The following is a 72,089-nucleotide window of genomic DNA, read 5'->3' on the forward strand; positions in this document are numbered from 1 at the left end:
CCAATTGATGTTAAAATAGGCATAAAATAAGGCCCAAGATAATAACAGATCAACACCAAAGTAATAGTAACACAGGAGAGCCGAACCCATTGACGAGCAGTCGACCAGTTAAGCCAAATTTGAGCATTTTCCTTCTTTTCATGGGACATCGGGGTTGATGACTGGCCATGGCTTTTTGACCTAACTTTGCTCCATAAAATATAATAAAAAATAGATTAACTCATGAACAGTGTCTCGCTTAATCAAGTGAGGCACTGTAGCAAAGTCAAAATGTATGGTTGCTAGAGAGAGTCTGATGGAACACGTATTTATATCTTTCGCGCCATTGTAGAGAGCCTGATGTAGATGCTCTATGAACTTGAATTCTTTTTTTTTATAATTGTTCCAATTATTTATGAAAATTATTTTTGTTTTTTTGACAGTTATGTGATGGTTAGGGCTCAAGCGCAGAAGTGCAAAAGAAACCTAGGCTTCGGGTCAACCCAAGTACGAACTTGATATACTGAACGCATTCCTCTAAGTCCAATTTTGTAGCCCACTTGTGAACAATATTGGTTGGGCCAGTCGGTCCAGGAGAACTTGAAATATGGGCAGATCAATGGCCCAATAGCGATGACTGGTTCAATTTAAGTGATATCTGTCTCACTCTCAAAATGGAGAAGTATCAAGCCCCAGGTCACCAGTCCAGTATCCAGTTTTGGAATTTTTTTTTTCCATCTCTATCCATCTCCCTCTCCCATAAATAAATAAATTCATGCTCTGTTTATTTTGGTAAAAAACATTTTTTATGATATTTTTTTTTTAAATATCTTTTTTATGTTTAGGAGTGGTGGCAGTGGTACTAAAGTAGTGGTATGATAGTGGGATGATGACAATAGTGATAGCCACAGTGATGATGATAGTAGTATGGTGAGGGGAAGATAATGATGTTGCCGTGCTAATATAATGATGATATTGATAAGATTTTAATTTAAAAATTATTTTATATTTTTTAGAAATAAAAAATATTTTTTATTAAAATAAAATTTGTTTATTAATTTTTATTTTTTATTATATCAAACGTCAGGAAAAAGAAATCTCCCAAACAACATAGCATTGGTACAAGAGGCCAAAAAATATATAATTAAATTAGTCCATATTTATTGGGGTTGAATATATAATTACAAAAAAATGTGACACCATCCGAATTTTTATATATAATTTACTGGACAATAATATAGTTGTAAATCATGAGACAACCCAAGCTTTTCATTTTAAATGAAGTGATTGTAATAAGTTGTATTAAATGACAATTGCTTACATTTATAATCAAAACAATGTTATGTAATTTGAATTTGAATTTATTTTGAATGGCTCAAATTTTATTTTGTAGGTCATTTGACCGATTATTCATTAAAAAAGTTGATAGTTACAATTGATAAGGTAATAATTACAATAAGTAAATATTTCACCCAATAATCCGAATGATAGACTGACAAATACAAATTCAAGCCATTGGACATAGCTGAATTCCAACTAATAAAATGTTTATTGTTATAATTAAGGATGTGATCAAAGGGGGTATAAAAATCAGTGTAAGAAGTCTCCGGATTGATCTCTCTCTCTCTCTCTCTCACTCTCTCTCTCCAAGGAAAGAGTTGACTTTCTCGTTTGCTTTTGAGCAGACTTTTGGAGCAACCGACAAGAATATTAGCGAAAGTAGAGGTTCGATTGATTCCTCCAGAATCAAAGGAACAAGAATTAGAGAAGAAGAACAGAGAGAGAGAGAGAGAGAGAGAGAGATGAATCAGAACATGAGTGCTTTGATGATTGGGTTAATTGGGGCAGCAATAACCTTGTCTGCTTACTCACAAACCCTAATATCTCCGACAGAGTGTGTCACAGTTGGGCTCATCGTCCTCTTGTTTGGTCTTCTCATCAGGGAAGGTCTCATCCCTCTCTAGTCTTCTTCAATCATCTTATCTTATCTCATATGTCTGTTTTGTAATTTTATTTTTTTTGTTTGTTTGTTTGTGGGTATATATTAATTTTGTCTTTGTTTTGCTTGGAACTTCAATTCAAGTAATAATAACAATAATATTATTATTATATTTTCAATTTTTATATAAGCTTTTTTGTTTGAAATCACAAGACTCAGAGGTTACAGAGGACTCTCATTTGCTTTAAATTCCATTCTTGTACATCTATGATATGACCTGTGTTTGATATTGTTGGTTTATACAAGACAATAGTTGTATATCTGTCATATATTTTATGAGTCGACTCATTATATGCGAGTTCACGGTATTTGTGTGACCTTTTCATCCATAAAAGGAAGAAAAATGATAATCTTGTCGAATTTTTATACAAGATGTAAAGTAAATTTCTTAATTTACTTAAAATACACATTGCTATTTATAATTTTGGTAAATACTTTGAAGTTTTAATTTAATTACAAATGACTTGTTTTTATTAATAAATTATCAAATAAATTTTTAATTTTTAATAATTTTATAAATTTATTTCAATTAATATTTTAAATAATTTATTATTATATAGAAGAGTAACTAAAAATTTTATTTATTTAATTAATTTTGTTAAATAAAAAAATTTGACAATAAAATATTTATAAATTTTCAAATTATTCAATCTTACGAGTTATATTTAAAATTTATTCTCATAGAATGATGTGACTGGACACTTATTTTTAAAAAAATATTAACAGTTCACAAGGTAATTTTTTTTCTTAAATACATAAAAGTATTTTCAACATGAGGGTATAATCTAAATTAGAAGAGGGGGGACGAGACTCGAAACCCAAACTTTGGGTACAAAGGATCTCACTTCTTGGGTTGAGTCATCCTTTTGTCTCAAAATCAAAAAAATTATTAGATGCTCTACGGGCACCATGTGTCTTTATTTGCTCAACTAATTATCAAATGTCAAGTCTCTTCTCATCTCGTAACACAAAATTATAAACTTAATTTTCTTCACCAAAACACTCTCAGATACCATCCATCTAATCATGCGTAGGACCACTGAATAAGAAGAATATTTAGGCCTGTGTGGAAACAAACTAATTTAATAATTTTTTTAATTATTTGGTTAAAATATGAGTTAAAAAAAACTAGTATGTTTGGGATGATTTTTTAACTTTTTACGAAAAGATGTGAAAAAAGTAGAGAAAAAAGAGAATCTTTGACTTTTTCGTATGAATTGTTGACTTTTTGACTAAACCAGCCCTTCCCACACGAGGCCTTAATGTCCCATGTGACATTATACCAAAACATTCCAAGTCATTTATAACTGTTAAGATGAATAAATAGCTTGAATTGTTTTGGGACAAATAACTTCTTGTACCTACAAAATACAACTAGAAAAATAAAAATATTTAAAATTAACAATTAATGACATAAAAATAAAAAAACTAAATATTGAGCCATCACATGCCACGGAATGCCCATTAACTTTTGTCCTATACATTCATAGAATTCGACGTTTTTCATTTTCATTTATCAAAGAAGGTGAGTTCGAGTAGGTGGACTTCATAGAGTAATGCTAAAGATCCTAAATATTCTATCAAAAGTTTTACTAAATGTCTCACATGAGTGTGGGACCCACACAATGTGGGTCCCATGTGGGTCCCACACCCATGAGATATTTGATAAAACTTTTAGTAGAATTTTTGGGACCTCTAACATTTTTAGGACTTCAAATCCTACTCTGATCGAAAGCAACTAGCGAGACAAAAAATGACGTGTAGTCTGAAAGATACATGATAATGTGAGATGCATTAATAACCACATTGATATACACGTGCTCGTACATGAAAATATACTGCAAAATGAAATTATGTATAGCATTTTTCTTACAATAATCATTATTAAAAAGAAACTAAAATAAAACAAGATTACAAGGTCAATTTCTATCATTGCACAACCGACTGACTCCTCACACAGATCAAAAGGCAACTACTCTTAACTGAGGTGGCTATTAGACATTCCATAATTGAATTGAAGTATGAGATATGTGCCTAACATAATTTAATATTCACATAACAAACATATTTAGTAATTCAAGTTGTTTAACATATATGATTATGCATAAAATTTCATATAACACTTAACACCATTTTATCTTAAAAATTTTAAGAATATGTATGTATATGAATATATTTTCACGTTTCTATGTAAAGATTTGAAAATCAAACATAGTAAAAAAAATCAGTTTTTTTGGCTTCTTAACTTTTTTTAACCGAAAAAATAACAAAAAAAGTTAGTTGTTTTAGCACAAAAAAGTCAAAAGACCATCCAAAAAAAATTTAAAATATTAACTTTTTACTAACTTTCCAAAACACTAAAAATGCGGACTTGACGCCTATAGCTTGAAATACCACAGCAATGCATGCAACACATCTTACTGGGCACCTGCAAAATATGCAAATGTTAAAATAACTTTCTAAAAAAAATATTTCCGCTTGGCCCTTACCTTACTAACCTTGCAGCCGTTTGCTTCTCCAAATGTAATTGTCCTCACCATTTTTTTTGCCCTTAGCATTATTATGATTTATGTCACTATCATCATAAATCTAGCATGAGAAAACAAGGCAGAAATGTAGCCAAAAACGACTTGCCGATCAACTTATGTATCCGACGGACCTATAGGCATATTTGTGGATTCATAATATACAATAATACTAGATGCCACTTGGAACAAACATACACATACATGGCAAGCTTGCCGGCAAGTCATCCTTGGCTGCATCACATAATCTCATTCCCACATGCAAGACCTTAGATGAATAAAGCCTTCAAAATTAACAAGTAACTAACACCACGAGCCTCTCACTATTGCGGGATCTGAAATGAAACTAAGATGTTCATTTTTGTACTTTCACAAATGAATCAAAGAAAAGTTGAAAACATACCCATCTTTTTTTTTTTATATCATTTTCATTTTTGCATGAAAGAGTTTTCAAAAAATTTGAAGAATTGTTTTGAGGAAATTTTCCCAAAACAGGACCAAATACTTTGTGTATTTCAAAAAACAAAAACACAAAGCCCAAACAGCCCTAAACTCAAAGAAATGTCTAGAAAGTTTCCCAAAGGAGAAAGACAACATTCCATATTGAATGAAGAACAAAAAAATTGCCTTTATTTCCCTTATAAGCTAAGAAAAAACCAAGGATAGTCCTAAAGAGGGAAGAGTCTGTGAAAACAGGTAGAGAAGAAGAAGGCGATTGGACTGTTAAGACCCACTTGACAGGGTTTTTAGACGAATGAGGGTTTGAAGCAAAGCAATGGCTCTCACTTGTGTTTTTTATAAAGAAATTGACAATCTTCTTCAAGTATTAATTATGCTGCCTTTTCGTACACCACTACACAGCTTTAGATCTGTACTATCGTTGCCATTATCTTCTGTGTGACATTGTGCACCAAGATGCACCTAAATAATTCTCTACTCTTTAAATTTAGGGTAAAATACACTTCAACCCTTGTAGTTTACCCCCAAAAAAAAAAAAAAAAAACAAAACAAAACAAAACAAAACGCAGAACCTTTTATAGCTTCATTTGTAACACTTAAATTCATAAATTTCATATCAAAGTGTGATTTTAGATAGACATAACAGAAGTTGTAAAAAGTCTAAATTATTCTCATTTATTTCTCTAATTTTCTTTTTAATGCCATTACAAATGATTTCGTCTAAAATTACACTTTGATATAAAATTCAGGAGTTTAAGTGTTACAAATGAAATTATAAAAAGTTCTGTGGATGTTTTGAAAAGTTGGTAAAAAATTGACTTTTTGACTTTTTTAACTTATTTTGTCTTTTTATGAGTAAGTTATGTGGGAGGTGATGTGCCTCAAAATTAGTAAAAAATTAGAAATTGACTTTTTACCAGCTTCTCAAAAAAGCACTAATGGAATTAAAGTGTAATTTATCCTTAAATTTAAATACAGAACCACTAAGGTAGCCCCTCTAAAGTAGTGTGCTCATTTCTTTGTTACTAGAGTTCAAAACTCCTTACATTGGGTGTTTGGGAAGCGAGTTTTCATATAACTTTTTTTAGTTGTAAGATATTATTGGAGAAAAAAAAAATTATGTTGGAAAGATAGTTAGATTTTTTTGTGATTAGATGTGATATTTATAAAAAAAAAAATGAAATGATTATGAGATTAAATGTAATATTTTATTTGAATATATTTTTTTTAATTTTACAAAAAATTTATCCTTTTATAAAAAAAATAAAAAAAACCTAAGTTCAAGATTTCCGAAACACCACCACATTCGAGTGAAAATGGGATGTAAACCCGCTAACGTTCTCCAATTTACTGACTCACATCAGTCATAAAGACATGTATAGAACAGGTCTGGGCATCCAAAAATAATAAAATAAAGAGAAAATTTGGTTGTTGTTGTTGATTGATAATGGGTAAAAATCATATGCAAGAAAAAAATAGTTATAAAAAACAGTTAAAAAATGTAAAAATTGCCTAACAAGTTAAAAAATCACGTGTTTATGTACTCAATTCATAATATATTATAATTTATTTATAATTTTTTTTTGTTATTAAGATCATGTATTCATTTAAACCTCGTTTATTTTCAGAGATAGAATGAAAGGAGATTGATAGTGAGGGAGATTAATAATGAAGGAATTGTTAGTGAAGGGATTGATAATGAGGGGATTAAGTAAAATTGTGTTTATTTTGATGATAGTTGTTAGTGTAGAGATTATTAAATTATTTTTATATAAAATAATAAAACAAATACAAAATACAAAAACATTAAACATTAATGTTTTTAAAAAAAATGCCCAACATTTAAAAAAATTTAAAAAAATAAAAATAAAATAAAAAATTTTCAGAAAAAAATAAAACAAATAAAATAATGATTTTTACTTAACAAAAAATACTAAAAATTAAACATTAATATTCAAAAAAAAAAATGCCCGACATGTAAAAAATAAATAAAAATAAAAAATTTCTAGTCCGCCGGACTATTTTTCTAATACCAAGTCCTAGAGACCCATCTGAATCCCCTTGGGGAGGCCTATCCTAATCCGGAGTTCACTATCAATCCCCTCTTTATCTCTCAAAACAAACACAATATTAGTGGGTCCAATTTCACTACCAATCACAATCCTCCCTCTAACTCTCCAAACAAACGAGACCTTAACTTCTTATTATTGATTAAACACACCGTCAATATAAAATTCCTATAAAACAAAAGATAATTCTCCACTCCCCCTTGATTTGGTTATAAAAAAATGGTTAAAAATCAATTTGATGTAAATTTGAATTAACGGGTAAAGAAGTCTGTATTTTTTTTTCAAATTTTAAATTTATATAAATTGTGATAGGTAATTGCTATTTTTACAAATGAATTTCTAGAGGGAATGGAGAACAACTCCTAATAGAAAAACTATCCGGATTGGTTTTATACACATCCCAATTTAACAATGGCCTCCGTTTGGAAAGTGGGTTGGCTTTTTAGCTTTTTGGCTTTTTTAGCTATTTTAGCCTGGGCTTAAAAGCTTGGTTTGGGAATGGCTTTTTGACTTTTGGGCTTTTTTGAGTTTTTTTGTGAGAGAAGAATGTAATGATTATGAGTTGGATGTGATGTTTTGTTTGTTATGGCTAAAATAGCCTATTTTGTCTTTTGTGGCTAAAATAGCCAAAAAAACCCAAGAACCAACTTGCCAAACAGAGGCTAAATATACTTCAGTGGCCAAAACAATTCACTCAACCTAATTCTTTGTTATTATTCATAAAGTTATGCAGCATATTTGATGCTAATTTGCATCACAGTGTTTGGTAAAACATGCAAGAATTGAAGTTAGAAGTGTGGACAATTTAGATAAAAAAGTAGTACACCCCAAGTATTCGTAATGAATATATACATATATATATATATATATATATGAATCTTCATAGTCTTAGAATATTATTATCATGAGCTCGTAAAATTACAAGGGACAAACTCTTCAACCAAGCTTTGCAGGACCTAGACTGTGCCGTCAAGACCAGATCGGATAAATGCATGAGTTCTCTCCTGAACTTCTTGAGTCTACGCTCTTAGCTCACAGCAGTGAATAATTAATGAAGAATATAATATTGGGAAAATAAAAAAATATGACTGGAAAATTATTTGATACTCTAAAAAAAACTCCCGCAATTCTATCCCACTGTGATATCCAATGATATAGGGTGGATCTCTAATATTACTCTGAAAAATTATGATACACACCCTCTCAAGGGTGACTATAATAAACACTCCCTCGAATGATACATATCATATGAGATATGCATTGTAAAATTCTCCATATTGTCCTCCCGTAAAAATAAAATAAAAAAAATCCATATTACTCCGAGGAAGTTTAAAGTTAAATTAACAAATAAACTGCTTATTTTGATGGTTTTCAAACCAGCCCTCAATATGATAATACTATTCTTATAATTAAAAAATTATATTATTTTATATAAAAATTCTAAATAAATTTTCTATCCATATGTATCATTACACTTATCATATAATAATGTACCCGTAATTTTAATTTTATTTTTCATTTTAAAAATTTTGAGACAAATTTTTAATTTTATTTTCAAATTTGAGGATTAATAGAGAGAGAGAAAGAGTGATGTGACGTTGCATGGGTGGCAAAACCAAGACAAATTAAATAGCACAGATCAATCCAAATCATCTACGCTCTGACCAGGCTTCCCAAATCTGATTGAATTGAAGATATATTGAAACCCCCCCTATGAACTTTTGAACCGGTGCGGTGTCCATCCACTTTTGTACCTTCTCTGCCCCTCAGGACGTTTGAATTAGGTGGCTCAATTTACTACTCCATTTTCCATGTCTTTCTCTTTCTTTCTTTTTTTTTTTTTTTTGGGAAACAAATTACAAGAAGAATTCTAAAATTTCGCATACTTTTTAAATTAAACTCTAATATTTCAATTATATCAATTTAAATCCTAAATTTATTTCATTTTAATTTTAACCATGCATCTAACTCTATTAGTTTATCTAATAGAAATTTTCAAAAACACAGAAAAAAAAAAAGAAATTTTTTTGAAACACACGAGTGGCATAAATCTGAACCACTTATCATTAACACCAATGAGCTTCATTACATAGGATAAACCTCTATCTCTCCGCTCTTTCCCTTAGCTTTTCACAGTCATGACTTGCCTTCCCTTTCTGGCCAGCCGCCGGGCGTCCTCCCTCTCCTTCGTCTCGGCATCCTTCTGACAACCCACACCACCAAGACCCTCACAGCCCAGCCCAGCCCACCCCACCCCACCATGACCCCAACTTGCCACTGCCACTCACTGACACCTCAGAATCAGTCGCAAAATCCCACCCCTACCAGCTCATCACAGTACCTCTCATTGCTCCATATTAGCCATTACATATATATACATACAGATCACTATATGAACACCCATTACATTGGATCATTGCTCCATATTAGCCATTACATATATATACGTACAGATCAATATATGAGCACCCATTAGCTCTATATGCATAAGCTTCAGTTTTGTGATCCTCATCAGAACATTTAAGAAAAATTAAATCAAAAATCAAAAGTTCCAATTTTGTGATCCTCAGTAACTTTGAACAAGGGAGGCGAGACTGATGAGATCTTCCACAGGCTAATTCAAGTGTTGTAATCCCATAAGACCATTAGCCTTGAAAGTTTCAAGTTGAAACTATACCCTTTATACGAGTGGATCACCTCCGGTGCTATTCAATACGGCATTCCAGTGACATCGGTGAGTATCCGAGACACGGAATTCGCCATTGATGCTGACCTTTATGCCAGATTCGAATAAAAAAATTGACACCAAAACGTCAAAATAGCAAGCTTCATAGACCCATTTTGAATCTATCAAAATGTTACTAGCCCTTGATGTCTTTGTTAAGGTGACCTTGATTGAGAACAATTTATAAGCTCTTAGATTAGGAACCTAGAGAGAACGAGAAAGGAGCAAGAAGATGGGATGAGGGCTTGCAGCAATGGCGGGGAGGTGGTAGAGGGAAAAAAAGGGGAGGGAGAAGAGAGAAAGTTGCCAGTCTCGTCAAAATCGTTGTAGTTGGCCACCACTAGGAAGAGACGAGCAGCTGCTAGAGAGTCGGGTCAGCGAGAGAAGAGTGTAAATCGGTCATCGGAGTTGGAGTCATTGGTGAGGCGTGCAGGAAGCAGAGGTGGAGGTGAGGAGGAGGCAACAGTAGAGATGTCAAGGAGATGGATGGATGGGTTTTGACACAATAGGTTGAAATTAGGTTGAAATTCATGGTAAGTACATGATGAATGGCTTTGATGTAATAGATGATAAACATTTGGTGGTATTAATTTGATGTGATCATGTTTAAATATAATATTAATATTAAGTGAAACGAACAAATGAAAATGTGTCGTGTGCATTAATTTTTTTTACCACTATCAAACAAGTTAACAGAGATGCATAGATGGTTAAGTTTGATCCGAAATAAAACAAAAAAAGTTCATGATTTAAATTAATACAATTGAAATCCTAAGATTTAATTTGAAAAACAAGCGAAATTCTAGATTTTTTTTTTTTTTTGGTAAATAAATGAGATTACATGACAACTTACAAGATTACAAATAAATGACATTTCAGTACATATTTTAATTTCGCCATATTTGAAATGTCATAATATTAACACCGACAACCTATTATGCAAAGTGTTGAACTGATGGGAAAGAAAAAGAGAATAAAAACGGTTTTCTTTTCCAGTACGTGTAGTCAATTGTAGCAGAACAATATAAATCATATAACTATTTTCTTGAACGAAACACTTCCTATCTTTTCATGTAAAAAGTAAAAACTTATACATCATGAGAAAATTTAAATTGTTTTTGTGCATAAACTTCAATGAAAGAGGATTAAATCAATCAACCGAGCTTTGATTCCAAATCAGTAACTGTAGCCAACCTATCTTCATCTTATATTCTCAAGTGCACCCCATCCATATACATATTCACACTATTTTACTAGATTATAACACTGATGTTCTTTCCTGTATTCACTACACTTGACATGTTCAATAAAATAGCAATGTCATCTTCATAGATCAAAATGACTATGTATAATTTATGCCTACTTTATCCCCCACATTCCAGCATTACCAACAACTCTAGAGTCTGTATCAACACAAATCTTTCTGATTCTTCATCTAATATTATTCCCTATCAGTACCTGGCAATTTTTACATGCAATCAAATTTGAATTATTACCTTCTGATGCCAACAATACATAACACAGTAATGCCTGTTGCTTAATTTTTTATAATCAACTCCAAATTTTAACAGAAGTAAATATTAGCTTACGTGGCTGGCTACACCTTGCATCCCTATCCCAAAAAAAATTAAGAAATTAAAAAGGCTACACCTCGCACAAAAGGAAATGCAGACCATCATAATGCTGTCAAAAACAACTGGCATCTTTACATGCAATAATATCATACTAGTTCCAGAAAGAAAGCAACTAGCATCATTCTTAATCCTTCTACGCACTTCAAAACAATCCACTGTTGCTTAATTTTTTATAATCTACTCCGAATTTTAACAAAAGTAAATATTAGCTTGTATGGCTGGCTACACCTTGCATCCCTATCCCCAAAAAAATTAAAGAAGTTAAAAAGGTTACACCTGGCACAGAAGGAAATGCAGACCGTATTGCTGTCAAAAACAACTGGCATCTTTACATGCAACAACATCAAACTAATTCCAGAAAGAAAGCAACTAGCAGCATTCTTATTCTTATACATAAGCACTTAAAAACAATTCAATTCTCATTACCGAATCCATAATCAAGTTACAGCATTCTCACAATAACTTAAAATAGATAATTAACAAATACAAGTATGATGCAAAGAAAGATGCTTCAATTACACACACAACAGATAATAAGATAGCAGAGCTTAGATAACAATAACACACAGAAGCAAACAAATTTAACGAAGCTTTAGTGCTTTCACCCACATGGGTAGACTTACCTGTGACAGAAGTTACCTGTTTTATGTGCCAAGGAAAACAAAATCCACAGAACCTGCCATTGCAAACAAGACTTATATCGACTTTAGCATGAAATTCTAGCAGGCTGAAATGTATAATGTAAAAGAAACCTACCACCAGATTAGTTTCAAGTTTCTACACTTCCCGACAAATCTTGAGATGAGCCTCCATGATCCCAATAGTAACTAGAGTGGAACACATCAGAATAGTCCATAAGATTATGCTTTTAGGTCAAACTCACTCTTGTGCCTTGAGGAATTTCATTCAGGAAACAGTATCCAAAACTAACCTCTACACCTGATGACAATACACCTGTCATTTAAGAAGTTTGAACCATCGTACCTGCTCTGGTTCTGAGCTCCTCACATCCCATATTGACAGAAATCTATTCTAATAAACAGCAGCTTGAAAATAATTTTTGATGAAACCAGTAACTAGTAAGTGTTTGATTAGCTCTTATCATGAAAGCAGGCCAACAAAACTGGAGGGCATTTAAAATTTGTCATAAATATTTCGGCAATATCATAGAAGCTGAAAAATAAAACACTGCAGAAACACAAGCATTAGATTTTATAGGCAACAACCAGGTTGGTTCCAAGAATGGAAAAAACCATTGCACACATAGCATAAATGAGCAACAGTATCCCGCAAATCTCACAATACAAGTTCAGCTAATACTTGGTATAATAGATAACTAAAGGTACTATATCCCATGTAAATTAAAACAGCCATATAACTCATAGGCACACAGCTGAGAACTGTAAACACACTAAAACCATTGCTCAAAATACAACTGCCAGAGGAAGAAAGCATCATGGGACGAAAGCATTCTGGCTACACAGGTTTTCTAGGGAGCACAAGATATAAAGCTTGGTAAAATTTGGTATCAGGATATGGCAAGTTTTAAGTAGTGAGTAAGATCTTCAGATATTGGTCCTCCTAAACAAAGCATCAAGGTTGGCCATGAGTTTTCCAAACTTTGTTTCATCTGGTCTTCTGGTTTAGGCAGGAGGCTTCATCAAAGAGGCAGTAGGCTAGCTTCAGGCGTCAAGGATCTCAGCTGTTTGGAGTGGAAGGGAAAGGAAACAAAGGGAAACAAGTGAATCAGAATGTTATATGGGATACAGGCTATAGGTTAGGACACCACACTGTCATATATTAATATTCAGTAGCATATATTAGACGGGATTGCCAACCAAGTCAACAAGAAGAAAATTTTGAAGAGAACAAGAATCTACCTGCAGGTCGCCATTAATTTTAGTAACCATAATTTTTCCTCCGGGAAACCGGGTTCTGCCCAGATAACCTAGCAAAAGAAGCTAGAAGTCAGGGACAAAAGGAATTTTAAAACAGCAACAATCAAAGTTAAATTTTAAGTATGACAAACAAAAGAAACATCCAATTCAAGTATGATAGATACTCTGTCCACATATATAGTAACCATGGGGTGTATAAAAGTGACTCTATTGTTTATATATGTTAAATCTATTACATGGCCCATCAACTTATTGCAACCTTCATCCATGATCGACTTATTGCAACCTTCATCCATGATCGACTTATTGCAACCTTCATCCATGATTTGAGATCGGTAATATTCTATCTTTTTGAAATCAGCTCATATTCAAGCAAAGCTTGGAGAGCTTGAGCTGGAGCTTGACTCACCACTCTCAGCTCCGTTCAGAAACTAGCTCTTCCTTTTTTTCAACAGAAACTGGAATTAAAGAAACAAATTTAACAAATGCAATGTTCTGATTGGCTGGAAGTTCAAATTTTAAATCATGTAAAGAAAGTTGAAGATGATGTGCCTTGTGTAAAAGATGTCCAGTTAAAACAGTTGATTTTATGGTTAGGTCTCGACTTCTCAAAAAAGATGGAAAGGCCATTGAAAGATGAAGACTGATAAATCCACATAGCCTTTGTGATTGTGAGAGGAAGAGCTGTGGATCTAACCACAAAATAATTATGTATTCGACAATTTCCTACAAGATTGGGTAAATGACATTACCATTATGGGTTTTGTGTTCACAAGCCCAACCAAACTGAACTTGGACCACCTCAGACTGGGCTTTTGTGAAACTAGCTTAAAAAATAGTCTCATGATTATTGAGTTGATTTAGTAAATGAAAGAGCTTGAACAAACCAAGCCTGAACAGTTCATTTACAGTCCCATCAAGATTTAAACAAGCGGGATGAAAATAAATTATCTTGACAAATAGCTACAAAAGTAGAAACATGGAACTGGCAAAAGAAAAATTATTACCCAGAGCTACCAGTACGTCCCGAAGAATAGCCATAAGATCCATAACCACTGCCACTCTGCCAAATACCATGAGCATGTGTTAAATTTACAAGAAAGAAGGAAAATAAATCAATTTGCCATGAATGTAACTGAACACCAAAGCACTACAATGATGAATGTGTAGAAAGAGTTCTACAAATGACGCATGACAAATTCTACAAAAATAAATTTTGAACAATCACAAAGAAAATTAGATGTATATTTAAGATAGGTACATGTATATTTACACACGAATAAAAGTTAATAGTACCTGCAAACCACCATAACTTCCATAACCATCAATAGGGGGCAAATCACTTGTGCCGCCATATCCACCAGAATAAGAATGACCCCGTCCATGCCTTCTACTATCTCTACTATCATACTTCAAACCATCTGAACCATCTGTTGGCATGGGAAGATAAGGAAGAACTGGCACAAGTGCAGATACAGCACCCTCCCTATCAAAAAGATTTGCCCTCAACCGCGAAGTTACTTGTGTGAGAGCATCCTTAGCAACATCAAGTTCTCCAGAAATCTAATAAATATGAAAATGTAAAAATAATTTTTAAAAAAAAATTTGCATGTACAGTTTACATATGATATCAAGATTAAAGAATGTGCAAAGTAATACACTGTTCACAAAATTACATAGCCACATTTCAGCTACTCATTTACCTGCACCATCTCATCATCTTCGGCTGCAACTTTAGGAAGATTTTCCTTTGAAAGAATGCGAATATTAGCTTTAGTGATTCTCCTCATCTCAGAAATTATAGCTCCTCCTTTCCCAATAAGGCAGCCAATCCGAGAGGTTGGCACCAGTAGGCGGATTGTGAATGAAATAAGACCTGAATCTCTTTCAACTTTCTCACTGCACCTAGGTAGCAAGCGCGCTGCTGCTTCAATAGTTGGAGAGAATGTGTCTTCAAAGAACTGAAATGGCAGATGTATGGCATATCATTATTTATAAAGAGCCAGTACTTAAATGTTCAGAAGCAAAATCTCACAGAACAGTTCATTGCTTACCTCTTTCGCTGAAATAGATATTATGCAATCATCTCCCTCAGTAGTCGAACTATCAACTTTGATCATTGCTCCAGACTCTTGTCTAATTTGATTGATTATGGCACCTCCCTTGCCAATTACACCACCAATATTTGAAGTAGGACAAACCAAACGAAAACAAAATTCCTTTGAAGATGCCTCATCCCTTGAAGATGAGTAAAAAGAGCGTGACCAATCTCCACTGTCACCTTTGTATCCTCCATAAGGACCCACCATTGGAGCTAATCCCATGATTGGGGCACCACCACTTGGACCCATTAGTGAACCACTGGAATGATACACATTGGGAACAGCATAAGCGAGCATTTGCTGGGACCGAGATGGATTATCATGAAGACGAGATGCAATTTGATAAAGAGCCTTCTTCACGACGTGAGATTCACCAGATATCTAAAGCAAACCAAAAATAGGCGCAACTAATAATCCCAAAAAATATATATATATATATATATATATATTGAAAACTGCTCGGCTAGCAATACTAAAATTAAAGAACATAACATGAACTTGTACTAAAACCAGATTGAACCCTACAAGTAGTTATATAAATAAATAAATAATTGTATTAAGATATGAATCACAAGTCCCCTTGTAGCATATTACCAGCAATACAGTCAAATAAGTGAAACCATTGTTATGCGCCACAATGGGAGGATTGTTAAAGTCATTAATCTTCAATATGAAATGAATTTAAAAATAAAGTGACTATATGAGATGGTGCTATGGCGCTATTTTCTGCGGGCAACATCACATTTTGTAAATAAAGGAATTTTCAAATGCATGCAACTACCACCCAGCATGGGTTCAATATAGCAATTCAAGACCACAGACAACCGAACGGAATACAATCATGCAAGCAAAACAGAAACTCTGTAAAATTTATCCTCTTACCTGCACGAGTTCATCAGAGCTCAAAGCACAAGAAGGTAAATGGTCATTTTTCAAAATGCGAACTGTGGCACCAGTTTCACTACGTATGTTCTGAACTATCAATCCACCTTTCCCAATAATACATCCAATCTGATCAGATGGTACAAGAAGCCGAACAGTAACTTGTGGGGTTCCTTCCGAATCATCATAAGTAGCCAAGTCATCAGCAACAACTCTGTCATGCACCCTGAAGAGTGCATCCTGGGCTGGACAGACACGATTGTCAGTGTCACCAGAAACATTTGTCTCTGCACTTGAGCTGTGGATAGTGATAACACGCTCATCACATCCTGACACTGTCTCACCAATCCTAATTGTTGATTTAGTGTCTACCCTTAATTGCTTAACAATCTCCCCTCCCCTCCCAATAATACTTCCAATCTTATTCCCAGGACACAGGTACCGATATACAGTATCTTCTGATCCGATAGAAAAAACATCTCTGTCATCGCCAAAATTTCTCCTTTTATTTCCCCGATTATCACCATAGTCAGACTGAGAATGAGTACGCTTTCCATAATTATTCCTCTGCCCAGCCATTGGAGTTGAAATCTGTTACACATTCAATATATTAACCATTGAATACTACAATATGAGAAGCAGAAACATGTGAGGGATCAAGTGATCAACATATCTTCAAAAAAAATATACATTTTCCTATCATATATAGGTTATGTATTTCACATTAAAAAACTGTATAAGCAAGCATATGTGATAAAATAATAAGATAGATTTTTCTTTGGCAAGGATGTGAATGTTCGAGTGAACTTACTCCTTCTATATTTTGCGTACCAAATCAAAATCAAACACAAACTTAGTACAAACAAAAAGCAACTGCCATAGCCTCACAAATTCACTAAAGGGCATCCGCTGAACAGTAATAGTAGCGCAATAGACGGTATTAAGGGTAAAATTCTCACAATCCCAAAGGTAATCTTTCTTGAAATGCTTAATTTCCCTAGACCAATGAAAGTGAAGATACACTGTCAACTTAAGAAATCATAATTTGAATTTTTTAAGTCAATCTAGACATAGTAAATTTGCATTCAATGATATAAGAACATTGTCGTACTAGAAAGATGGCACTCAAGGTGGAGCCAAAATTTTGCTATAGCGGATCTTATCGCGAACAATACACAATTTTTTACTATTTCACGAAAGAGATCGAGAGAACAAGAAGAAAATCTCAGCAGAATATCGTAGACAGCCATTGTAAATCCAATTAAAGTTTCCCAAATGTCAAAAACATATTAACATACTTGGCACCAGTGCCTCAAAATATCTTTTCGGAAACAACAATCTTATCCTATTTGACACAGTGATATAAGCTACAACAACTCCATAGCCTTAAAAGTAAAAAGCAACACCAAAAAAATTCAAATATATACGTCTTGGTGAAGCTAAATGAAGATTAATAATAAATTTTCACATGTTTCCCAATAAAATTACCATTGCCACAAAGAACACCACAAGAAAGACAATTTTCGCAGGATCTTTCTCCAAGGAAACAAACAGATCGACCAGATCTAAACAAACAATGCATATATATAACCTAAATTCGAGAGATACTAAGTAAATAAAGTATATATATACACATCAACATTGATATGTGGGAGGATATGAATTATGAGGATGATGAGACTTTGGTGATACCTTGGATTGTTACAGGAAAATCTTCAGAATGGAATCGCCAAGCAACAGAGAGAAGAAAGAGAACAAGTATTGAGGATATAATATGTTGTGCGAAGGTCGTAATTTTGATTTTCTAGGGTTTTGACCGGACACGTCGTGCACGGTCATGTTTCCCTCTCTATATTACGCACTATGTGCTGTGCACCCCCACGGCCCCCAGATTTTTATCGAATGGAGGATCGGTCCATAAATTGGGGGAATAATATCAAATGCAAACTTCACCTAAGTGCTATTATTATAATTTGGTAATAAATAGTATTATTTTGTTAAATTACAGAAATAGTGTTTTAATAATTATTTATTATTTTGGCAAATCTTAACTAATTTTGCCTCCAAATTTATAGGTGTTGTTTAGATATAAATTTTTTTGTGATTTTATTTTATTTATTTATTTTGTCTTTTATGACTTTTTTTTAACTGTTTGTAAAAAAAAATTATATATTTATATTATTCATAACTAGACAAATATAAAAAATGAAAAAAAATTGAAAAAATAAATAAATTTTATCTTTTTATTGCCTTCATTTAAAAAAATATATTTATTAATATTTTCCCATTATACTTTATTGAAAAAATTAAATTATACTAAACTATTTTGCTACATTATACATTACAAAAATAATATTACATTCTTTTATAGAAAATACTCAAAAATAAAAACAAATATGAAATTTCATCAGGAAGCAAGGGAAAATAGTAATTTGGGCTACTAACATTTGAGAACCACTTGACAAAAATCTCATTTTTTCGCATTGTGTAATACGCTTTCGTCTGAGGGTTCAAATGAGAAATGAATGAGAAATATCTATAGTCATTATCATATGTTCTTCATTTTTCATCTCATATTCTTGTCTTCTGATTTCAAAGTTATGTTTTTTCATCTCAAGGTCTTTCATCTCCTACAGTGCTTGAATCATTTTTTATTCTCTTTCATCTTTTTTCTTTTCCTTCTCAGCAAGGTATTGGTTAAATGTGTCCAATTGTGTGCTCATTTTTTGAACTTCAACTTGAAGGACTTGATTTTTCTAAAATAATTCTTTTGTAGCTTTCCTACCCATAGGCCTTTTACCTTTTGCAGAGACACTGCCCTCACAAACAGTTGGATTGTTACCAACACTTAGGACTGGTGTCATCTTCAAGAGAAATGCAGTTATCCATAGGGGAATCGAGGGTTGAATTAGGAAAAAACGGTCTATGTATTATTGACTTCACTGTGTTCATAGGAGTTACATCTTACCACCTGATATTGCATTGCAAAATTGGCCAACAATGTTCAAAAACAAAATGTTTGTGTTTCATCTTGATGGTATAACAATTTTGCTTGAAGCATTTATATCAATAAAATATTAAATTAATTAATTAGTTAATTTTTATGTAAGACAAAATAAAAAGACTAACATAATAAATAAAAATGAAATCTTACTATATCAACTTGTGACGCCCCACTTGGATGTAGATTTTCGACTTGTGCTAGACACCCACAAAATTTGTTGCAACATTTCATAATTACACCCCATTGAGATGAGATAGTCACTTGTGTTCTTGAGTGATCATTCTGCAGCGAGCAGTAATTTTCAAAAATTATTCCCCAAAAATGAGTATGCGATTGCGAACTTCTAACAATTAGGTCTTCAGTAATGTGACACCAAGCTCTACAAATTGTCACATCTTCTTCAGTAGTAAATGATTTTCCTTTCTTTGTTTTTGATGAACCTTCCATAGTGATTGTGTGAAAAAACTAAAAATAATATAATTTCAGAAGTTTATTATGAAATCAAATTGAGATGAAAAGATAAGAAAAAAAATGAAATGTGCAATGGTTACTGTGAAAAAAAATTCAGATAAAGAGTTTCTATTTATAAAAATTCAAACAGAGCCCAACGGCTTTATCAAATGCCAAACAGAGCCCAACAGCTCTATTTATAAAAAATTAAGTTTATAATCAAATTGAGTTTTTTTTTTTAAAGCCAAACAGAGCCTAACGGCTCTATCAAATGCCATCCCCATCGTCCACATGTTGGTCTTGAATGGTTGAGATGATTTGTGTAAAATCATCAACATTTTCTTCCTCTCCCTCTCACTATCTCTCTCATTTCTCCTCCATGTCCCTCTCACTCTCAAATTCGTGTCTCACTTCTCTCTCTCTCTCTTCGATCGGTGATGAAGAACATTGAATCTTCTCACTCTCTTCTCTCACTCTCACTCTATTCTCTCTCTCTTCGATCGGTGATGAAGAACATTGAATCTTCTCGCTCTCTTCTCTAACTCTCAGATTCGTCTCTCTCTCCCTCTCAGTATCTTCTTTCTCTCTTTGATTGGTGATGAAGAACCTTGAATATTCTCCCTCTCTTTTCTCACTCTGTCACTCGCTCTTAGATTCGTCTCTCACTCTCACGCTCACTTTCTTCTCTCTCACTCTATCTCTCTCTCCCTCTCATTCTCACTCTGTCTCCATATGTCTCCCCTCTCTTCGATCGGCTATCCAGATCTACCTCTTTCTCATTGCCACTCTATCTCTCATCTCTCTATCTTCGATCGACGACGGTATATGCTCAAAAAGACAATCAGCCACCGGCGACGATATATGCACAAAAAGATGCTCAAAACCAGGTATTTCTCATTTTCAGTTAATCTGTTTAAATTTTTTTTGTGAATCTGTTTTGTGAATCTGAATGTGCTGATTTCAGGTAGAATGGTGAATTACGAATCTGTTTGAATTTGTTTTTTTGTTTTTTTTTCCTTGCGAATCTGAATTATGAATCTGTTTTTTTTTCCATGCGAATCTGTTTGAATTTGATGAATCATTTGATGAATCTGTAATTTTTGAATCTATAATTTTTCTGTGAATTTGTTTTTTTACCATTTGATTTCGGGTAAAACGTTGCATTTTTCATGAAATTTTTTGGTGAATTCTGAAACACAAAAATGGTGAAACAGTTGTTGGGGGAGAGAGGGACAGAATAAAGGAAGGAGGGAGGGAAACAGTTGGTTTTGACTGAGTTGGCATAAATGGTAGCTGCCAAAGCTTGTGTTTGGCATTTCTCAAATTTGGCAGCTGCTATGTTTTGCCATTAGAGCATCAAAATTCAACACAGTTGTTATATTATAGAAATGACAGCTCCAATGGCAAACCATTGGAGATGTCCTTAGGACATATTTGGCATGGGCTATTTTGGTTGTTTTAATCAAAAAATAAATAAATAATAAGATATGTATTTGACATGTATTAAAAAAGTGTTTTTTTTTTTTTTTACATATATACACTTATTTGGATCACATCAATTAACATTTTCTCTTTTCTTTTCTATACATTTTTTATAAAAATTCAAAAAATACACTTATTTATAATATCCAAAACCACTTCAAAATAAAGTAAAAAAGTTAATAAGATAAAATATCACATATATTTTGGTTGTTTTAATCACAAAAATAAAATAAAATAGGTGCTTGGCTGTCACGACCCAAACCCGCCCCTATGGGTTTAGCATCGTAACCGGCCAGTAATCCGAGATTACCGAAGACCTGCTTAACAGTAATACAGAGTACAGGGGCTGGCGGAAGCCAAAACAGTAATTAAAAGATGTCCAATGAGCTGTGACAGTTTATATGCAAAAAGACTTTTCATATCATATTCACATTCAGAACAAAAACAGTATATACATACATCATTTATAGGCATTCAGGTAGGGACCAAATCCCCACCATAACAGTACAGTACAAATATCATTCAGTTTATACATAACAGAGACAGATATGGTGAATCTGAGACACCCCAAAAGCAGCCTTAGCTTGAACAGATCTGGAACCTCGAAGTGAGGCACAAAGGTTGGTTTGACAAAACAAGGGCTTAGCCTGACACTTCTAGCAACGGTCCGGTGCCTAAACACCTACATATATATATGAGCAGTGAGCTAAAGCCTAGTGAATAACATATGCGTAAAAAGGTTAAGAATGAATGTCCTTTCAGTATTGAAAACAGTTATTTATCAGTATATCAGTCATTCAGTTTGTGACTCATAATTTATGCCATAAAAGTCATTCAGAAACTATAATAGTCATATGTGGTATATCTAATAGCAAAATAATACAGTTGGTCTTAACAGACCGAACAGTTAGTTGATGGCCATCATATCAGTAAACAGTAGTGGTTCCAAACATGGGAACCGACAGAGATCTCTGTGACAGTAGTAGTACAGTACAGTAACAGTAAATTGCTATAGATGCCACGAATACAGTTCACAAATATGACAAACATTCATTCAGTAAGAAATATCATTTCAGAAAGCGGTACAGTTACTCATTCAGAAAATATTCATGATTGAACATATCTTTACAGCATTGTTACTCACAGAGCACTGGGCTATAAGCGGCTAGAGCGTCCTCGGATGCCAACCCTACAATTACAGAATGAACACACACTAAACTACACAGTTGGGAAATAATAACTTAATCCCTAATTTGCCTCGGTGTGGTTCTACATCAATATCCTCATTAAGATGCCTTAAACTAGGCCTAAAAATACCTAGGATGGAATGAAGATGCAAAGATGCACTTAAAAACACTTTTCAAAATTTGCTGAAGCACGGGTCCACGCTCGAGCATGGTTTTCTACGCTCAAGCGGACATGTAGAACAAAGAAGCTCCACTCGAGCATGGTTTCCCCCGCTCGAGCGGACTATAAAATCATGCAAAAGTACTGGATGCATGCAATTCACGCTCGACGGACGCTCGATCCCCGTTCGAGCGTGAGACACAAGTCCTCGCTCGAGCGTGCATTCCCTCGCTCGAACGGACTGTAAACATGGGCAAAGTACTGGATACACGCATTTCCCACTCGAGCGTCCCTTTCCCTGCTCGAGCGGACCGCATGAACTCAGTGTGTACGCTCGAGCGTGGAGTTCCCCGCTCAAGCGTAAGTCCAAAATCTGGAATTTCCAGATTTGAACCTCAAGCTCAAAACTCAACTTTAAAGCATCAAATTCAATCCTTTTGGGCTAATTTTATGGAAAACACTTGTAAACTCATAATATGACATGTTTCAAAGATCAATTTGAGAAATCAAAGCCCAAAGGTAGTTCAATTAAACACAATTTCAAAGAAGTTTTCATGAACATGAAGAACAATGCAAATTCAACACATGCATGGGTTCATAGGAACACCAATGCTACAAAACAAGATCAAATGTAATGTTTAACTTCAAAACATGGTGAGTTCATAGATCAAGACCAAAAATATGAACATGCATGCAATAATTTCCATGAAAACAACTCTAAACTTCAAGATATGCACATGCATGCATGATTTAAGCCTCAATTCAACTCATTAAGCCAATTCTAGACTCAACTCACTAAACTTCCATGAATCATGCATGATATAATTCAAATGCAAGCTCAAGAAGATGGTTCTCCTACCTTAGACCTTGAATTTCAAGTGTAGAAGCTCAAATATGCAAGACTCCTTCAATCTCTTAAGCCTCCAGGCCAATCTCCTAGTTGAAACCAATCTACCTCTTATCTCTCTCTCTGTAGTCGGTTTTGGGTCAAGGAATGGATGAGGAAGAGATATGACTTAAGTCTCAAATGTTTTATGAGATGGCCCACTAACATGGCATTTTGGTAAATAAATTCAACTAATGCAATTCAACATTATTTAATCTAATTTAATCATACAAAATTAATTTTCAATTAAGCATACCATAAAATCATATAAATTCTAATTAACACAAAACACTAATCGGTTCCGGATTCGGCCGCCGATAAGGCCTTCAATTTGCAGTTTAAACATAATACACGAACAGATAATTTAGCAGTTAAACAGATAGACATGCATTTAAACTAATACACTCAATCAAGTCAATCAGTCAGTTAACATGCTTAATCATTGATTAGCATTAATCATTGATTAGCATTAATCAGTGGTGAGAGTCGTCACATTGGCATGCATTAAAAAAATGCATTTTTTTACATATATACACTTATTTGGATCACATCAATCAACATTTTCTCTCTACTTTTCTATCCACTTTCTTTAATTTTCTATACAATTTTTTTTTCTATAAAAAGTCAAAAAATACACTTATTTATAACATCCCAAACCATTTCAAAATAAGTTAAAAAGTTAACAAGATAAAATATCACATCTAAATCATAATCATTTCATTTTTTCTATTATAAAAGTAAAAAAAAGTTCATCACAAACGAGGTTTTTTAGCCTCAAGCTACAAAAATTAAAAAGTCAAAAAGTCAATCCACATCCCAAATGAAGGCTTACTCTCTATAGTTTGGGTTAAGTATAATTTATTCTTTAATACTTGCTCCGTTTTAAAATATTAGTTTATTATTTTATTTTTTATTATCTCAAAATATTAATCCCTTCTTAAAAATTAAGGACAAAAATTGTATGATTTTTTTTTTAATTTTTTTTAAAAAAAATTATTAACAACACAAAAAGTATAATTATGACAGTTGATATTATCCAAAAACTGTACTATCAAACGGTAATTTTGAAAAAAAATTTTTTTTATAGTACAATAATTGTACTACAAAACAAAAAGTTAGATTTCCCAAAGTTAACTATTATTTTAGAACAGAATGAGTATTTAAAAATGATCAATTTCTTTATAATTTGTGAACCGAAATGTATCGTTAAAATCGTTAACAATTTAATAAAAAAACTAAAATATCTATGTATTTTCGTTAGTTGTTTTGAAGACAAAATACACTTTAGGTTTCGTTTGGGAATATGTTTTTTTAGTAACTTTTTGACTTTTTGTCTCAAATATGATGAAAAAAACTAGTTTGTTTGGGATGAATTTTTGACTTTTTACGAAAAGATATGCAAAAAATAAAGAGAAAATGAAATTTTTGACTTTTTGGTATGAGTTGTTGGCTTTTTTATTTTTTAATGACTTTTTGACTAAAATAGCCACTTGCCAAACGAGGCCTTAATGTCATATATTTTATTTCATATGTGATTTATTTTCTTGAAATTTAAAAATAAGCAAATAATCTCGTTATATTTGTTATGTGTTTCACATTTACTAAATAGAGTATTTAACAGTGCATTGAAATTTACAAATTACATAAAAACTATGTAATCATTTTCAAATGTGAATAAGGTAATCATTTTCAAATGTGAATAAGGTAAATAGTATATTACTCAAATCAAAGTGATGTTTTTCTTTAACGTGTAAATTACAAACACTCCTAAGGTTTGCTTAAAATATGAATTGTTTTATGTAGTTTGAAAAATTACAAATATCTTCCTGTCAGAATTTTTTATTTAACAAAATTAATTGAAAAAGTAAAATTTTAACTGTTCACCTATACAATAATAAAATTATCTGAATTATTAATTGAAATAAAATTTTAACATTATTAAAAATTGTTAATTAACTTGATAATTTATTAATAAAAGGACCTATTTGTTATGGAATTATAAATTTTAGGAGGCATAATGTAATTTCTAGAACTACAGGGATAATTTATAATTTAAGTAAACATGTGTTTGTAATTTACCCTATCATTAAATAGTGAAAAAAAAAAACTAAAATCCAAATCAAAACTGTACAAAAAAAGTCCAATCTATTTTTTTTTTTAATTCTTTCTAGCACCTATGTCGATGTAACTAACTGTTAGCAGATATTTTAATATTATAATGTGTCATAGGTTGTTTCTCTTTTCTTTTCTACCTAGTTTGCTTCCCATTCTAGTCTAAAAGACTTCCTAAATAAGTCTTCCTAGTCTCCTCCAAGTCTTCCCATTCCTATCCATTCCAAGACTTCCAGGTAAGCCATCCAAGGTCTTGGTCAAGTCCACCAATTCTAATCCATCAAGAACCTTGCCTAAGAAGTTTTCATTTCTATATATATTGAACTTATGTCATATCTTAGAACATACGAGAGAAGAATTTTTGGTTGTGTTGTTATATCTTGAGTGAGATTATCAGGCAAATAAAAAGGGTGTGTGTGATGAAGCTTTGGATTCAACCAATTGTGCAATATTGATGAACCATACGACTTAGTCGGGCTGTTGTATTCTGGGGGAGACAAGTCAAGGTTTTTTCTGCTGCACCGGTGTGAGGCTTTGCCTAACCGCAGAGGGCTTGAATCTCCTTAAAGAGAGCGAATTTCCTGCGCCTCAGCCCTTTCAATAATTATTGTAATTTCTATTATTCGTATTTTATAGTGTTTTATTTGTAATTATCACCAACAATTTTAAGGAGATTCAAATAGCAAAAGTTCATAGAGCCAGTACTGGAGAAGCCCAACGAGAATACCGCGTGATCTCAACAAGCCCTTCCAGTTCAAGGGAGCTCATTTCAAGAGATGGAAAGGTAATTTGCTTTTCTACCTCAGTCTCCTCAAGGTGGCTTATATCCTGACCGAGAAAAATCTGAACAAAGTCCCCATTCAAGAGATGACTGACGAGGAGTATGCTGCTTATCTTGAAAAACTCAAAAAATACAACACAGATGAGTATAAATGTCAATACTATCTTTTGAATTGTTTTTCAGATCAATTTTATGATTACTATGATACTACTTACACCACTGCCAAGAAAATTTGGAAAGCCTTGCAGAACAAATATGACACTGAAGAGGCAAATGCTAAAAAATATGCTGCAAGTCGTTTTTTTCGCTATCAGATGATAGATGGAAAATCAGTGATGGAACAAGTTCAAGATTTTCAGATGTTAGTAGCTGAAGTTAGATATGAAGGCATCAAAATTGGAGACAATCTTGTTGTAGCAGGTATTGTTGACAAACTTCCGTCATCTTGGAGGGAGTTCTAGAAGTCAATGCGTCACAAGCAAAAAGAGACGTCCTTGGAGACTCTAATCACACGGATTCGGGTGGAGGAAGAAGCACGAGGACAAGATGCGCTTATGACACAAGAGCATTCCACTGCAAAGGTAAATTTAACTTCTGGAAATACTTTACCTAAAGTTCGATTTCATAAAAATAGTCATTTGAAGCCAGTTAAGAAAATTTGAAAAAATACTGGAAGGCCACAAAATAAAAATTACATGTTTTGTGTGTGGCAAAAGTGGGCATATTGCTCGAGCATACAAATTTCGGAAACAATAGTCTCGACCACAGGCTAATGTTACCAAGGAACCATTTGTGGCTATAATCACATATATTTTTACGGTTTAATCTGTAGAAGGGAAGTGGGCAGACTCTGATGCCAATAGGCATGTCTGCTATGATAAAGATTGGTTTAAAGATTTCACTCCTTTTAATGAGGAGAGGACTGTTATGCTTGGTGACTCCAGTTTAACCAAGGTGCTCGGGTGTGGGGATGTTGAGTTGAATTTTACCTCTGGACATGTGCTTGTTTTAAAATATGTGTTGTACACACCGTCCATGAGAAAAAATTTGATGTCAAGTTATTTGCTCAACAAAGCTGGTTTCAAACTGACTATTGAATCTGACCAATATGTAATCACTAAAAAAGGCATATTTGTGGGGAAAGGGTATGCCTGTGATGGAATGTTTAAATTAAATGTTGAGAATAAGAAAGCACATGTTTCTGTTTACATGTTGTCTTCTATGAATTTTTGGCATGCTCGTCTGTGTCATATTAATAGCCGATATGTGGGAGTCATGAGTAGTTTAGGATTAATTCACAGACTAACAAATAAGTTTGAGAAATGTGAAGTTTGCAGTCAAGCAAAAATAACTAAAAGGCCTCATAAAAGTGTGGTGAGAAATACTGAATTGTTAGAATTAATTCACACTGATTTATGTGAATTTGAAGGAATTTTAACACGTGGTGGAAATAAATATTTTATCACTTTTATTGATAATTTTTCAAAATACACTTATGTATACTTGTTAAAAAATAAAAGTGATGCTTTTAAAAAATTTAAAGAATTCCTTCTTGAAGTTGAAAATCAATTCGGTAAAAAGATTAAAAGGTATAGGAGTGATAGAGGCCGGGAGTAGGAATCTTTTGGATTTAACTCGTTTGCTCAGTCTTTGGGAATAATCCGTGAAACTACTCCACCATATTCACCTGCATCAAATGGTATAGCAGAAAGGAAAAATAGAACTTTAACTGATTTAACAAATACTATGCTAATTGAAGCAGGTGCTTCTTCAAATTTGTGGGGAGAAGCAATTTTAACTGCATGTTATGTTATGAATAGAGTGCCACATAAAAAAATAAAAGTTACACCTTTTGAGTTGTGGAAAGGGCATAAGCCAAATTTGAGATATTTGAGGGTTTGGGGTTGTCTAGCTTTTGTAAGACTGGTAGACCCTAAAAGACCTAAATTAGGTGTGAAAGCTGCCACTTGTGCTTTTCTTAGATATGCAACAAATAGTACAGCCTATAGATTTTTTAATATTGAAAACAAAATAATTTTTGAATCAGGTGATGCAATTTTTCATGAAAAAAAATTTCCTTTTAAATCTAAAAATGGTGGGGGTCAAAATTATCAAGAAAATATTTTATTTGAAACGGTTCCTCTACTCCTCTTTTACAAAACCAAGATACTGTAGTTTTTGAACCGAGAAGGAATAAAAAGCCAGATTAGAAAAGGATTTTGGCTCTAATTATCATATTTTTAATGTGGAGGAAACACCATTAACTTTACAAGAAGCTTTGGCATCTCCTGACTCTATTTTTTGGAACGAGGCTGTAAATGATGAGATGGAATCATTATTATCCAATAAAACTTGGGTATTAGTAGATTTACCACTAGGTTGTAAAACTATTGGCTGTAAATGGGTTTTGAGAAAAAAACTTAAACCGAATGGAACTATTGATAAATATAAAGCAAGACTTGTTGCAAAAGGTTTTAAACAACAAGCAGATCTTGACTTTTTTTATACATTTTCTCCGGTTACTAAAGTTATATCCATTAGATTATTAATTGCAGTGGCTGCAATTCATAATCTAAAAAATCATCAAATGGATGTTAAAACAGCTTTTTTAAATGGAGACCTGGGTGAAGAAATCTATATGGATCAACCTGAGGGTTTTGTGGAACCCGATCAAGAAAGCAAAGTGTGAAAGCTAGTTAAATCCCTACATGGCTTAAAACAGGCCCCTAAACAATGGCATGAGAAATTTGATTCCTGCATGATTGAGAATGGCTATAAAACGAATGAATGTGATGAATGAGTGTGATAAATGCATTTACAATAAATCTGAAGAAAATTCACATGTCATTATTAGCCTTTATGTGGATGATCTACTTATATTTGGCTCTAATTTGCATATCATCGTGAAAACTAAAAATATGCTTAGTAGCCATTTTGATATGAAAGATCTTGGTGAGGCTAATTATATTTTGGGAATGAAAATTACCAAAACCTGTGATGGTATATTTCTTGATCAGTCGCATTATGTTGAGAAAATTTTGAAAAAATATAATTTTTATAACTGCAAGAATGTTCTTACTCCTTTTGATCCTCATGTGCATTTATTTCCTATTGAAAATGATGAGGATGTAATTAATTAAAAGGAATATGCTAGTATGACTGGTAGCTTGCGTTATGCGACTGACTGCACTAGACCTGACATTGCCTATGCAGTTGGAGTACTTAGCAGGTTTACTAGCGAGCCTGGCAATGATCACTGGCTAGCCATTGAGCATATTATGAAATATTTTTCTTGTACCATAAAATATGGCTTGTTTTATAATAAGTATCCTATAGTACTTGAAGATTACAGTGATGCCAATTGGAATACCTTGTCAGGTGATTCATTATCAACCACTGGTTACTTTTTTACATTGGGAGGTGGTGCTATAAGTTGGAAATAAAAAAAACAAACCATTATTGCTAATTTAACAATGGAGGTTGAGCTTATTGCTTTAGCTACAACTAGTAAATAAGCAAATTGGTTAAGAGATTTGTTAAATAAAATCTCTTGTTGGAAAAAACCGATTCCACCTATATTAATTCATTGTGATAGCACCGCAACAATTGGTCGAGTTAATAACCGTTATTATAACGGTAAATTCAGACCTATCAGAATAAAACACAGTACTGTGAGATCTTATATGAATAATGGCATCATAAATGTGGATTATATTAAATCTGGTGATAATCTTGTAGATCCATTAACTAAGGCCTTAGCAAGAGATAGAGTCTGGAATACATTGAGGGGGATGGGGTTGAAGCCCATTGAATATAGCAGGAGCCATGTATGAGGATACTCAACCCAGGGACCAGAGATCCTGTAACTGGGTTCAATGAGAAAAACGATCATATGATGGCCGTGAGAAATGCACTAAATTACTTTTTTCCTATCCCTATGATGTAAGTGCATTTATCTTGTAACGTTGTAGAGGCTGAGTTATTAAAAAAACTTTTAATGAATTTCTGTAGCTCTTATTGAGTGGGGTGTCATAATTACAGGAGCACCCTTGACAAAATTCGCCTATGTGAGTGTGGTAGTAGGGCCGCTATCTATGAGATTTGGGCTAATTCTCAAACACACTCATGAATCTTTGGGTCGCACAAGGCCGTAATGTGCTAGCTTTTAAAGCTTTTGTGAACACCTGGGGTATTATGTGTGTGCAATAATTATTTATTTCCCTTAAGTAGTCATAGTTCAATACTAAGCATACTATTGGCTCTGGAGTAGATATTATTGTTTCAGTAATGGAGGTTCAATGCAGAACACACCTACTATGATGCATAATATCCTTGTTTGCCTAATAATCTTAGTTTTTGTTACCTGTAATATTAAAATAGGTAAGGGAATGTTAACAGATATTTTAATATTATAATGTGTTATAGGTTGTTTCTCTTTTCTTTTCTACCTAGTTTGCTTCCCATTCTAGTCTCCAAAACTTCCTAAATAAGTCTTCCCAGTCTTCCCATTCCTATCCATTCCAAGACTTCCAAGGTAAGCCATCCAAGGTCTTGGTTAAGTCCACCAATTCTTATCCATTAAGAACCTTGCCTAAGAAGTTTTCATTTCTATATATATTGAACTTATGTTATATCTTAGAACATACGAGAGAAGAAGTTTTGGTTGTGTTGTTATGTCTCGAGTGAGATTATCAGGCAAATAAAAAGGGTGTGTGTGATAAAGCTTTGGGTTCGACCAATTGTGCAGTATTGGTGAACCATACGACTTAGTCGGGCTGTTGTATCCTGGGGGGGACAAGTCAAGGTTTTTTCTGCTGCACCGGTGTGAGGCTTTGCCTAACCGCAGAAGGCTTGAATCTCCTTAAAGAGAGCGAATTTTCCACGCCTCAGCCCTTTCAATAATTATTGTAATTTTTATGATTTGTATTTTCTAGTATTTTATTTGTAATTATCACCAACACTAACAATAATTAAAATATTCTTGTAATTAAAAAATGCTAATTTTTTTTAACAAAAGTACCCTTAATTAATGTAATTCTATTATTTTATCACTTTCAACAAATACTATCTTTGATTCACATCGGCAATATTGGTGCCCAATTTCAACGACTACCATTTTGTTAGTGATAACAATTTCTTAAGACTGTTTTAAAGAATTGAAATTTCATGTTTAGTGAAATTTATCAATAATAAATTTTTATAACTCTTAAACAAAGTAAAATTTTATCATGTTAAATTTGTGAAATTTCAATATTATTATAAGTAACAATTTTCAATTATAATTAAAAATTATAAAATTGAAAATTAGTAAAATATCATTATTTTGTAAACTTGATAAATTTTCAATAAATAGTTAAATAATTGTTAACGGAATCGTTTACTATTTTATCACATTGTAACTTTTATTGATTTTTTAATCTGTAAGTGGCTGTTTGGGATCTCCCAAACAAGCGACCTCTTTTTTTGATTTTTTAAAAGGAATTTTTATTGATAAATCCATTATAGAGTTGTTATAACCCATTAGGTCCACTATGGAATATTATAACCTGATTAGTCCCATAAACTTTTCTTTTTATTCCATAAGGTCCATTTTTCTAATTTAATATGCTTTTCTTGGACTATTTTGCCCCCGTATATATACATATGTACAGTGTTAATACGTATTACGTGTCTGTTTCTTCGCTGATTCAGTTTGGCAGTTTCTATTTTACGCTTTTCATCATCAATCCAATTCCGAGAGATACGTTTATATTTTGCATGCTCCTTCTAAGGATTGGTTGTGCTAGGGTTTCATTCTTGCTGTTGTAGTCTGATTCTGTGGTTTGCGAGTGGAGACGACGAAGAGGAAGGTGTTCGGTTGTTACATTTTTCGAACTATAACTAGTTCAAATCAGTTTATTTCAACTGTCTGGACGATTGTAGGATTGCATGATTAAGGTTAGTATAATTTGGTTATGAATACATGTTCAGTTTACGGTTTCATTCGTATAATGGATCAGATGCTCTGTTTTTGGATTGATATGGATTGGATGCTCTGTTTTTTCAATTATATGCATTTTACGTGGTCCTGTAGAAGGGAGTTCATTCTTATTATGTGAAGAATGTGTAGTTCTCATTTTACATTGATGTATGCGTAATGAGGCTCTTTGTGGATGATTTGATTATTAGTATATATATCAATGTGAATGTTCACATTTTGTTAATGTGGAATATATGAAGAATGCGGATGTTCTCATTTTAAATTGATGTTTGCTTAATGAGGCTCTCTGTGTGATATAATTCAGAGTGTATGTGTTAATATAAATGTTGACATCTTGTTTATATTATGTGAAGATTGTTGATGTTCTCATTTTACTTTGATGTTTCCTTAATGTTGACATCTTTTTAATATCAATGTGAATGTTCACATCTTCGTATTGTGAATTATGGATTTAGCACTTAAACTGTACACGTAGTCATCTATTTTTTGCACAATGTGAATTTTTATATCGATTTTGATTACTGTTCATTGTTGTGTTTTTGTGTTTTTACAGGAGATGGATACCTTTATGCTGTTGGTGTGTACATATCATTGTAGTACAACTGTAATAAATGTTGCCCGCGCAATGTGTTATTCTCGTTTGATGGAGTGTTTGTGTGAGAAATGGGATGAGTTGTCTGCTGGTCTATTTCATTGTTCTGTAAACTATCTGGGATTAATAAGTGTGATTTGGACAATAAGGAAGAATTTCAGAACATGTTACTGCTTGCTAAATCAATGGGGGTACAACATGTAGAAGTTATGGTTGAGTTAAAAAGTGATATTGGTTAGTCAAGTAGTTTGGGATTGCTGCGTGTGGGGGTTGAGGAAGAAATTGATGCACTACGGAGATTTTGCCACCATAAGGAAAAGGTGTTGTTGTCAGCCCCTTGGGCAAATGGTATTACGCATGTGGGACAACGGTTTGTTGGAGGTGCACAAGAATTTCGTGACGTTTTATATAAGTATGCCATCCAATGTGGGTTTAAGTTTACATACGTGAAAAACGAGACAACAAGAGTTACTGCTGTATGTGCGATGCGAGAGAACAGGGGCTGCTTGTGGGCTATACATTGTAGAGCACAATGAGCAAATGATTTTTCTACATCAAGAGGTTTAGTGATGTGCATACTTGTGGTACGGATATTCGAACATCAAAGAATCCGCGAGTTAGTTCGGATTTAGTGTCGAGTACCATATCTGAAATTGTGAGGGACAAGCCGTTGACTTGGCCGTGTGAGGTGGTGACTATTTTGAAGAGGGATTATGGGTTAGATGTGAGTTACCATGTCGTATGGTTGGGTGTGGAGAAAGCAAAGGCTGGTATTCATGGAGATCACTCGTTATCGTTTGACCAGCTGCGGTGGTATTCGGATGCCGTGATGCAGTACAATCCGGGGAGTTATGTAAATATTGACTATGATGCAAGTAGTCAACAGTTTTGTCGTTTCTTTGTGTCATTTGTTGCGTGTATTTCTGGGTTCAATGCTTGTCGGCCTTTATTATTCCTTGATGGAACATTCCTCAAAGGAAAGTACAAAGGTCAGCTACTTGTGGCAATGACGAAAGACGGAAACAATGGTTAGTAGTTTTTTTAGCCGTCTATTTATGTCAATATTCACTCTGAGCAGCATAGTGGACAAAAGAGTGATCGGTAAATTATAAGTAATGTGAACATTGACATTAGTATGCATTGATGTGAATGTTCACATCTGTGTATGCTAATGACAGTAATGTGAACATTCACATTATTACACACTGATGTAAATGTTCACATCAGTGTATACTAATGTTAGTTGATCCATTAATGAACAGTACTGTGAATGTTAACATTGTTAGTGACTCGACAATCAAGAATGAATTATTAATGGTCGTTAATGTGAATGTTCACATCGTTGATGTTTACGAACCTGAATCCAAAAATAACAATAATAAATAGGGCAATGTAGATATGAACATTCACATGACCTGTTTCGTTTATACTGTTTTCTATTCACTTTGGAATATTGTGAACAGTTGTGTATTGGTGTTGTGTTGTATGTCTGTTTCCTGTTGCATTTGCGATTGTTGATTCAGAGAACACGGCCAATTGGTCATGGTTCTTGAATGAACTTGGGAAGGTTGTTGATGGGAAGCGCCATATTACTTTTATTTCGGATCGTAATCTTGGTCTGTTAGAAGCTATGCCAAAGCTGTTCCCATCGGCTCATCACAGTTATTGCTTACAACACTTGAAGAGCAATTTAAGAGACCGGATGAAAGGAATTGATAGCGGATTCAGGGATCACCTAGTAAGTAGTTTGGGTGACTGTGTCTACGAGCCAACTGTGGTAGAGTTCCATGAAAAGCTTGCAAATTTAAAAGAGGAGAGTAAACAACGAGCTCATAATTTTTTCAAGGACTTGGCACCTGAGCATTGGGCAAATTCATACTTCAGGTAATAATAGTTTCCTAAGGTGTTCCATTTGTGAAGTTTAGAATGGTAGCGATGTGAATTTTCAGTTTAGAATGGTAACAATCTTCGAATTGTGTTTCATGTTCAATGTAAATGATGTGAATATTCACATCTGCTAATGATAACTGATGTGAATGTTCACATCTGTTAATTTGTCAAATAGTCATGCAATGTATTACAGATTTGAATGTTGACACATGCCATATTTTGTTGTTGTTGTTGTTAACATTCACATATGTCTATCATTTAAGTTGACAACATAATAAGCATATAATGTGAACATTCACATTGTTATAAACTGGTAGCAGATGTGAACATTCACATTATTATACCTTGATGTGAATGTTCACATCAGTGTATACTAATGTTAGTGCTGTGAATGTTCACATCTGTCAACGTGAATGGTTAGACCTGTTAAATTCCGTATTGTACAATGTTTGTGATATTGTGCAGGGGCATGCGTTATGGGGAGATGACATCCAATGCAGCGGAGTCATTTAATAACTGGATTGAAGAAGCACGTAATCTTCTTATCACTCAAATGGTGGACACAATTCGTACTCAGTTGATGCGGCAAATGTCTGCACGGCGTGACTAAGCAAACAAATGGAATGAGCTTATTTGTCCAACATTCGAAACAAGGCTTATGGATTCGTTCAATGACAGCAGGTCTTGGCAAGTTAGCAAAGCCAACGAGGATGTGTTTGAAGGTCATTCGATACCATCTGTTATAGTTGATGTTGCGAGGCGTATATGTTCTTGCTTTAAATGACAAATCAACGGATTCCCATGTGACCATGCTGTTATTGCCATTCAGAAGAGCCGCTACAATCTCAATGATTGTGTAGAACATTACTTTTATGTAGAGACATATCGTGCAGTCTATTCGGGAGCCATATTCCCTATACCATTGGTGGAGAAGTCGCCTTTTGATCCCACAGACTTCACTATATACCCGCCAACTGTGAAAAGACCACCCGGAAGGCCGAAGAAGAATAGGATCCCATCAAGGGGTGAGAAACTGAAACAAATAAGGTGCGGGAGATGTGATAAGTTGGGGAGCCATAATCGGAAATCATGCACGGAGCCGATATAGGATGTACATTTTTTCATTTCAACATTGTATTTTACATTGGATTCTTATATTCATTTTTGAAATAAGATTGTGTTGTGTTGGCAAACATTGGGTTGCAATAAGATTACGTTGCGTTGGCCAACATAATAATGCATTAGTATTTGATTTGTGTTTTATTTTCACTTTTTTAAGGTACCAATCTGACATTTATGTTGGTTGTGTCAGTTGGTTGTGCTATGATGATTCCTTTCTCAGCATTGGGGGTGCTACAGCTGGGGTTGTTATAATGCCCAACATCATTCAGGTCCATTGCATCGACAGAAAATGTATTCCTGTCATCACTGCGTTGACTGTCTTTGCATTGATCGTCATTGCTTTCATCTTTCTTTGCTACTGCACTTGACAAAATCTCAAGTTTGGGCTCCACATTCAATTTTGTATGACGGTACATCTTCGCTTTAGTTGGTGATGCCATTAGCTCGCTGCCATATACCTGTATCTGGAGATAGTATGTTAGTTAGATAGTTCCTCGTCTCACTATGTGAATAGGCACAATATATTTGGTTGTACTTCTACCTCATTTAAACCTAGCTTAGCCAAAGATATGGACTTCATGTTGCTATGTAAGGCTGTGAGGTCCCATTTTGCGCATCGCGGAATAGCATTGGGGTTGCGGGGTTGTAAGATTGTTGTATGCTCACACAGCCAGTACTGAAACAAATAACAAATATAAGTAATTTGAATGTTCACATCAATTAACACTGATGTGAATGTTTACACCATTGGGCAGTAATGTGAATGTTTACATCAATTAACATTGATGTGAATGTTCACATCTGCTAATAGGGAGTCATGTTACTGATGTGAATGTTCACATTTCCTAATGGTGAGTGATACTACTGATGTGAATGTTCACATCTGTTAATGTGAGTGATATTACTGATGTGACTGTTCACAACTATTAATGTCAGTGCTATTACTGATGTGAATGTTCACATTTGCTAATGGTGAGTGATCCTCCTGATGTGAATGTTCACATCTGTTAATGTGAGTGATACTACCGATGTGAATGTTCACATCTGTTAATGTCAGTGTTATTACTGATGTGAATGCTCACATTTTGCTAATGGTGAGTAATGTTACTGATGTGAATATTCACATCTGTTAATGTGAATGGTACTACTGATGTGAATGTTCACATCTGTTAATGTGAATGTTTACACCAGCATCTACTAATGTGTGTTTGTACATTACTGAAACAATAATGTGAATGTTTACATCAATGTTGTCAACTTCCACACCAATGCTGAGAAATGTGAACATTCACATCAGAGTGTCCAGAGCCCGTAAATGTTCATATTAAACATAGAATAAGTTTTATGAGATTTACCATTAACAACATCACACATTCAGTGACTCGTCCTAGTTTTCCACAGTTTTGGCCCAATGAACCCATCAAGGTTGCCCGAATGCTCTCAGCCCAATCATACTCGATCATCTTGTCTAATGGGTCCATGTATGAGTGGAAAGCCCATCCAATTGTTTCTCCGGATGTAGAAAAGAATAGCTTGACGCATGCATACATGCAAACTAATCTTGCAACCTTCTCATTGTCATGTTTTTTTGTGCCCTTCAATGCTTCGCTCAGAATTTCTCGTATTTTGGCAGCACTTAACCGACTAACATCCTTGCACATTCGGTGTATGATGCCGATTATTGGTTTTGCACCATAAAAGAGGTCTATCGACTTGGTGCCGCAGTCCACCCCAAAAATCAGTGATACGTCGCTTCTAAAAATCTGGATGTTCTTATCTCCAATGTAAAACCTCCCACTAGATTGCTTGAATGTTTGTACTATACGCACAATGACATCATCATATTTCATGCAGTGGTTGAGGTCGATTTCGTTACTGATCAAGCAATCAAATAATGGTCAGACGGTGTTTTTCTATTTTTACAAAATCAATTTTGAAAACATCTATGTTTACAAATTCAAATCCGAAAACCAGAAGGTGGATGTATACATCGGTGATGACATTACGATTGAAAAGCAGAAGGTGGAATGGTATTCCTTACTTTTGTTCGTCATGGTTGGTGGGTATGGATCACACTCAGTGGATGAAATAAACTCAATGGGACGACAGAAATTTTCGAACGACGAAGCACCCTTCTTCCGATGTGAACCTTCGCAATGGTGAGATGAAGAGGAATCTGGGGTCGATGGTCGACGGTGGACGACGAGGACGTTGGTGAGGCGATGTGAATCTAAGGTTACTGGAGGCGATGTGAGTATCGTTTCGTGGATTGTGTTTTTGTTTTGGAAATTTTGTGGATTGAATAGTTGGAATAGGAATGGGTTTTGCAAAATCGATTACACGCGGGAGAGGCGGAGAGGGTTATTTCGTCCTTTTACAATTAATGGACCTAATGGAATATTCAGAAATAGTGTGGGTTTTATGGAACAAAATAGTTATAAATGGGATTTATCAAAAAAGAGTCCTTTTTAAAAATTATGTCAATTTTTGTTGTTGTTTTCGCGTTCAGTAGATGAATTTTAAAAAATAAAAAGAAAAAAAATACTATTTAAATTTTCCTCGTAAATTTTTATTTTTTTTAAAAAATAAAAATTCAATTCTTTTGATCAAGTAGAATCTATAAGGTTAAAATTTTTTGTCTACTAAAACAAAAACAAGGCATCAACAAAACAAACCCCAATTTCACTAATCATGCAATTGAAAAAGAAAAAGAGAAAAATTAAAAGAAATGCATGTTATGTGGGTGTTTGGGAAGTGGATATTTTAGAGGCTTTTTGACTATTTTTAGTAGGCTATTTTAGTTTTTGTATTTGGAAAGATAGGATGTATTTTTATTTGAGTTGTCGTATTGAAAAATGTGTTTGAAATAATATTGAGGTTGAAATGACAAATTTGTCCTTAACCTCACTTTTTCCAAAATTGGTCTTAGGAGCGAAATTATTTCAGCATGTGGGACTTAGGGGTGCAACTCGGACGGATTCGGTCTGGTTGGGAGATTGTCTAAACCCAACTCAAGTTGTGCTGAGACCTGCCTAACCCCGCCCAGGCCCGTATTGTAACCTGAGGTTTCCTGCCCAAGACCGACTCGAGTTAAACCTGAATTGCCTGAGTTGCCCGAATTGTAAATCAATTTCATTTTTTTTTTGCAGCTACATTATTAAATTATTGAAATTTGACTATATTTACATCTTTTTTTGTATAGAAAATCATTAATACCATAAAAAACAAATAATTTATATAATGTAAGAGAGATACCGTTATAGCAGTCTTTATAATTTATGACTGAAAATAAAAAAAAGGTAAGATTTTATGTTATTTGTATATATAATATATATTCAATTTGATTTAATAATCTAAATTACTTTAATATCATGTTTTTAACAATCCGAAAATTTAAGTTGTCCATTAAATTTTATACTAGTATTATGGTTGTATGTAATAATATATTATTAAATAAATAGTAATAAATACAGAAACTAATTTGGCATTAGATTATCAAATATGAGATTAATTATGAATTATTATTTGGGGCCAAATTAACAGAAATATGTAATTATAATACTAGTTGGGCCAAATTAAAGTTAAAGATAGTAAATAAATAAATATAAAAGTAAGAGTAAATAAATAATAATGTTGATAACAATAATAATAATAATAATAATAAGGGTGTGGTAGTAAAATAAATAATTAATTTATTGTTGGTATACGATAGAGTGCAATTTAATTAGGGATTAATTTATTTATATAATTATATTAGAAAACTAGGTTAAAGTGTAATTATTTTAAATATTTATTAAAATAAGTATAAATCTTATGAGTTACGAGTAAATCTTTGAGCTGCCACGTGTTGGCCGGATGATACTTTACCTCCCTATAAATAAGGAGGAGTTGATCACCCTGTGGGAAAGAAAAGGAAAAAAGAGAGAGGGAGAAAGGAAAAAGGAAATAAGAAAGGAGAAGGAAATAACGGAAGTCAAAAGAGTCTTTGGTAGTGGAAAGAAAAAGTAAGGTACTACTTTTAAGGTGGGTTATATTATATCTTAAGTTACCATAATATATTTTACGTATGTTTTGACTTACCATATTTTATACAAGTTATATTTTATAAATTATTATTAATTATATTAATATTTCAATCACGTGGATTATTTTCTGAATCCTATTTGTTAAAATGAAACCCATGGATATGTTTGTTTATATTTTAGAGAATATTTGACTATAACCTTATAAACAATTATGTTTTGTAAATACTGCCATGGGAGTGCCACGTCTTGGGGGACTTAAATAACCATTGGCTTCTGTTTGGTCACTTTGTGACCCTCTGTCTGTCATGGATCCATTGACCCTCTGATTTCTGGTGTGGAGCAAAATGTTGTGCGGAAATAAGTGCTACACTATTGTGGGAGCCACCACTATAATCCGTACGAGCCACCTCTTGAATCCGTACCTCTGTTCTGACTGTCACTCCTGTGACATCTGTTATGTTCTGTTCGGTACCGTGGTTATGGTTATTTATTTACATAATCTCAGTTTTGCTACTTAAACGATTATTTGTTCAGACTAAGTTATCCTAAATATTTTAGTTACATAACTAATCATGGTTATTTTGTGTCCCTTATACTCTTGGCATAATATTTCTTACTCTGCCATGTGCTTATAGTTGTTTAGCAATTTTTAGGAAACAATGCAATTCAGAAATAGCTTTTAGAAAGTCTTAGACACGGGGCTAGGAATGGCAACGGGACGGGGCGAGGCCGGGGATCGCCCTCCCCGTCCCCGTCCCCGATCCCCGACGGGGACGACATCACCCCCTACCCCCACCCCCAACGGGGATCGGGTTTCCCCGACCCCAGAAAATCCCCATAACTCCCTCTCTCTCTGTTTAGCTTTCTCTTCCAATAATAAATCGTCAATAACATCCTCAACGGAGACAGACAGATTACAAAAAAAAAAAAATGTATATACAGATTAATAATATACAGACTCGTAGCTCCGACGGCAACATCATCAACCACAAAAAAAAAATTAATAATAATATGGAGGCAGACAGATTACACACATTGACAAATACACATACATGTATATACGTAAATAGCGGGATCTGATTTTCTCAGATCTGAGATGTGAGATGTAAGATCTGTGGTGGTGTGGACGAGATGCGATCTACTCAGATCTGCCCAGATCTGTCGTGGTGGGAACCGAAGCCGGAGTAGGAAGGTTTGGCGATGGCGCGGAGAAGGAGGAGGATGAGGAGGAGGAGGCGGCGACGGAGGAGGGTGTGCCGCGGAGGAGGAGATGACGTCTTCACCATTGGGGAGAGGAGATCGCACTCGCCGTAGCCACTGGGGAGAGAGATCGCACCATAGCCACTAGAAAGAGGAGATCGACTCGCCATCGCCACTGGAAAGAAGAGAGAGTGAGAGAAGATAAGAGAGAGAGAGAGAGTGTAGTCAACACTGTGTAGACCATCTTAAACATATATATATATATATATATATATATAAAATATATAATATTTAAAGAGAGACCAAACCAAACCCTAAACATATATATATATATATATATATATATATATATATATATATATATATATATATAAAATATATAAGTCAGGGCTAATCGGGCGAGGGGCAGGGCCGGGGCCGGGGATGAAATATGTATCACCGTCCCCGGCCCGAATGTCACCAAGGATTTAATTTCGAATACCATCCCCGTCCCCACGGGAGTATTTTTCGGGGAAAAACCATTCTTATCGGGGACGGGGGGGTTGGGTCCCCGTCGGCCCGGGTTCAAATTACCATCCCTACACGGGGCTGCGGAATAGACACACACATTACTTTTATGATATTTTTATATGTAAATATCAGCCTTTTTGGTCAACAAATTTTGTAATAAAAATAGAAATTCCAATGATTATTTTGGTACACTCGCTTAAATATTATTTCCCCTCGCGTTTATTAATTTGTTCAAGAATTAGCTGGAGGTAACTTCAGTTACTGGCCATCATGATGGTTAACCCTTTGGTACGGGGAGCGGGTCGCGACAATGTAATGACTAATAATTTATATGTATATTTAATATTTTTATATATCTATATATGTATAATTCGAGTTTCAGATTGCTTGGGTTGTTTGACATTTTTGCCAAAGCCCGTCCAAATTTAATTATGGCTTCTGAATTTTTGCCCAAGCCCCTACCAAATTTGAAAATATCTTGTCCAACCTCTAAAAAAATTCGGATTGGACTTGGGTTACTCAGGTTGAGCCGGCCCAAGTTGCACCCTTACTGGGACTAGGCTGGCACTATATTGTACCTACACTCAACATGACAGTGTAAGCTGCCCACTATCGGCTGCTTTGTTTTTGTTGTTGTTGTTGTTTTTTTAAAAATATATATATATATATATATATATATATATACAAATCATTATTTTAGAGTGCTATTTGAAGCTATTTGGTTTTTTCAGTATTTAAGGTTTTTTAGCCTCAAACTTGGGTTTCCAAACACCCCCTATAAAGCATAAGTTTATTTTTAATTTTTGTTATTTAGGGTATGTTTGGCATGTATTTTTTTTTTTGATTATTTTAGTCACAAAAAAAAAAGTTAAAATTTGAATAAGACAAAATATCACATCAAAATCATAATAATTTCATTTTAATCTCTCATAAAAGTCAAAAAAAAATTTAAAAAAAAAACTTATATGAAATAAAACTTTTTAACCTCAAACTAAAAAAATAAAAAATCAATCCACCATATTCCAAATTCCAAACGAAGGCTTAAACAGAACTATAACAGGGTGACATCTATATAAGGGGTGTTTGTTTAGGTTTTTTTGAGCCAACTTAGAGCATCTCCATCAAGGATAGTCAAAATGGCTATCAAAATTTCACTTTATTATTTTAGCTAGTCATTTTTTTAATATACACTCTAACAAGGCTATCTACTTTAACTATCTTTTATTATAATATTCTTATACTCTAACTACCTACTTTCCCATCTAAAAAAAAAACTAACTTCTTTCAAATTATTATTTTTTTCATTCTTTTAAATATAATTATATTTTTGTGAAAGTTACATTTTTCTTCTGTCGTATTTTTCAAACGGTCATATTTTTGTAATGGTCATATTTTTACAATGGCCGTATTTTTCTAACGGTCATATTTTTGCAACGGTCATGAGAGGGTGAATTGTGATCTGGAGTTGGGCCGAGGTAACGGCCGAGCAAGTTGAGGGCCCAACGGTGCATAGGTGCGAGACGATCGACTTTTTGCCCAAAGTGGGCTGCCAGAATTTGGGCCGGGCAGAGTACGGGCTGAGTGTCACCCCGGACCGGACAGAAACTGCTCGGTAAGGCAGTGCTCGGTCGGACCAGGGTGCCCGGTCCGAAGATGGCCAAAGCCGGATTGACCGAGTGACCGGCGGCCAGGAAGGCATGGACAACCAAGGAAGTTGAGTGGCCGGTGCCCGGAAAGGCGTGGTCAGCCGAGGAGACTGTATGGTCGGCAGGAAGGCCGATCAAAGTAAGTATCCGGGCTAGGCTCGGCCGGGATGCCGCTTAGCCCGGTCCTCCGTTTGTTTATCCGGTTAGGCGCTTAAGGTATGAAGCATGGTACGACCGAGGTAGGGCAGCTCGGCTGCCGAGCTCCAGCTGTGCTGACAGGCAATTGAGAGCAGGTGATGAATGGCATGGTTTATGCTGACAGATGGGATAGTAGAGCCACGTGTCAGGAGATGACAGGGAGTGGATATGGGGCTCAGAAGGTATATAAGCATGTCTGCGCCCCCCATACGCGACAGACGAACACTCTGTAAGGAATTTCTTACACTCAAACACTCTCTCCCTTCTCTCTATTCCCTCTAAGGTGTGTGCTAATTTGACCGTCGGAGGGTGTTTCCGGCCACACACCGCCGGGTAGCTCACCGTTATTTGCTCGCAGGTGATCGGATATCGACGGAGCTCGGAAGAAAGGAATACGGGCACGCCGGAATATTTGCTCCCCGTACAGGTCATATTTTTACAACGGTCGTATTTTTTTAACGGTCATATTTTTGCAGCGGTCATATTTTTACAATGGTCATATTTTTTAACTTTTCAATTATAAATAAGACATTCCCTCTCATGTGACCTTACCCTCAACTCAATTTTCTACTTCATCCAAACTTCCATATCTCTCTCTATGACTTCCAATTCTCTTTATGATATGCTTGTAAATGACTCTGACTTCTCTGAATCTGATGATGATTTGGAGATGCTCAAAGCTGTTACTATGGATGAAGAACTACTAGATAGTGAGATAGGATCAAGCTCACGTCGTGGTTTTATTCGAGGTCGTAAAGTCATTCATCGTGACCATATTCAAGGTCATGAAAGGATTTTTCTCAACTATTTTGCTGAATCACCTGTATATCCTCCTGAGCTATTTCGAAGGAGGTTTCGGATGAAGCGTTCACTTTTTCTTCGAATTCAAGCTGCGGTAAAAGCGCACGATTCATACTTTCTTCAAAAAGAAATTGTGCTAGAAAGCTTGGTTTGTCTTCTCTTTAGAAGATAAATGTTGCACTTAGGATGCTTGCTTATGGAGTAGCCGTTGATTTTATGGACGAATATGTGAGAATTGGAGAAAGCACTGTAATAGAAAGCTTAAAATATTGTGTTAAAGCAGTTGTTGATATTTTTTCCAATAAGTATTTGAGGTCACCAAACAGTAATGACATCGCAAAACTACTAGTAGTTGGTGAAAGTCGTCGATTTCCTGGGATGCTAGGGAGCATTGATTGTATGCATTGGAAATGAAAAAATTGTCCGACTGCGTTGAAAGGTATGTATACTGGACACATTCATGAACCAACAATTATTTTGGAAGTTGTTGCATCGTATGATCTTTGGATTTGGCATGCGTTTTTTGGATTATCTAGGTCTCATAATGATATCAACGTGCTAGAAAGGTCTTTTGTATTTACCGAACTTGCTCAAGGGCGTGCTCCTGCAGTCAATTAAACCATAAATGGTAATGAATATACAATGGGATACTATTTTGTCGATGGTATATATCCACAATGGTCAGCATTTGTGAAAACAATTCCTTCTCCTTAGGGAAATAAGAAAAAACTTTTTGTTGCAGCTCAAGAGGCGACAAGAAAGGATGTAGAGCGTGCATTTGGAGTGCTTCAAGCACAATTTGCAATTGTGCGTTGACCAGCATGTTTTTTGAATATTAAAATGCTTAAATATATTATGAAGGCGTGCATAATTCTACATAATATGATCATTGAGGATGAGCGAGATGATAATGGAGTAAAATACTTCAATTATGATCAAATCGATGACAGTTCCCATGTAACGGTGTTACAGGAGAGAACTACTGAACTTATGAAATTCATTCAATGTCATCATAACATTAGAGACAGGCAAACACATTCTCATCTCCAATCGGACCTTGTCGAATACTTGTGGCAATTACACAGCGAGTCGTAAAAGCTTTGAATTTGAAGTTTCATTTTATGTAGCATGTTATTAGTTTTGAGTGTAATCGGTATATGCTTTTGATTTATGTGTAATTTTATAATTCTATATGCCTTTTAATTATATGGTTTTCATTTTAATTATATGCCTTTATATATATATATATATATATATAAATAATTAGCAATGCATAATCTATACAGCACATATGATGTTTGGAAATATGGTGTTAATGTTTCAATCTTGGCAGCAACACAACACAAAGAGCAACAGAACAACACAACACAAATAGCATAAGATTAGACAACTAACATTGTGTACCAAAACATTGCTGAGTTCAACATCTATCCTAAACAAAAGCAGAACCAAAAGAAATACTAGATAAAAGCATAACCAAAATACTAGCAGAACCAAAATACCATATATCAAGTTTCTAGCCTACTAGACAAAAGCCAAAATATCATAAGGAGCAAAGAGAGAATGAATACTAATTCATTTATTCATTCTTCTTTTCTTAATGATTTCCATTTGCCGAGCACGATAAAATTCTTGTTGGATTTCCGGCAAGCCACTGAGATCCATCAAAAAACTCATTCGTTCTCTTTGAAAAGTTCCATTTCATGCTTTTCAAGTTTCACCTCATGCTTTTCTTGCATAATACGAAGTTCCACTTGTTTTTGAAAGTATACTTTGTCAATTATTTCAACTTTCTTCTCCATCATTTTCTTTTTGTCTTCCGTAATGTCCTCCAAAGTCTTTGTAATACTCTAATGTACACTTTCTTTGTTCTTTCGTTTATTCAATCGCTCCTTTTCAGCCTTCCTACCGGTTAGTCTCTCTAAGTCTACAAAAGCATTAGGTGAGACATCGTCTTCCTCTATATTTATCGAATCCGGATTACAAGGAGAAGAGGTTGTCCCTGTTCTTGGTCTTTTTGTTTGTTTTTTCTTTTCAGACTCTACCACCCATTTTGGTTGATCCCTTAACGTAATCCAACAGTATTCGAATTGGAATGTAGATTTCTTGAGTTCCTTGTACATAATTTTCGCCTTGCAAATCTAAAAATTAAATAAATAAATGATATTTAGCAACTTCACAAATAATAATAATTGTAAATGTACAATATTCAATACCTTGTCATCCTCATTTATGCCACTTTGATGCAATGATTCAATTTGGGTGTAGCACCCACAAAACTTATTCATGCAAACTGAATGGTTGACCATCGATTCATAAGAGAATTCTCATTTCGATTAGACTCAAATTTCTTATGCTCATGGAAAAAAATCCTACACTCTTTTCCAATAGGTTAAACGTTTTTGCTCATTCCCATGTACCGCATCTAAACTAATATTAAACTAAGCCGATACAAGGAGTTTGTCTTCTTCTATTGCGAAGTTTCATCCACGTTGAGGTTTCTTCAACAAAGATTCAATTTCAATAGTAAATTGAGACTCCTGGGCAAAGACTTGAGAGTATTTTCATTCAAATATTGAGATTCCATTAGATAATGTTCATCAATGTTGGGCCTTTCTTGTAAAAGATTGGTAAAGTAACCATCTTGTTGTGAATCTATACCTATGATTGAATAATATATAAGAATTAAAATTTAAAAAACAGAGCTTATAGCAAGCTGCAACAATTTGAATAGTACTGGAAGGAAGACAGCTTCCATATTTTTTCAAGCTAAGAATAACTCTCAGAAAGAGGAAGAAAACACTGCTGAAAATATAAACTTAAGGCCGAAACATTAAACATGGCAAAAACAAATAAAATTATGATTTTTACTTAACAAAAAAAATACAAAAATATTAAACATTAATATTTTTTAAAAATACCCAAACATTAAACATGGCAAAAATAAATAAAATTATGATTTTTACTTAACAAAAAAAATACAAAAACATTAAATATTAATGTTTTAAAAAAAATACCCAACAAGTAAAAAAAAAAAATTTGCGTTGACCGATTGATCGGCTGGACTTCCAGGCAGCCGTCCATAACGTCCTCATCTATGAAGAAGCAACCCAACAAGCAACAAGCAGTTGCTTAAGAACAATTTCCTTTTTAATCTCAAGCCTTCAAGTTTTTAAGGTGGATCCCTTGCCAGCACCCTTGTAGGTTATACACTGATGGCTTCTTCCCTTTTTTAATTTTGTTGTGCAGTGGGCCACTTAATTTTGCCTATTTTTTCTATATCCGAGAGAGAGAGAGAGCGAGACAGATAAAGCGTTTCAAATTTTCTGCCATTGCATTTTTACTTCCATCCATTCACGTGCATTGTTATGTTCTACTAACTGCTCTTATTTGCTCAATTTCCTTTTTGAAATTGCATTCAAACTTTCTGGAGCTTACTAGCCCAATTTTATATCATGTCCTTATGTTCAATGTTCAAGCTAATATGTAGTTTCATCAAATAAGTCGGTTAACTCTTGATACATACAATTTCTTAAGAAACTGTTTCTTACTTTAGGTACAATTAGGTACAATTTATAATATATATTCTAATAGAAATTAGGTACAATTTATAAGATCTATTATAACAAAAATTACAACGAACACATGGAGTGCAATACAAATACATTCACATGGATTTCTTTTTATAATCACAAATGATAAAGCAAATGTGTAATATTTTTGCCAACATCAACAAATAATGAAATAAGAATGCAACAATCTGAACATTTGCTTTCATATTCTCCAATTTTTTATCCATTATTCATGGCATAAACAAATAGAAATGACAAAATTTATTATCTCCCTTGAGCAGAAAGTTTGAGAAGAAGATACAGAGGATGAGAGAGTTTGTGAGATTTAAAATGCCTTCTCTATGGATTTGTTAGGGAGGTACTGATATAACTTTTAGCACCAAAATAGGAAAAAAATTTTACCGCCAAAAACAAAATTTAGGAGGCAAAAAATAAATAAAAAATTGAACGGCCTATGAACAGTACCCCCGCTTGCCTTGGCGAAGTACTGTAGCTCACAACCACCTTGGCGATGCTTAAGCGAGTCTGCTTGAGCAGTCTTTCAAACTTCCAAGCTCGCTTCTATGACTGAAAAGAGAGAGTAGCTATATTGCTGGAGATGCTCTTATGAAAAAGTTATTTTGGACTGTTTGGTTAAATTTATTTCAAACAGTTTTTTATTATAACAACTTATTTTAACTCAAAAAAGTTGATTCTAAGAAGTTGCTCACCCCTTACTTCTGATTTTCAGTTTATGCTATGAATATATTAATTTACAATTATACTCTTAGATATTTATTTATTTTTTAAATAGAAAAAAGATCCAAATGGACTATAGATTATTATTATTATTTTTTATGAGAAATATAGACAAATAGTAAATAACAAAAAATAAAAATTAATTGAAAAAATTACTTTATAACTTATTTAACAAATACTACTCAATAATTTAAATTTATAATTTAACAATTATATCAAATAAATTAATAATTTTTAATTAAAATCATAATTTATTACAGTGGTACCAAACGGGCCATAAACGGGCGTGACTTTGTGGCCATCAGCACAACGCTCGCGAAGCGCAGGAGAAAGAACTAATTACCGAATCGAAGAGGATGGAAAGAGTTGTTCAAAAAAAGAGGATGGAAAGAGAGAACTCACGAAAGGGGGAAAACGATTGCTAGATCTTTCTGAACCACCACCACCGGTAACATCTCCGGCAGTTTAAAACCTAAATTATCGAACCCTAATTCACTAATTTTAGCCTGACATCGCACCGATTCGATCCTTCAACTGTAATCGGCCGATGTCGACGTCGGGGCAACCTCAGTTCCGCTACACCCAGACGCCATCGAAAGTCCTCCATCTGCGCAACCTTCCTTGGGAGTGCATCGAAGAGGAACTCATCGAGCTCTGCAAGCCCTTCGGCAAGATCGTCAATACCAAGTGCAATGTTGGCGCCAATCGTAATCAGGCCTTTGTTGAATTCGTGAGTATTTCTATATATTTTTTTAATTATTTTTAATTATTTTTTTAAATGTATAATTAGGGTTTGGTACAATAGAGGGGTGGATTATTCTATGATTTCAAGCGATGTTAGATTTGTGTTGGGATGCATAGGGAAATTCATGTGCTTATCGATAGGTAATTGCAAACGGACCTTTGTTGAATTCGTGAGTATTTCTATCGTTTTAATGTGTAACTTTGAATTGAATTTGATGAATTAGGGTTTGGTACCATCTTAGGCATATTATTCTACGATCTCAAGTGATGTTAGATTTGGTGTTGTTGTCCAGTGCTCTTACAACCATAAACATGATATAGCGTTGAACTTGAATACAAGTTTATGAGAAAAAAAGAAGAAGGAGAAATTAGCAAAAAAAGGAGAAAATAGGTCTTTAGGAAATACTTTCTGTTATTGGCCTGTACGCACTTTTCTACAGTAGGATCACAATCGAAATTGAGAGATATTGATACAACCATATATTATTAGATGTTTGGTGATATTGCAGTTGAATAAGCTACCAAGAAGGTTCGTGCTACTAGATGCGAGGCAATGCCATACTTCTGTAAAGAGATGCAGAGTTAAGAGTTGGTTATATTAAAATATTAAATAGCTTGGGAATCTTAAAATATTAAATATTTTGGGAATCTGCAACCAGTTGAAAAAGTCAAGAGTTGATTTATGTGTAGAACTAGAAGCCTCATTGCTCTCCTATTTAGAGGATTCCAACCACAATGGGTGGTTAGGAACAATAGTACACATATATATAACACAGCAGATGTATAACAGTGTATATAGGAACTTCTTGGCAGGTCTCCCGCCCTCCATCCTTGCATATAACATATATAGAAAAGTTCTCAGATTTTCAGGGGCACATGCCGCCCTCCCTTCATCCTTGCCTACCAGTATTAGTATCGGATCTTGGCCATACCATTTTGTGTTGGAATTAATTATGGTAATGGCTGATTTTTTAAACTATGTATTGGACTTTGGATGTGGACTGTATAAGCTGGTTAGTACAGGACTGAACTTTTCGCTGGGTGTGTTTCAGTGTTTAATATTCTTTGTTTGCTTTAAACACTGTGGATTCATTTTTTCTTGCTTTGTCCTTGTTTATTCGGAGGAAGCTTTATGTTGACAGCCGAAATATTTGATTTTTAATTGCAGGCAGACCTAAATCAGGCCATTAACATGGTTACATATTATGCTTCATCTTCAGAACCAGCACAGGTTCGTGGGAAAACTGTTTACATTCAATATTCTAATAGACATGAAATTGTCAACAACAAAGGTCCAGGAGATGTTCCAGGAAATGTCTTGCTGGTTACTATTGAGGGAGTAGAAGCTGGTGATGTCAGCATTGATGTTATTCACTTGGTAAGAGCCTTTCACCCATAACTTATTAGCTTGCTAGATTGATTCTTATCAGATATTGCAGACCCTTGTTTTGTTTAGCTGATCTAAGTTGTATAGACTGGCTGGTTTGAGTTTGGACTTGGAGTATATGTTTACATGGGAAATACTTACTTTTTTCCTCATTATATGTTTTCTAAACTTCTATTGTGAAGAAGGTACAGTCATAATCCAGTAGCTTCTCACCTGAAAATCCACCCTGCTTTATTGCAGTGGGAAACTTATCCCGTTATTTTGCTAATCTCATCCTTACTGCCCATTCTCTCTTATACATTCGGGGGACAAATATTTATTTTATTTTTCAAATTGTCATATCATTCAAACCTGGTTGCACTGCTCATTGATTACTTTCACACCATCTCTTTCCTTTTTTAAGTGTTCAATTCCCAAATTCAGGTAGTGTTTTTGGCCCTTAGCACAAGTTACGATGTTATGGGTTCACTCATTCTTAGAAGTAGAATCCCAATTAAATTATGTGTCAATTTTGTTTGAAATTGGTTAAATCACAGATGATGATGGTTCTTATTTAGATTCTTTTGTTGGAAACAGTCTGGATATATTATCATGTGCGTCATACTCCTTTCTAAGGTCTATCTTCACGCTTACATATACAGGTGTCACTCTGCACTTATCTGTTGATATTTTGTTTCTTGTCCCATTGCATTGATAACTGGGATGGTTTTTAATGGCTAACCATTTTGTACTTTCTACCCTTTTCTTTTGCGGCATGCTCAGATCTGTTTGAAATTTTTCTCAGGTGTTCTCAGCTTTTGGATTTGTGCACAAGATTGCTACTTTCGAGAAGGCTGCAGGTTTTCAGGTGTGAAGTCGAAAAGTGCATTTTTATTCTTTTGATTGGCAGACTGCATTTTTCTGTTTTTGCCGTTCTGAACTTGCTGCCTTGCTTTGTATATTGGCAGGCATTAATCCAATTTAGTGATGCTGTGACTGCATCTTCAGCAAGGGAAGCATTAGATGGAAGAAGCATACCCAGGCATGCTCTCCCTCTCTGTTCTCTTATTCTTGCCCATTTGTGCCTACTCTCTCCCTTTTTATGAAATTGCTAAGTTCGGGATTGGGAGTTCTCACTTTGGTAGATATGTGGTTGGCATGTAACAAATTTCAGGTACTTGCTTCCAGAACATGTTGGTTCATGCCACTTGCGCATCTCATATTCTGCGCATACAGACCTGAATATTAAATTCCAATCTCATCGGAGCAGGTAATGAGGAAACTGTTGAGCCATTAGTATCATGTTTCTTAGTTCTTATCTGTGTACACACTTGCTCTTTCATCATTAATTTTGCTTCTGTGATTTTGATTTTGATTTTAGCAATTGAGGTCTTGCTAATTTATGCGTGTGGTTTTTGTCATATAGGGGTTAGTGAAGCTCGGCAGCTATAACACCGATGTGTTTTTCATGGCCTCTTAGTAATTTTCTTCATCTTTTTGTAGTGGGGTTAATGTGTTCCTGTAATTTCACTTTAGTTGAAAATTTAGAGTGCTTTAGTTTGTATGTAATAAATCAATTGAATGAATATTTGCTTATTTTCAAAAGGACACCTTCAATTTTAGTTGTACTTCTTGTTCTTTTGGTCTTGTTATTAGTGCTTTTGTTGTTTCTCTTGTCTCTTATTAAACAAACATCTTGTTTCCATGATTAATAGGATGCCACATTGTTATTGGTTTTTGAATCAGGTTTCATAAGCAAATTTTATGGTTTGCTTGAGGCCTCGTTTGGCAACCGAACTTTTTATCCAAAAAGCCAAAAAGCCAAAAAGCTAAAAATTTATTAAATTAGCCAAAAAGCCAACAACCCATACTAAAAAGTCAAAGATTCTCTTTTCTCTCTACTTTTTACACATCTTTTTTGTAAAAAGCCAAAAAGTCATCCCAAACATACTAGTTTTTTTTAGCTCATATTTTAGCCAAATAGCCAAAAAGTTATTAAATTAACCTGTTCCCAAACGAGGCCTGAGTGCAAAAAACTATTTGAGAGATTTGATATCAGATCCCTTGTTATAAAAAAAACCTGCTCCACCGACCATCAGCTTTAATTTATGTGTGTTTCCTTGTTTGTACTTTTTCTCATGCAATTACATTTGCAGAGTCTAGTGGAATTGTCACATGTGGAGTATGTTGAAGGTGGTCTATATTTTCACATTTTTAATAAGGCAACCACTCTTTAAGAAAGCTTCGTGTTGTCAATTAGTTGGCAGATGTTCATTTTTTTAACATTCTAGTTTTTTTTACATTCTAGACATAATAGTCAAATAAAAAACCTTTATGCGTTCAACGAGATTGCATATTGTTTCTTTTTACAATTGTTTGGTACTTGAAGCACACAAATGGTTTCTTTTCGTCTCATTTCTAATTTATGTGCAGTGTTTGTCATGAAAGCATTTTCTAGATGCTACACCCTAGAAGGCAGCCAGAATGTGCCACGCCCTTGTGATAATTTTCCAGATTGCTAGGTTCTAATTATCTATGTTTGATTGGTTTTATCTAAATGGCTTCCCTTGTTGTCAAATTTGTTGCTTCTGTGACTACTTGCCTCTCTAGCTTCATCATTTCATGCACATTTACTCCGACAGTCAACAAATTGAACCATTGTGGCATTTCTGATCTGAGAACTTATATTTCTTTCTTGCTATTGACAATAGTGACATGCTTCTTTTTTAGTTTCTGAAATTTCACATCTTTGAATATGCTTTGTGATTGTTATTTTTTGAGTTTTAATTGAGATTTAATGTCCCTTGAATTTATTACATTGTTTTTAGTAATGGTTGATACATGTATTTTTTAATTATCTTTTTAAACTTTACAGGGATTATACAAATCCATATCTTCCTGTTAATCCTACTGCTATTGAGGGGTTTGTTCAGGTATGATTTTACATTTTGGATGTTCACTGTATTACGGATTGTTTAAGCTTACACTAACAAGCTGTAACATGCAGCCTGCGGTAGGTCCTGATGGAAAGAAAAAAGAACTCGAGAGTAATGTGCTTCTTGCATCAATTGAAAATATGCAGTACGCTGTCACAGTGGATGTCCTTCACACGGTAATGAATTGTACTTGAGACTTCATTATGTGTAAGTATATTTTATTTGTTGTATTGTATTGTACAATTTGGTTCCTGTATTTCAGGTGTTTTCTGCATTTGGCACTGTTCAGAAAATTGCCATATTTGAGAAGAATGGGGGGACCCAAGCGCTTATTCAATATCCTGGTAGGTCCTTTTCAAGACTCCACTGATCTAGACATCGTAAAGTTAATGTAAGAATTTTGTTGTTCATGGGAAGTTGTAGTCCCCTTGTTTAAATTCTTGATTGAAGTGTCTTGCATACTAGGGACTAAGATGTGTTCTAAACTCCGTTAGTTTCTCAACCATTTATTGTCTTGGTTGACAAGACAACTTCTGAACTTTAGACCGTAACAATCTTTGTGGGGTCATTAGATATTCTATGAATGTTAACTCTCGGATATGCGATAGAAAATTTGTATAATATTGGACTGAATATGATTCTTCAATTACACGAGAAGTCAGGAGATTTATGTTTGCATCTCTGTTATTAGAATCTTATGATTTGTGATATCAAAAATTGATACGAATCTATGATGAATCTCACTATTCACAATTGATTCATGATTCGATTCACTTTTTACGATTTATGCAATATCGTTTTCATTGTCAAAGAGCAACTATCTCTCTTTGTGCTTTTGGCCTTTCTTTTACCCTTTATTTTTTGTTGGAGCCTGGTCACTGACTTATAAATTGTTACATGTGCAGATGTCACAACTGCAGCAGTTGCGAAAGATGCTTTAGAGGGACACTGCATATATGATGGTGGCTATTGTAAGCTTCATCTATCATACTCTCGTCATACTGATCTCAATGTGAAGGTATAAATATGTGCTTTTGAGTTGATGTTCATGAAGAAAAATTAAGAGGGAAAAAATATAGACTTGGTTACAAGAAAAAGTGGGTCGGTTGTTGATCGAAAAAAGATTTGTCCTTGAATGTATGCTTCTTGACACTTAAATTCACCCTTTAATTTTATTATCCATGGAAATATTTTCCCTTGCATTGGATTAGTTTTTTTTTTGTTTTGTTCTAGGCATACAGTGACAAGAGTAGAGATTACACGATTCCCGAATCAGGTTTGCTTGCAATGCAACAGGCTCCGGGTGTCCCTGCAGCAGCAACAGTTTGGCAGAATCCTCAGGCCTCTCCAATGTTTCCTGGGAGTGAGTTTGCTGGTGGTGGTGCTATGCCGGCTCAATCTTCTGTGGGACGAGTGCCCTCATGGGATCCAAACATGCAGGCTGGCAGACCAACCTTTGTCTCGGTTCCTAGAACATTTCCTGGCCAAACATATGCTCTGTCTTCTGTTCAGGCTTATGCTTCTGCATCAACTCCTGGTGGTTCATCACCCCTTGTGCAATCAGGCCAAATCAGTCCCACTATGTCTCCCCTGGGAGTATCTCAGCCTGTGCATCAGCCCAATATGCGACCTGGTGGTTCTTTGCCTCCAGGTCAGTCTCCTTACTATGGTTAGTAAGTTGTATCTGTTTCTCTCTTGAAGATACTGTGCTTTATAGCCTTTACCTCTTCCTCCTAGAATGTTTCTTGAAGCACAAAAAAATTTATTTTTGCCTTTGTTTAATTTGCAGTTACTAAAGTCTCGTGTCTCTCTCTTGCTTTGTTCTGTAACTGGATGATATCCTAGCTTGTATTCTTTATGTTTAGCTCTAAATGTGGCATTAGAAAATTTTGATCTTCTGACTTTCATTTGAGATGGCAATTAATGTGGTTTAGGGGTGGACATGGGCTGGCCTTGGTCAGGCCAGGTTTGCATTGTATATTAAGGAAACATAGGTCACCCAAGCATTATTGGGCCTAATCTGACCATCCAAAACCTGACCCTAAAAGAAACTTCAAGTGTCCAAACCCCACTTAACCCAAACTCATAAATGGAAGAGGAAGACCTAAATTGTCATGTTAGGGGTAAGAGTGATATGATCACCATAAATGGAGATGTTTCGTATGGGTAGGGGAAAACCTAAATTGATCTGGGTTGCAGTAATTAAAAAAAAAAACAAGTATGAATTTATTTCATTTAACCAAGCATACAGCTCTTGACAGAGTGAATGACAAAAAAATAATTCATGTAATCATCCTAGTTGATTGGGACACAAGATTGCTACAAAGGTTTTTTTTAGTTAGGTTATAAGCTTTCATCCTACAGGCTAACATCCTACTGCCATCTGCTGTATTCGGAGGGTATAAATGAGTTGTTAGCAGATGTTCTCATCTTCTTTCTCAGTTTTTGAATCTTGTATATCCTTCTAAAATAGAGGAAAGAAAATTAGAATGCCAATTAGGCTTAGGAGAAAAGGCAGCAGCTAGAAAGTAAGGGTTGGGGGAGGGTTTAACAGTTCTTGTGAGGAAAACTATAGCGGGAAAAGAAGAAAATTTCCTACTTTTTTGCTGGGAGGACATGGGTAAGGAGCCATACTTCACAATGATTTGTAAAAATTGCCGGCGTAGCTTTCCTCTATGTTCATAAATAATTTAGGAATGTGAGATTCCCATAGAGTATGAGAATGAGATTCTCACTTGGCTTGGTTGGGAGTAACTTGATGATGCACCTACACCATAGATTTATGAAGGTATGGAGTAAGATTCTCACTTTCCATTTCTCCAATCCAAGCATATGTATTCTCTTAATTCTAAACAAAACAAAACAAAATCCAGAAAATGTTGCAGTATATATTAAACAAAAAGACAATTTTGTTAAAAAAATTTGCCTTTCACCTCATTTTTTGGAGATATATATATATATATTTTCTTCTACAAGTTCATGATCCAAACACGAGATGATCCGAACACAGTTTAAAGATGTCAAAAGAATGTAAACACATGAGCAACAAAATAGAATAAAGCAGCAAATCAAAAGTTCAAAGAGGTATCCTATTGGCATCCAATTGAATTAGAGTTTGATCTAGAATTTTTACCAATAGAATGTTTTTGCATAAATTAAGCATATATCCATATCTAAGTTAAATGGCATGCACATTGATATAAATATGTAACTGCATCTGTTGTCATAAAAGTCACTACTTTTTAGGAAAAATAAATGTTTGTCTTCCTGATATATTTTATTTATTTATTTTTCATAAAGCAAATGTCATTACGTGTAAGGCTTACCCCATCCTATAAAATAATGGTTACAGGTAGGATTCATCATTTTTTTAAATATTCATTATTATTATTATTATTATTATTATTGTTATTGTTTTGAATATGCTGGATCTCTCTCTCTCTCTCTCGCACGCGCATGCGTGTGTGACATGAAAAGAAAAAGGGTGAAACAAACCTTCTTTATGTATGTGTTGGGGGTAGGGTTTACGTCGTTGTCCAAGTGACCATTAGAGAATGTGGTTGTGAACAATAGAACATGGTTTACATCATCCACATAGATCTGCTCATATTGGTCCCATTTGAACTGTGATAAATATATCATGTTCTTGTTAGCCATGTCCAATGCCACCGACACATACATTGACATCGTCACATTCTGCTAACGACTGATTGAAGACTACCCACGGAAGATTAAGAAAAATTTCTGATGGGGACTTGTCTGTTAGAAAGAACCAATTTTCAGTTTATAATCCACAAGACAAGTATCGTGGGAATCTCAAAGCTTTGCAATAAAGCAGAGTGAACACATCGTAGCATCTAACTACCTAGTCTGATTGGCTTGGTTAGCCTAACTAGGATTTGGTACCTCTTCTACAATTGTTTTGTTAAAGAGGAGAAGGGGAATAATACATATATAATATTACCCGTGTCACACACGTATATATATTTACTAGACTTGAGGCACACGAAATGTATGTGGATATTGATATAGTTTCCAAGATACAGACTATGGAAGATGGATTGTAATTGCCAGGAGTTATTTATGGGATATGGGGATTTTTTTTTTTTTTTTCCTTTCTAAATTAAGATTTTATTGTTTGGACAAAACATGGCGGCTTCAAGATGTGGTAACACCAAATTGTGGTGTGCCTATACCCTCTGAGTCTAATGGTGGGGTTGAACACTGACTTGAAATAATCTATCCGCAGGGCTAAGCAAGGAAGGTAGGTTTTAGGTGGTTGCTTTAAACTTGGAAAGCCTCTTTTCAAGTTTAGGTCGTGTTAAATAAAAAATAAAAATAATAAATTCAAACAGAGAATGAACCAAACAGAAGAGGGCAAGAAAAAAAGAGAAAGTAAAGGCGTTTTACGATCTGCAATCAAAATGGGGGATGTTGATTCGTATAAAGGGGGGCTTCCTCTGTAGTGTGGTGTGGTGTGTAGCGAAGAGCTTGGAGTGAAGACTAAAAATGGTGGTTGGCCCCATGTGTTCTGCAACACGCATGGTGCTTTGTGGATTATTTCTTAGGGGTCTTTTTGTGGACTGTAGCCATGTGATCACCATGTGTGTGGGTGGAGAGAGAGAGAGAGAGAGAGAGGGGGGGTGTTTATTTTTTTTTGGGTAAATGACACTAACAGTCTCTATAGTTTGAGGCTTCTGTCATTTTAGCCATTGACTTTTCAATTGTGACACATTTGACTATGAATTTTGAATCTTGTTCCAAAGGACAATTCAATATAGCATTGTTTAATTTCAGGGGCAAAATTGTTAATTTGATAAAATATAAATTAATTTGACGAAAATAAATATCAAAAAAATATTTTAAAATTTTTAAAAATTACTTCTACCAACCAAAAATAAAATTAATAAAAATTACATGATTAATTTTTAAAAATTAATTTTACATGATCATCATTCATATATATAATAAAAAATAATTTGGTAAAAAAAATTAATGTCTGAAAGATTTATTAATTTTATATAATTTTATCTTTAGTAGGTAGAAATAATTTTTAATAATTTAAAAATAATTTTTTGATATTTATTTTTATTAAATTAATTTATATTTATCAAATTAACGATTTTGCCCTTGAAAAAATTAATAGTATGTTCAATTGTCCTTATTTGGAATAAGATTTAAAATTTAGGATCAAATGTGTCACAAATAAAAAGTCAGAGATCAAAATGATATAAGCTCCAAACTAGATGAACCGTTAGTGTAATTCACCTTTTTTTTTTTTTTTTTTTAACTCGCCAAAAGCAATACTCATCAAAGCTCCTATGGAGGTCAAAAGCATATGCTATGCTGGACCTAGACCGTGAACTTATCTCAGCCAAGTAAATAGTCTTTGGTTGGAACAATAATGGAGTAATTTTTGAAAACCAAAGCTGCACAAAAATGGAAGATGGTTTTGTTCACACATTACCAAAGTCTCAACTCATGACTGGCCTAAAATAGTGGATTTCTCATTAAAAAATTGTATCGACATCACTTAAAAGGTTCATTATTCACTTGAATTGGATTCACTAAAATCAATTTGAGATTTGTCTATAAGCCTTTTTGTTGGGAAGTTTTTCAAGTTCTTTTCAAATTTCAGATTCAATACATTTTCAACTTTCATTTTGAATTGTGTTTTGGGTAAGTCATTTAATTGATCCACCATTGATTGTGTTTAAGTTTAAACTACTTAAAACTATTATTACAAGATTATTGTAGAAAATTTTAATCCGGTTTAAAATTCACTAATTAGTTTTTTTAATTTTTAAAGCTAATAGTAGGGGTAGGGGAATAGATGAAAAAGTTGCATAGTCTACTGGTAAGATTCAAATCCGGTTACCAGGCCTAATAAGTGTGAGCCTTATTTGCAGTTCCAATCTCTTGGTCTTTTGGTAGTGTTAATCGTTAGTAATTCTCAACATAGTTTGTGTGAGATGAAAAAAAGAGAGTAAAAAATAAAAATAAAAATAAAATCAAAGAAAATATTCAAATTATTTATGTAGGGGTGAAACTGACAGGCATATGTTTTTGTTTTTGATATTTTTATGTGGTCTAAAATCGGGTAGGTAGGGGTGCTATTTTAACTCACCATAAAATCTAGCTTAATGGGTATGTTCTACAATTTCACGCGGGGTTCACTTGGGACTTGTATAAACTACCATAGACTATTCATCCATAAAAATGTCAAAACAGTTTGCTAATTGTTCTCCACAAAAGGCTTTAATTTAATTTATTTTTATTATTATTGAATTGGGTTGCTTTTCCATCGTATGGTCTATTTAGTCACCATCTTGTTACTGGGACATATAGACACAGTGTCTTTATAACACGTATACGTCAGGAGTGGTTTAAAGCTGGATTCATTTAAACTCCTATTTTATTCAACGTCCTTTGCATCATCAGTCTGTATCGCTTGATGTGGTTTTTAATAAGTTGGGAAGATTTTCTTTCATTCTTATCCTATTTTCACTTTAAAAAACATGTCCACAACTTCGAATCCGATTTTGGAACATCATATTGTTTCAATTATATAATTCATTTGGGATGTTTGGTGGTTTGTTTTGTTTTGTTTTTATGTTTTCAGAAACTAGAAGTAATGAAATTTTCAAAACTATCTTATGTTTCCATATTGTTTCTTTTTTCTTATAAATTTATTTTAAAGACTCATGGTGTTTCTTAAAAAATGAGTTGTTTTTAAAGAAAAAAATCCCAATATCTTGACCTTGTATGTAGGTAAAACTGGTTTACAATTTTTTAAAAAACTAGCGAAAAAATCATTTGCGTATGGTCTCTACTAGATTCAAAGGTGTTCATAGTAGTAAATAAATAAAAAAAGAAAAAAGAAAACTCTATTCATATATAAAAATTGTACAAGAAATTATGAGAAGAATGATGTATCATTCCTGTAAAAAAAAAAAAAAATCTTCATTTGCATTTTGTTTCAAGGTGAAAGGTAGTCGCTTTATTTTGTACAAAAACTTTGTAAGAATTTGTTATTTGAATATCATTACACAATAAGTAATGGTAGGCTCATATATTTGTATTTAATAGTAAGAAAATTAGATGAGAAATTTGTATATGTAGGATTTTTTATGTTTTTCCCCTTTATTTTTTTGGACAGATAATGAGAGGGCCAGTAGAATAGTCCTCATTGAATGCATAATTCTACAATTGTCCCCTTGGATAGTTGTCGTATTTATAGTTTTTATGGTCCACTTTTGTAAAACCACAAACAAGAAATTTTCTTGTGAACAATTCTCTCTCTCTCTCTCTGATCTAACCCTGCAGCCACCTAAACATAGTTTCACTTGATGGATGGTTCCTGGATGCTGGTTGGTAACCCAACCACATGCAAATGGAAATGGCTCCCCCCCCCCCCCCCCTTCTCAAAAAATTTCGCACATGTAAGTATATAGTAATTCAGTAAATCGCTATCTAAATTTATAATCAAAACACAACATTAGTTACTGCTGAGTGTCGATATGCAGCATAATGTGGTTGTTTTGATAACAACTCGAAATGATCACCAAGAAGCATTTTGGGCAGTGAAATTGAGACTCGAGTGTTTTTCTGTTTTTTTTTTTTTTTTTTTTTGATGTTTTAATCATCAACAACAACAAAAATATGTTACATCATTTTCCTACAACTTCACAAGCATGTGCAATTGCTACTACGTCCCCATTTTTTTCTCATGTACTTTGTTTCAAAATCTTTGATTGTCTACACCAGGCCCCAAAGCAACTTAGGCCTCGTTTGGGAATAAATTATTTTAGTAATTTTTTAATTTTTTTGTTAAAATATAAGGTAAAGAAAATTAGTATATTTGGAAAGATTTTTTGATTTTTTACGAAAAGATATGTAAAAAGTAGAGAGAAAATGAAATGTTTGACTTTTTGATATAGGTTATAGATTTTTTGATTTTTTTTAATAACTTTTTGACTTTAGATTAAAATTGTTGCATGCCAAACAAGGCCTTAGGCTATGTCATTTTCCAATGGAGAGATCGATTATTGAGATCCAAATTCATCATGTTGTACCATTGTTAACAATCCTTACACTGAATTGTGGTCGTTAAATTGTCCAATTCCTTGGTTGTAATTTACTCTTTATTTCTTTAAATATTTTTTTAAAAGTTTGTAGCATGCAAGTATAATTGGTGGAGATAGTGACGGAGATAGAAAATCTATTTAGATGATGCAAATTTTTTGAGTCAATTCAATTTGGTTTTAAGTAATGGGTTGGATTGAGTTGGGTTTTGAATTGTTGTTCATTATTAATTGTACAAGTACTTATTATAAAAAATAAATTTAAAAAAAATACTCAATCTTACAAATTCAAGAATTTCTAAAAGTTCATATAAATAATTACTATTTATACAAAATTAAAAAAACTAATGAATGAAAGTGCTCGACAAAACATAAGAAATTTGGTTACAAAGTCAGATTTCAATTTAATGAGTTTGGGAATTTTATCAGACAGTGGCGAACGCCGGAATTTTAACTAGAGAAGATTGAACTATGTGTAAGAAATTGATAGTAAAATTTTAATTATTTCATTCATCAACGAACTCATCACACATAAGTTGTATTAAAATATATTTTAACTATAAAAATTGTAAAATATCATAAAATTTTCAGATAACAGAGAATAATGATACTTTTTCTACATTGGGTTCATATGAGAAATGACTTATTAGTTATTTTTTAACTAAAATATGAGATGAAAAAAATCAATATATTTGGTAATGACATTTTGATTTTTAAGAAAAATGTATAAAATATAGTGTAAATGGTAAGAAATATTTGACTTTTTTTTTTTTTTTTTTTTAATATGAGTTGAATTTTTTGTTTTTAACTTGTTGATTAAAATAGTCATTTGTCAAATGGGCTCATTGTATATAACAAAAGAATTATTTTCATCTTGGTATTTTATAAAAACTTATACAATAGACGTAAATAATCATCTCATACATATTACCAATATTATGATGAGAGTCTATTTGGAGTAAACTTCAAAATTAATATTATAATGATCATATTGACATATCAAAAATTATTTATCATCTCATTTATCACCATTATATCAATTTAATTAATCATAGTTGTTATATAATTCGTATATATTATCAATGCAATGATAACACAGAAAATAATAAATGATTTTTTACTACATGATGATCATAATTGTAATAAAAAATTTATCAGTTTTAAAAAAATTTAGGAAAATTTACCCATAAGTCCTAGTTTCTGAAAAGTTGAACCATTTAGTCCTAAAAGTTTTCTTATGCTCCATTTAGTCCCATTTGCACATCAATCTAATGTTCGAAACATTAATCTGATGTTCGAAATCTAATGTTCCAAACATTAATCTGATGTTCAAAATCTAATGTTCGAAACATTAATCTGATATTTGAAACATTGTAATGGGACTTTTCAGTCTATAAGAAAACTTTTAGGATTAAACAGTGGATAAGTTATTAATTTGGTATTTATTAGTGCATTCTCCAAAAATTTAACATAATATATTTTTTTTATAGCTACATCTTTTATGGGTATGTGAAAAAAGCGATTTAAGGACTTCAATTGGCCTTTAGTTGAGGGGCCACTCCTTAGAAATATACATACAAAGAAACACAAAATATAATGTATAAGATTTTGTGAAGCTTAGCAGGGGCCACAGCCCCCCAGTCTTCAGACAGTTGGCGTGATACAGTAAAAAAAAGAAAAAAGAAAAAAAAAAAAGCTGTTATGTATGTATATATATATATATTATTGGAACTTATATATATATATATATATATATTTTTTTTAAAAAAAAAATGTGTTTCTATGCATGTATATGAGGAAAATTTTTTAAAAAATAATTATTTAAAGTTAATAGGATTTTGATTATTAAAAAAAATGAAATGTAGGAGTTCTAGGAAAACATATATAAAATTGCAGATAAGATAAATTAAAAAATATTTATGTAAAAGTAAAAAATCATAAAAATTAAAGAGAAGAGAGCCTTGCCTCCATTTGAGCGCTATGTGACTCTTAAAACTCACACGGGTGATCCAATTGAAGCACCCAAAAAAAAAAAAAAATCAATGATTAGGGCTCGTTGGATTCTTTAGATATATTGTATTTTCTTCAGAGCAAATGTGCAAAAGAAATTCACTTTTGTGGGTGTGATTGACTCAAAATGTCTCTGGCAAATACACAAGACAAAAACAAAATCAACCATAAACACAGGACAAGATTTTTCTATTTACACCTTTTTTTTTTTTTCTTTTTTTTTGGGGTCTCTTTACACCTTCTATTTTTAAAATATTTAAAATAAAGGTTTTTTACCCACCACTCAGACATGCACACCCACCACCTATTGTTCCCCACTCTTAGTCCTCGCTTCCCTTTTCCAATGTGGGTTACTATGATTCAGAGCTCTAATAATGAAATTCTAATCAGAGTTTTGTTGAAGTTCTAATCATAATTCTACTGACGTGGAACGAAGAAAAAAAAAATACATGCATCACATCATCAGTGAGTGGGGCTTATTGTCAATTCAATAGAGCTGTAATTAGAACTTTAAAACATTTTCATTTACAAAGAAGAGAAGAGAGACAAGTGAATGTGATAGTGACACCATTTTATGAGGTACAATCATAAAGCTGTAATGATATCAAATTAAATAATTAAAGTTTAAATTGATAAAATTAAAAATATTAAATTTAATTTATTATTGTTATAAAACTATTTTCTTTTTATAATTGTCCCTTTGATTTTTTGCTTTTGCTGCTTAAACCTTGAAAAGGGTTCTCCGTATCCAAGTCTCATTTGAGTTAATGATTGGTGAGTGTACAGATTCCTGTAAAAGTGCTTGGAGTCATCTCAATTTGTAAATGTTGAGCAATTGATTTTTATGGACTCGTGTGTATGATCAATATTAAAAATTTATAAATTAATTAATTTGCTAATTGCACTTACATAATTTTATTTTTTTGTATTTAAAAAATAGAGATAATTTATTCTTAAAGTCATATTTATTCATTTTTTTGAAGATAATTATAACAAAATTATATAACTACAATTATCGAATCAATTTAATTTTTAAAAAGGCTCTACAAATATTGATCAATTTAATTTCTTGATAGACCCAACAAAAACTTGCAAAAAAAATGTAATTTCACATTGTGGGCACTTCTCCTAAGTAATAGTAGTCTCAGAATTTTTTATTTTATTTTTTGTTTCTGGTTATATCCACAAAATTAAGGTTTTTTTTTTAAAGATCCCTAATATTAAGATTTTATAACATAAAAGGTATTCGATATTTTCATAATGTCTAAGGTTCATCAATATCGATCTAAATAAAACTCGATTCAGAGAATTTCTCTAGGAATCCAAAGAAATTCTGGATAGGAATTTCTTCCTAGAGAATTCATTCCTAGAGAAAATCACATCTTTCTCAAAATTCTTCACAATCTCAAGCTTCAATACCTTATCATCACCAGCCAGAGAAAATTACTCTCTTTAGTACGTAATTTTCTCTGATTTCTCTGGACTTTCTAAAGAATTTCTCTGGAAGGCTAGAGAAATTCTTTGGATTCCAGCCTAGAGATTTTCGCTGGATTTTTAGAGAATTTCTCTGGTTTTCGCAATAATTTCTTTGGGTTCAAACCAAAAAATTTCTCTACATTTCCAATCACGATGTGCAATATACAAATCGATCACCCAAATAAGAAACAACAACCAATATACATATACATCCAGAGAATTTCTCTTCAGAGAAATTTTGGGAAGGTCAGAGAAATTCTCTAAATTTTAGTCTAGAGATTTTCTCTAGATTGCCTTCCCAATCACAATGTGCAATACACAAATCGATCACCCAAATAAGCAACAACAACAACCTATATATATATATATATATATAGAGAGAGAGAGAGAGAGAGAGAGAGAGAGAGAGAGAACTGGAGCCTAGTGAATAATAATAAAATAAAGATTTTAATGAATGATGCCCGTAACAGATTTAGATTTCAATTCTCTTATCAAAATAGAAACATAGGTATCTTTGAATCAGAAACGGAGTCATAGTCATTTTCAAATCTTGTGTGGGATATCCATTAGCATTAATATATCTTTTTGGTCAAGCATATTGAGTTCCATAATGGAACCTCTGGTACCGGATAACATATCTCCTACATGGGCCACGGTATTATTCCTCCGGAGAAGGGCCTTATGACTATAAGCCACAGTACTGTGTCCCCTGGGCGAGGTTCTCTGCTAAGGACACCACAATTATATGCCAAAGAAAGTTGGACAATCATTCATTCATACAAAGCATAGCATTTAGAAAACTAAGAACATTTATAAAACAAATCTTATTTCATCATACAGAAAATAAACAAGATTGAACGTAGCTTTACTAAGTTATTAATCACAAATAGCTTTGATAACAACCAATGGATCAACAACTCACGACACGTGACCTACACAAATATAACAGATATACAAATTGAAACACACGCTTGGATTGTCTTTAACTTATTTCATTTCATTCTTAGTGTGTTTCTAAGTTTTATCCTCATTATTGTGGCTTAATTATGGCCTAAGAATGCCTACGATGCAATGAGGATGCCAAAATGCACTTGAAAACACTTAGTTATAAATGTTGAAAACAGGGGACTCGCTCGAGCGTAACTTCCTTCGCTCGAGCGAATGCTCCAAAATGTGAGTGCTCGCTCGAATGGTCTGTAAACTCTGCAAAAGTACTGGTTGTGTGATTTCTCCGCTTGACAGCCGCTTGACGGTCACTCGAGTGTGTGATTGTAACAACCCTCATACTGTTTACCGATTTATGACTGATTAACCGCTAATTACTGTTAACCGAGACTGATTTTGACTGATAATTGAACTGATTAAAGTACTGAACTGACTGACTGAAATTGAAACTGAATTGACTGAGTATATGTTAGTTAATTGCATTCTATCTGTTTGATTGTCTGATTATCTGTTCATGTTTATATGTTTAAACTGCTAATTGAAGGCCTTATCGGCGGCCGAATTAGAAACCGATTGATGTTCCGTGACCCTCATAATTAATGTGATTTTATGGTATAATTTTCTGAAAACTGATTAGGTATGATTAATTAGATTAAATTAAGCTAATTAAAGAGTTGAACTTAATTACCTAAATGCCACTTAAGTGGCCCACTACTTGGCTCATCTCATTACACTCATACATACACATTTCATCAGCTCATTCTTGAGCACAGCACCGACTAGAGAGAGAGAAATAGAGAGTGAGAGGGAATTGAGTTGAGTTTGAGTTCATTGGTGGAATTGCTTGGTAATTGAAGTGTAGATTGCTAATTTGAGCCTCTAGCCTTGCATTGGAGACCTAAGGTAGAGTGATTACTCTCTTGTTTGTGTATTTGAGCTTGATTCTTGCATGGTTCATGTTAATTTGTAGAGCTAAGTCATGATTCGGTTCATTAATGGTGGATTGAAGCTCAATCCTTGCATGCATGTTAGTTTCGTTGAAGTTTTGAGGTTGTAGTTCATAATGCCTCACATGCATGTCCATCTTTTGGTCATACTCCATGAGTTCATCTTGTTTTGAAGGTTTGAGCTCTTTTGTTACAGCATTGAAGCTCTGAAAATGATCTATGATCATGCATGTCATGTTTGAATGTTGTTCTTGAAGAATGGTTTAAATCGAGTTTGAATTAAACACCTTGGGCTTTGATTTCTTAAAATTGAGCTTTGAAACATGATATTCTATGTGTTTAAAAGAGTTTTCCAGAAATTTGGCCCAAGAGGATCGAATTTTATGCATCTAAGCTTGGTTTTGAACCTGGAGCTCGAATCTGGGATTTCCAGATTTCAGTCGTCCGCTCGAGCGGGGGAAGTGCCGCTCGAGCGGGAAAATCGAGCTTCCAGCATCTTGCACTGTTTTACAGTCCGCTCGAGCGGAGTATTGGGCGCTCGAGCGGAGTCATGTCTCAAGCTCGAGCGGGCGTCGAGCGGGGATTTCACCCATCCAGTACTTTTACAGTACGCTCGAGCGGGAAAGTTTGCGCTCGAGCGTGTACCTTTGTTTGCCTGTACGCTCGAGCGGGGAAACCTGAGCTCGAGCGGGACTCTGTTTTTCTGAAAATCCTGAAAATGCTTTTAAATGTGCATTTTTGCATCCTCATCCCATCCTAGGCATTCTTAGGCCTAGTTTAAGGCATTTAGATGAGGATATCGTTGTAGAACACACCAAGGCAATTAGGGATTAAGTTATCATCTTTCCCAGCTGTGTAGCTTAGTGTGTGTTCAATCTGTTAACTGTGTAGGGTTGGCGACTGGAGAGACACGCTCTAGCATACTGTAGCCCAGGACTCTGTGAGTAACAATTGTGTAAAGATATGTTCAACTGATTATCTTCTGAATACTGAACTGAACTGTTTACTGAACTGGTATTATTTACTGAATGAATGTATGTCCTTTATTTCTGAACTGTACTGTGGCATCCTTAGTATCTACGGTTTACTGTTACTGTTACTGTCACAGAGATCTCTGTCGGTTTCCTTGTGGAACCACTACTGTTTACTGACTGATGGCCATCATTACTGTTCGGTCTTTTAAGACCTACTGTTACTGTTATGCTAATGGATGTACCACATATGACTGTTTACTGTACTGAGCAACTGAATTACTGATTGAAATGAACTGTTTTCATTACTGTAAGGACATTCATTCTAAACCCCTTTACGCTTTATGTTATTCACTGGGCTTTAGCTCACTGCTCATATATATATGTAGGTGTACAGGCACCAGACCGCAGCTAGAGGCGTCAGGGTTACTCCAGTTTTGTCAAGCCAGCCTTTGTGCCTCACTGCGAGGTTCCGAGCCTACTGTTAAGGCTTAGGGGTGTTTTAGAATTTCCCCCTTTTTGTACTGTTTCACTGTTTTGTATAGACTGACTGTTTACTGTACTGTTATACAGGGATTAGGTCCCTGTACTGTGTGACTGTTAATTTTGTATACTGTTTTGTACAGACGGAATGTTTTCTGTACTGTTATGTGGGGTTGAGTCCCTAGTTAAATGGATGTGAATATTGTGTATACCGTTCTGTACTGTTTTTGTATAATGTATGAAAAGCCTTTTTGCATTCAGACTGTCACAGCTCAATGGACACTATTTACTTACTGTATTGGCTTCCGCCAGGCCCTGTACTCTGTTTTACTGTATTACTGTTAAGCAGGCCTTCGGTAATCTCGGATTACTGGCCGGTTACGGTACTAAACCCATAGGGCCGGGTTTGGGTTGTGACAGAGTGGTATCAGAGCGATACTTACCACGAGTTATACCGCACACACGTGTCCAAATGAGCTATAGGGTGTCCTAGAAAAGTTATTAGGGCATCTCATGAGCATGATAAGTGTGTGGTTATGTTATGACTGAATACATGCTAATGTGGTAAACTGTTAAACCAATGACTGCTTATGTTTAAAACTGTTATAACTGCTTATAGTGAAATGGACAATGCAAATGAACCTGAATCCTCGTCTACCGAGGCAAGAATGGAAAGAATGGAAAGAATGATAGAACTGATAACTGCTAGACTTGAACAACAACAGAACCAACCGCCCCCACCTCCTCCTCCTCCGGTACAGCCGGAACCTAATGTTAATGTGAATGATGGGGATATTATTGCTCTGACCCAGAAGTTCAGCAAAATGAAACCGCCATCCTTTCAGGGAGGATTGGAACCGCTAAAGGCTGAAGCTTGGGTGCTTGAGACAGAAAAATTATTCGAAGTATTTCCGTGCTCGGAAGCGAATAAAGTATTGCTAGCTACCTTCACCCTACAAGAAGAAGCTAGAAGGTGGTGGATGTTGATCCGCGATACAAATACTGTTATGACTTGGGCTCAATTCAAGGAGTCCTTCTTTGAAAAGTATTTCCCTCAGTGTGTCAGGGATAGAAAAGTGACTGAATTCGAACAGCTGAAGCAGGGCACAATGTCCGTTGCAGAATATGAGACGAAATTTACTGAACTTGCCCGATATGCACCGCATATGGTGGATACTGAATATAAGAAGGCCAGGAAATTTGAAGGTGGCCTTAATGTGGCAATACTTGACCGGATAAATGTTTTGAAATTACCGACCTTTGTGGGTGTTCTCGACCGGGCATTGATGGCCGAGTCGAACATTGCAGCAGTGAAACAATCTGAAACACCAACAACTGAATGGCATGGAAAAAGGCAGGGTTTCAAATTCAAGAAAGGCAAGCACAACCCAGCCAATAAGAAACAGAACACGGGATCAATGACTAGCCCCAGCCAAGGGAGTGGGTTCATTCCACCCTGCTCTGTATGTGGCAACAGGCACAAAGGGGTTGTCACAAATTATCTGGAGCCTGTTACAGGTGTGGCAAGGTGGGCCACATGGTTAAAGATTGCCCTTCTGCTCCTCAAGGCAATAGCAAAGCTGCAGCCAGCGGCGCAGCATCAAATGCTCCACCAAAGCCTAACCCTAAAGCTACCGGGAAAGAGCCTGTGAGGCAAGGCCGAGTGTTCGCCCTAGTACCGGGAGACGTGCAAAATACTGAGACCGTTGTGTCAGGTATCCTCTCTATCTGTACGCAAAATGCATATGTATTGATTGATTCGGGGTCTACGCATTCTTATGTATCGCATGCTTTTTCACGGAAATTGAATAGACCCTTAGAACCTATGAACTATCTGCTAGCCGTATCATCACCCGTAGGGGGATCCATGACATGTGCTTATATGTACCCCGCATGTGAAATTATTGTTGGGGATATGCATCTGTTTATTGATTTACTGCCATTGAACATTGATCATTTTGACGTAATATTGGGGATGGATTGGTTACAAAAATATCATGCCACTATTGACTGTGTGACCAAGCAAGTTGTTTTCCGTCCACCTGGTTTGCCTGAATTTGTGTTTAATGGGAGTGGAGTAGTACCTCCTCCGTATTTGATTTCGTCAGTGAAAGCCGTTAAATTAATTAGAAAGGGGTGTAAAGGATATCTGTGTTCTGTACTGACTGTGTCTACTGACGATAGTGTTAAAACTGATGTGAATTGTATTCCTATAGTCAGGGAATTTCCAGATGTTTTTCCAGATAATCTTCCAGGGGATTTGACTGACAGGGAGATTGAATTTACCGTTGATGTGATTCCCGGAACACAACCAGTTTCTAAAGCTCCTTACCAAATGGCTCCAACTGAACTGAAAGAACTGAAAGTGCAATTGCAAGAACTGTTAGACAAAAAGTTCATCAGACCTAGCACTTCGCCATGGGGTGCTCCTGTTTTGTTTGTTAAAAAGAAAGATGGCTCACTGAGACTGTGTATAGACTACCGTGAACTGAATAAGGTAACTGTAAAGAATAAATACCCATTACCGCGTATTGATGATTTATTTGATCAGTTACAGGGTGCACAAGTGTTTTCTAAAATCGATCTCCGATCGGGGTATCATCAACTGAAGGTTAAACCAGATGACATTGATAAAACTGCTTTTAGAACGAGGTATGGACATTACGAATTTTTAGTTATGCCTTTTGGAGTCACGAATGCACCAGCTGCTTTTATGGACCTCATGAACAGAATTTTCAAACCATACCTTGATGACTTCATTGTAGTATTTATTGATGACATATTGATTTACTCCAAAAGTATAGAACAGCATGAACATCATCTGAGACTTGCCCTACAAACATTAAGAGAACAGAAACTGTATGCTAAACTGTCTAAATGTGAATTTTGGCTTGACCATGTTATGTTTTTGGGGCATGTTGTTAGCAAAGATGGAATTTCTGTTGATCCGCAGAAAATTGAAGCTGTAGTGAACTGGCCTAGACCAACAAATGTGACTGAAGTCCGAAGCTTTTTGGGATTGGCTGGATATTACAGAAGATTTGTCAAAGATTTCTCCAAAATTGCTCTACCATTGACTCAGTTAACTCAGAAGGGGACATTATTTGACTGGACTGACCAAAGAGAATCTGCTTTCCAGGAGTTGAAAACCCGATTAGTGACTGCACCGGTTCTTACCTTACCTTCAGGTACGGATGGTTACACTGTATTTAGTGATGCTTCTCATAAGGGTTTGGGATGTGTTTTAATGCAGAATGGGAAAGTTATTGCTTATGCTTCCCGTCAACTGAGACCACATGAAAAGAACTACCCGACCCATGACCTGGAACTTGCTGCAGTGGTGTTTGCACTAAAAATCTGGCGTCACTATCTGTATGGGGTGACATGTGAAGTTTACACCGACCACAAGAGTTTAAAGTATTTCTTCACACAGAAAGAACTGAATATGAGACAGCGGAGATGGCTGGAACTGATTAAAGACTATGACCTACAGATATTGTACCATCCGGGAAAAGCCAA

The 72,089-nt window shown here is 34.3% G+C and overlaps 3 protein-coding genes across 9 annotated transcripts; 2 read left to right on the forward strand and 1 right to left on the reverse strand.

The window, feature by feature from the left end:
- Positions 1 to 11,791: 11,791 nt before the first annotated feature.
- LOC114262091 (RNA-binding KH domain-containing protein) lies at positions 11,792 to 18,210 on the reverse strand. 5 transcript variants are annotated; one of them, XR_003629210.2, is made up of 10 exons: positions 17,965 to 18,210; positions 16,273 to 16,863; positions 15,343 to 15,771; positions 14,992 to 15,249; positions 14,585 to 14,851; positions 14,296 to 14,351; positions 13,271 to 13,338; positions 12,322 to 12,344; positions 12,147 to 12,217; positions 11,792 to 12,066 (listed from the first exon to the last, which is right to left on the reverse strand). XR_003629210.2 is itself a non-coding variant. In XM_028202439.2 (8 exons), the coding sequence occupies exons 2-7, from the start codon at positions 16,849 to 16,851 to the stop codon at positions 13,290 to 13,292; spliced, it is 1,638 nt and encodes a 545-aa protein (XP_028058240.2). In that variant the 5' UTR covers positions 16,852 to 16,863; positions 17,965 to 18,210; the 3' UTR covers positions 11,792 to 12,329; positions 13,271 to 13,289. The 5 variants fall into 5 exon arrangements, 2 of the variants coding, with proteins under 2 accessions (XP_028058240.2, XP_028058239.2); XR_003629208.2 differs by having other exon boundaries at positions 12,147 to 12,329; XR_003629209.2 differs by having other exon boundaries at positions 12,147 to 12,344.
- Positions 18,211 to 26,648: 8,438 nt separating this feature from the next.
- LOC145822825 (uncharacterized) lies at positions 26,649 to 35,904 on the forward strand. Its single transcript, XM_082921107.1, has 10 exons — positions 26,649 to 26,754; positions 27,167 to 27,288; positions 32,868 to 32,918; positions 33,038 to 33,140; positions 33,668 to 33,934; positions 34,370 to 34,567; positions 34,688 to 34,790; positions 35,262 to 35,387; positions 35,478 to 35,557; positions 35,675 to 35,904. Exons 1-10 carry the CDS (start codon positions 26,649 to 26,651, stop codon positions 35,902 to 35,904), a joined length of 1,386 nt encoding a protein of 461 aa, XP_082777233.1.
- A 12,952-nt stretch (positions 35,905 to 48,856) lies between these two features.
- Positions 48,857 to 55,541, forward strand: PTB1 (polypyrimidine tract-binding protein 1). Of its 3 annotated transcripts, none has more exons than XM_028210414.2 (10): positions 48,857 to 49,338; positions 50,521 to 50,730; positions 51,524 to 51,586; positions 51,687 to 51,760; positions 51,893 to 51,988; positions 53,594 to 53,651; positions 53,726 to 53,830; positions 53,917 to 53,998; positions 54,560 to 54,672; positions 54,888 to 55,541. In XM_028210414.2, exons 1-10 carry the CDS (start codon positions 49,156 to 49,158, stop codon positions 55,326 to 55,328), a joined length of 1,425 nt encoding a protein of 474 aa, XP_028066215.1. In that variant the 5' UTR covers positions 48,857 to 49,155; the 3' UTR covers positions 55,329 to 55,541. The 3 variants fall into 3 exon arrangements, 2 of the variants coding, with proteins under 2 accessions (XP_028066215.1, XP_028066216.1); XR_003631525.2 differs by having other exon boundaries at positions 48,876 to 49,338; positions 54,560 to 54,791; XM_028210415.2 differs by having other exon boundaries at positions 48,876 to 49,338; positions 54,560 to 54,625.
- Positions 55,542 to 72,089: the final 16,548 nt, after the last annotated feature.

This window comes from Camellia sinensis, chromosome 1, assembly GCF_055761805.1.
Source record: "Camellia sinensis isolate YWXY chromosome 1, ASM5576180v1, whole genome shotgun sequence".
Taxonomy (NCBI): Eukaryota; Viridiplantae; Streptophyta; class Magnoliopsida; order Ericales; family Theaceae; genus Camellia; species Camellia sinensis.

Bases quoted from the DNA above. Each gene is read 5' to 3' on its own strand.
- LOC114262091 (XM_028202439.2), bottom strand. From the start codon at position 16,851: ATGGCTGGGCAGAGGAATAATTATGGAAAGCGTACTCATTCTCAGTCT. The intron at 15,250-15,342 runs GTAAGCAATGAA...CTGCCATTTCAG, and splicing joins TATCTATTTCAGCGAAAGAG to TTCTTTGAAGACACATTCTC. The intron at 13,339-14,295 runs GTAATAATTTTT...TTCTTTTGCTAG, and splicing joins GGACGTACTGGTAGCTCTGG to GTTATCTGGGCAGAACCCGG.
- LOC145822825 (XM_082921107.1), top strand. From the start codon at position 26,649: ATGATAGATGGAAAATCAGTGATGGAACAAGTTCAAGATTTTCAGATG. The intron at 32,919-33,037 runs GTAATAAATGTT...GGGATTAATAAG, and splicing joins CATATCATTGTAGTACAACT to TGTGATTTGGACAATAAGGA. The intron at 34,791-35,261 runs GTAATAATAGTT...GATATTGTGCAG, and splicing joins TGGGCAAATTCATACTTCAG to GGGCATGCGTTATGGGGAGA.
- PTB1 (XM_028210414.2), top strand. From the start codon at position 49,156: ATGTCGACGTCGGGGCAACCTCAGTTCCGCTACACCCAGACGCCATCG. The intron at 50,731-51,523 runs GTAAGAGCCTTT...AATTTTTCTCAG, and splicing joins GCATTGATGTTATTCACTTG to GTGTTCTCAGCTTTTGGATT. The intron at 53,831-53,916 runs GTAATGAATTGT...CCTGTATTTCAG, and splicing joins CAGTGGATGTCCTTCACACG to GTGTTTTCTGCATTTGGCAC.